This window comes from Crocodylus siamensis, chromosome 7, assembly GCF_052110815.1.
Source record: "Crocodylus siamensis isolate JL-2025a chromosome 7, ASM5211081v1, whole genome shotgun sequence".
NCBI lineage: Eukaryota > Metazoa > Chordata > Crocodylia > Crocodylidae > Crocodylus > Crocodylus siamensis.
In genome coordinates this window covers 64,314,052-64,386,140 of record NC_143401.1, presented here as the reverse complement: position 1 = coordinate 64,386,140, position 72,089 = coordinate 64,314,052, and the positions used below count along the sequence as shown (strand labels likewise).

The following is a 72,089-nucleotide window of genomic DNA, read 5'->3' as shown; positions in this document are numbered from 1 at the left end:
TGAGCAGGAGAATGAGCAAGAGGCTGGAGAAGATTCAGGGATTCCCCCAGTCAGCTCCAGATTCCTGATCTCTCCCCCTCTTGGCTCCTGCTCCCCACCCCATTGCTTCCCCACCCAGCTCCAGCCTCCCACATTCCCACAGCTTACTAGCAGCAGCAGCAGTAGTCGGGACCACAGGGAACTCATAGCACAGCCCCATCATGGGGTAGTGGGGGGGTAGCAGGCTTGGCCCTGGCCACCTGGCACCTGCACTGCAGCTGCTGGATTGTGCGGGTATGGCCAGGCTTGACAGGGTGCCACACGCTGTCTGGAAGCTCAGGTGTGCTTCAGCTGTCACCTGGTGCTCAGCACCACTCAGCCTGAGCAGTCAGAGCTCTGAGACAGTGTGCAGCACCCTGCTAAGATGGCCACACCCATTCATTGAAGCAGCAGGGGTGCCAGGCAGCTGGGGCCAAGCCCCACTGCTCCCCATGCAGGGGAGTTGTGCCATGAAGCCCCCAGTGGCACAACATGCCAGTGTATGTTGGGGCTGCAGCAGGGTGGGAGAGCAAGTGAGGGGCAAGGGAATGAATGGGGGCTATGGTCGGGCACCCCCCCATGGTCCCCTTCCCCCCTCCTTCAGCCCTCCCAACCCCCTACTTACCTAGCACAAAGCCAGGTCCACATGGGCAGGCAGCGTGCTTCAGCACTGGGGTGAGGGACAGCCATAGAGATGCTCTGACTGGCTACCAGAGCATCTCTGTGGAGGACCAAGCCTCTGGCTGCCCAGAGTATTTTTTGACTCCTCGATATCTAGGGGTCTAATTTTGTCCCTGCACTGCAAATTTGTAGTTCGTTTTTTTGTTCTCGCATGTGCCTCTTGCAGCATCTCAAAGCAGGTTGGGCCACTGCAAGGGGCACGTACGCGCTCATCTGAACATGCCCACGGAGCTTTATGCCAACATGGGCCAAATATGGAGTGCACTTTGCCTGAGTTCTCATTCTTTCCAGGACAGTATGAAACATGGAGATGCTCTATAGCTCCCAATGTTTAAGGATAAAAAACTATTACCTGAACACTGTTTTGAGGTCTTGAGTTTCTTCTCTAATTTGAAACTCAAAACGAACATTGGGGATGAAGTCATTAGTGAGACAGAAGGATTAGGTTCACAAGAACACATCATTTGAAACTAAAAGATGGCATTAGTAGATGACACCCATCTAAATTATTCTGCAGTGCCTTCAGAATACACTAACTAGGAAAGGAAATTCTTCATGGCATTACATGGAAAATATGCCTGTTATCTCCACAGAGATTTTAGATATGTGAATAAAATACAAAGTGGATATAGGCCTGACTGTGTGAAAAGTGGTTAAAGTTATTGGATGGAAAAATCAATACAGAGGGGATAACACATTCTAACTGAATAGGTGATGTGACTCATAAGCGCCTGCAACAATGAAAACCGCCTCATTTTTCCAACTTTCTAAAGATTCTCACATAAATGCAGATCAATACAAATTGGGAGCATTGTTATACATACCACATTTAAATTCTTCTCATTAAATCCACCATTCAGGAAAAGGAACTGGGCGCAAAGTCTGTCTATTAAAGGATTGCTGCACATCCTAGCAGTAAATGCTCTCAACCTCTTATTCAGTAGACACAGTTCTTTCTTGCCAAATATTATCTATGTAAACACAAGGGCTATGTTCACTACAATGCTTTTAAACAATACTTTAATCATAGTTTTTCATAACGTAATAGGTATAAGTACATATAAATCATGGAAAAGTAGATGCCAGAAAGGATAAGTATGAGAGGTCAATTTAATGAGGAGTTTCTAACATGGCAAACAAGATCACCACTGTACTAAAAATGTCAGAAATCATTGCCTTTTTATTTAACACAGATAGAAATCTTGTCAAGGATGGAAGTTTCTCTTCATCTTCTTTCTATCATTCTTGTTTTATATATGAACACACTTACACACACAAACACTTGCCTCCATCTGCCCCTGACCCTAATGTATCTAATTGGGAATGGATATTTCCTCATGGCGTTGCAGTTAATTGGACTGCAATTACTAACTGCACTCAGCTAGGATTTCTTTTTGATTTTGACACTTCATTGGTCAAGGCTGCTGGATTGCACCGTTTTCCAGACACACACACATCCATCCCTGATAAGACAACTGGCTAGAAAACAAGAATTACATCTTCCAGGTTTTTTTGACTGCATATTTTGATTTCATCCCACATTTGACCAAAAGCAATCCCTTCAAAAAATGCTAAACAAACCAGAAGGAGACACTGTACAAGTAAAAGAGCATCCCAAAATAGGCCAGGACTGTGATGTCAGGTACTTATTCACCAAGCACGTGACAGACCCAAGTTCAAATCACTACTCACAATCAGGCAAGGTCTGACACTTGAAATTGCTGGCCTACACAATGTGGTGGGAATGCCATATCTTGGTAAGCATGCTACATGTTCAGTCTCCCTCACTCTTTGATTTTGACTAATTTTCCTGTCAATATTTTTCTTTGAACTGAGGTATTTGCATTAAAAGACAGCAAGATCTGTGCACAGACAGAAACAGAGAGCGGGGAAGAGAAAGAGAGTGCGAGCATGAGCAAAAGAAGAAGAATTAGCACTTTGACAGCATTTTTCATGGAATGATACAAAACTAGGGCTGGAAGAAAACTTGGGAGGTCAGGTAGCCCAACCTCCTTACTCAAGAAAGGATCCTCTCTGACCTAATCATCTCAGGCAAATGTTAGTCTAACCTGCTCTTAACAACTTGCAAGCTAACTGTAACTTTTAAACCTTTTTTTTTTTTTAAATCAAGGGAACATTGCCACTTGAGAGTGTTCATCAGCTCCAAGCATTCTGAGCTCTGCTACACATTCACATTAATGCTGGAGAGAAAACAGGTATGGAGTAGTTATATATTTTCCAGCACTAGCTTTATAGCTGCTTGGCTCTTTTTAAAGCTGGACAGTCATTTTTATGGTGTGGTAATTATTTGGTACATATGACCAGTCTAAATTTATTGTGCAATTAACTGGTTAATTGCAGCATTATGTAACAGGCCACACAGGCCTGTTACACCTTCATGCTTCTGTAGCCATATGAGCATGCTAAATCTGTGTAACCCTAAATGAAATAAAAACTTAAAAGGTGATAATATGTGTAACCAACATTACAGAAAACAGGCGGATGCAGCAGTTACATCAGGGTGGGTAAAACACAGCTTGCGGAGGGACTTTGTCCATCCTGCAGCAGGTCCCTCAGTCCTGCCTGGCCCATTTGCTGTCCGGCCCGTAACATGTCCCACCACTCCCAAGGGACTGTGACAGTTACATGATAACAGTTTCTATCAGTATCTTTGTCTGAAAATATCTGTAACTGTATATATAATTGTATTATGTAGTGTGAGAGCCCTCTATACACACCCACCCACTCACCCACCCACCCACACACACACACACAGAATATGGGCTCAGCTGACTATCTGGAACTCAGCCTCAGCAAAGCTGCAGAGATATATGTATTAGAGATCAAAGTCTGCCAGGGTTCCCACAATGCTTTGGGTGCTTTTGTAACATTATGATGGCTTAATAATGCACGCCTGGATGTTTCCAATTAGGTAACAATCCCTAAAACATTTCCCAATCACATACTTTTTTTTTTTTAAACCAGGACCATCAATTAGCTCAGGAGTCAGATACGAGAAAACAATACAGGGAGCTAAGGAAAAAGCATAGGATAATTGAAGAGGAATGAAAGCTGAAAGAAAGCAAGATAAGTCACTAGTTATGCAGAAATGGTTGTTATATAGTAGAGTTGATCTAATATGTCCTCATAAAACAGTATTTTGTCACAAAGTCTTGATTATTTTAAATGGAAATTTTTTTCAGGAAACTCAAGAACTACCTCAAATTTTTCTTTTGGAATATACGAATGTATCGTTTTTAGAAATTCAAAAAGTTCCACTTCAGTAAGGTTGAATCATTTGAAATTTGTTAATAATTATGGTATAATGAAGTTACTGTAATACTGAAACAAAATTAATTTGAAATGAAGTCAAAGCAATACTTTAGAAAATTTCATTTTTTAAATCTCAGATTTCCAACCCCCTCTTTGCATCCCAATACAGGATTCAATCATATTCCAAAACTGTGGAATTGCTTATATTGCATTTTTAACCATCACTAATATATGTACGTATTTCCAAGGATTGCATGTGGCCAGGGGAAATACCAATTTCTTAATTCATAATCTGTTATTAACCCCCCACCACCTCCCTCCTTTTCTGCTAAATGATGAAACTTGCTCTGTAAGAACTGGGAGAGTTTTCTTTCCCTGCACTTATCTTCTTGAATCTCTCTCCAATACCTATGTCAGCCATATGGGTGAATACAAAAGAGTATATATATAGTAAGCACATGAAAATAAAACCCCTTTTTGATTTAATCCACAATGAGTTATTCATTAGCTTAATAAAATGTATGGACAAGTCACTTACCTTCAGCATCACGTCAGGAAGTCCTAAGAGGGGTAATAAAAGACCTTTGCTGTAGTGCAATGTGTGTGCAGGACCCAATACAAAAAACATTTTGACTTTTTGAGCCAGCTGTGGCATCATTGAAAATGCTATGAAACCTGAGAAATCACCAAAAATTACAGCAATCATTCAAAAGTTGAAAGAGATAACAATGATAACATTCATTCACTTCAATTAAATGATCTTTCCAGAGCTCATTTCATAGATTTTTTTTTAAACAAAATCATGTTTGCTACAGAAAAGTTAGTCAGATGGAATACAAATGCAGCATTAGAGTGAACCAAAGAATAGACAAAAATTACTTTTAAAATTGAGAGAAAGTGTCAAAAACCTTAACTTTTTTCATGGGAAAGTAAAGACTGGTCTAAGTTATCCTGCCTAAAGCTACTATGTCCAGCTCCATCTGCCAGGAACTGTTGCCCTGTGGGGTCAGGCCAACTCTCAGGATCTGAATATTGCGCTGTTAGACAGGAGGGTGTGACACAATTGCACATATACAAACACACAATTCAATCAGGTGCATATACACACACACTACCAGCTCAGGTACATACACATCCAAACCAGCCTAGGCACATGCATACCTATTACCAATTCAAGCACATACACTACACACCCGAGAAGTTAGATACAGATCACTAATTCATACATGATGCAGACAATGCCATATACATACACATATACATATATACATATACATATATATATACATACACACAGACATATATACATATACATATATATACATATATACATACACACATATACACACACATATATACATACATATATATACATACACACATATATATACACACACATATATACACACATATACACACATATATACATACACACACATATATCTATACATACACACACACACATATATACATATACATACACATACACACACCTCACACTAGCAACTCAGATACACACACATTCAAAATAACCAGTGTAGGTTCATGCACACCTATCACCAGTTTAAGCCCATACACGCTACACACACCAAATTTAGACAGAATCAGTTACCAGTTACAAACACCTGCACATCCAATACACGTACGCAGATTACTAATTTATATACCACACACACAATGATATCTATGTATGTATATATATGTCTATTCACTAATTTACACACATACCACCCACCTACACATACACACAGGTGAGTTCCTAAGTTGGGTGTTGTGATGTGTATGCATGTATGTGCTTGGTGTACTTGGGATACCTGGGGAAAGGTTAAGGTAAGAAAGTAGAAGTGTAGGGAGTTAAAGTTACCAGGACTGGGATTAGAACTGGTAGACTACAGGGGCCTGGGCTGAAGAAGCTTGAGCTAATTTTCCCCAAATACTTAGTGAAACCAGGGTAGTATTGTAATTGTTTGTGTTTGCTTTCCTTTGCATGTCTATTACTACTAGTGCTGTTATATATTTCATATACTTAGCAATAAATAACTTTTATAGTCAAACTGGTAGTAACTGGGTATATTTTTCTTTCTCTACTTCTCCTTCCCCACTTGCTCTGTAGTAACTCTTCTTTTACCTAAGCTAAAGATCCCTGTGAAGCCCAAAAATACTGTGGGGTCTGCTCATCAAGAGGCTAAAAACTGGGATGTGCTGAATTTGAAACACATCAGCTTGTACAGACTGATTGACTCAGTTTGGCTCAGACGTGCCCTAATGAACTGAATGCTGGCCCGTGAGGGTGTCAGCTGGACACCCAGCCAGATTCAGAGGTATTCTGTTTAACTGTGTGCTTGTGTCTGACTGCAGCTTATTGTTGTTCTGATAAACTGATACTTGGCACATGAGGATATCAGCACATCCATGCTGATCAACCCGGCCAGGTCAGGCATGTCACGTTAATCAGTGTGTATGTATGACTGATTTGGTGACTGGAGAAACCCAGCCCCACTGAAACTGTGCCCTGCAAGATAGCTCCGTTGGGGGTGAGGACTTGCAGAAGGGAGATATACAGCTCCGTATAGAAACACAAGTACACAAGCAGCACATTGATAGAATTACAAAGACCCTAAAAACATATCCCTAATAAATGAGCACACCCCAAAGTGATGAGTAAATCTGGTAACAGTACTTAAGTTCTGTTCTCTTATGGATATAGGCCAGTTTTGTGTGCTGAATTCCTATCCAGTTATGGGTATAGACTGGTTTCCAAACACTTATACAGGTAAAAGTGTAATGTCTGTACCTGGCCAAAAGAAGGAAGTTAGTTAGAAAGAAGTTAAAAGGAGCAGTCAAAAATGCAGAAGGATTACAGGCAGCCTAGAAGCATTTAAGAGTATTGTATTAGAAGCTTTAGGAAAGCAAACATTTCAAATCAGAAAAGATACAGAATTCTCCAGTAAAAACACCAAATAGCAGGCATTGTTAAAAACATAAAAGACCTACCCAAACTCAGGCAGATTAAATGTAAATATGTAATAGGGCAAACCACAAAAAGAGCATCTGTCAAAAGATATTTAAGGTTAATAATATTTTTTTTAAATACATCAGAAGCAAGAAGCCAGCTAGACAATCGGTGGGACCATGAGGTGTCCAAGGAGTACGATTCAGGGACATTACAGCCACACGGAATAAATTAATGGACTGCATCTGTCTTTATGATATTGAGGAAAATTCCTACATGGGGCCAATTCTTCCTTCTAGATAGATCTGACGCATTAAATCAAATTGAACTAAGAAGAAAGAATGTTTTGAAGAAAACCGATATGCTTAACATTAATAAATTACAAGCACCAGATAGTATTCGTCTGAACTTTCTCACATCTGGAACAGTTATCATTTCTGATGTCTACATCCCAAGAAAGATGCAGTGAAAGTAGAACATGTACAAAGAAAGGCAGCATAGGTGATCAGGGGTATGGAGCATCTTGGGGGGCAGGGAGTAACTATTACACAGATGGACTGAAGAAAAACATGTTTTTACTTCCCAAAAGTAAACCAGCCATATTTGAGTTTGGGGAAGAAGGGCAGGGTGAGTAATAAGGAAATCCAAGCCTGAAACCAATAGTGGATTGCACTTTTATTTTGTTTTGTTGTTGTTGTTTTTTATAGAAATCAACAACATTCTGAGTGGAGATTCCAGGAAAAGATCCCTGATTTGACCAAATTCTAGTCATTGTGCAGTCAAAAAGAATGGGAATCCAGATCAAACTACCCTTTCTCTTTGAGGTTACCACACCCTGGGTTCTACACCCATTGGATCATCGAAATTTAGTGTGGAAGGGACCTCAGGAGGTCATCTAGTCCAACCTCCTGCTCAAAGCAGGACCATCCAGAACTACATCATTCCAGCCAGTATCATCCCTCCCAATGAGAGTTTTTCCTAATATCCAACCTAAACATCTCTTGCTGCAACTTGATACCATTCCTCCTTGTTCTGTCATCTGCTGCCACTGAGAATATTCCAGCTCCAACCTCTTTGGAACCACCCTTCAGGTAGTTAAAGGCTGCTGTCAAATCCCTCCCCCACCCCCCCAGCGTCCTCTTCTCTAGACTAAATCAGACTAGTTCCCTCAGCCTGCCTTCCCAAGTCATGTGCTCCATCCCACAAACCATTTTCACTGCTCTCTGCTGGACTTTTTCCCACTTGTACACATCCTTTCTATAATGAGGGGCCCAAAACCAGACACATAACTCCAGATGTGGCCTCACCAATGCTGAACCAAAGGGAATACTTACTAGGGCTGTGGGAAGCTTTGGGTGGTGATTCGATTCGAAGATTTAGCCTGATTTAATGGCCAAATCTCCAAGGAGACCAATTAAAAGGTCCAACTCGATTCAAAGATCTTTGGAAAAGATTCAGAGAGCTTTGATGATTCACACAGCCCCTGGTGGCTGCAGCTCCCTGGTAAGACTCCAAGCTGGTAAGTAGGGAGGGGGGAAGCGGGGGCTGGAGGATGGGGGAGGGGACCATGGGGGGGACCCCTGCCAGCCCCCAACCCTGCCCATTCCCACAACCTCCCCACTCCAGCTCCTGGCCCTTTAAATAAAAGCCCCAGTGCTCACCGGGTGCCGCCAGGTGGGGGATGAACCCTGCTGCCCCCCACTGCCCCACACTGCATAGGGAGCTCCACCTCCCCACTCCCCCAACCCCCTCCATGGCTTCAATTTTTCTGCGGACTAAGTTGAGGCTGACTGGTTTGTAGTTCCCTGTATCCTTCTTCCCCTCCCTTCCCTGCTCAGTGCAAAGAAATATGATGTCATTGGGATAACGGAGACCTGGTGGGACTCCACCCATGACTGGACCATGGGTATAGAGGGCTATACCCTATACAGGAGGGATCGTGTTGACAAAAGGGGCGGGGGTGTAGCTGTCTATAATAAGGAAAGCTACATGTCCCTGCAAGCTGATGTTGGCGACCGGCATGGACAGCTAGAGACCCTCTGGGTAAAAATTCGTGGGGAATTCAGCACAGGGGACACAACGGTGGGAGTCTACTACAGACCTCCCACTCAAAGTCCCGAGCTTGACCAGGAGTTCGCCCGGGAACTGACTGAGGCCGCTTGCTCCAGGACCTTGGTTGTCATGGGTGACTTCAATTACCTGGACATCTCGTGGGAAGATCACTCAGCTAAACCTGAGTGGGCGCAAAGCTTTTTCTCGTGTGTGGATGACCTTTACCTGACTCAAGAAGTCTATGGGCCAACAAGAGGCAAAGCGCTACTTGACCTAGTACTGGCTACGGGGGAGGACCTAATCGGCAACCTAGTGATTGATGGGAAGTTGGGTGACAGCGACCATGAGCTGATCACCTTCACCATCTGCCATAAAGCTGGCAAGTCAGTCAGCAACACAGAAGTCCTTGACTTCAGAAAAGCCGACATTGATAAGCTCAAGAGGCTAGTCGGTCAGGCCCTCAGGGGCCATGACCCCAGGGAGATGGGAGTTCAAGAAGAGTGGTTGCTTCTCAAGGAAGCAATCCTCAGTGCACAAGCTAAATCTATTCCAACACGGAGGAAAGGCAGCAAGAAGGCACAGCAGCCCCCCTGGCTCTCCAGGGACCTAGCGGACCTACTGTGGCTAAAAAGGAAAGCCTACAAAGGATGGAGGATGGGATTCACCTCCAAGGAGGATTACTCTGCGCTGGTCCGGTCCTGCAGGGAGCAAACCAGGAAACCCAAGGCTGCAACTGAACTCCAACTAGCTTCAGGCATCAAGGACAACAAAAAGTCCTTTTTCAGATATGTGGGGAGCCGGAGGAAAAGCAAGGGCAATGTTGGACCCCTGCTAAACCAGATGGGGCAACTGACAACTGACCCCCAGGAAAAAGCCAACCTATTAAATAGGTACTTTGCGTCCGTCTTTCATCAGTCACACGGGATGCCCATGCCTGCTATGGGACAAAGAAATCTGGGTGATGGGGATCCCCTACCCTCCATCAATGCTGACCTCATGAAGGAACACCTTGAGAAGCTGGATACCTTCAGGTCAGCTGGCCCTGACAACCTGCACCCCAGCGTACTCAAGGAGCTGGCGAGCGTCATAGCCCAGCCCCTGGCACGGATGTTTGAAAACTACTGGCGCTCTGGTGTAGTGCCAGAAGACTGCAAGAAGGCCAATGTGGTGCTGATCTTCAAGAAAGGGAGGAGAGTGGATCCGGCTAACTACAGGCCCATTAGCCTGATTTCTATCCTGGGGAAGATCTTAGAAAAGTTTATTAAGGAGGCCATCCTTGAGGGACTGGCCCAGGCTAACTTTCTAAGGGACAGACAGCATGGGTTTGTTGTGGGTAGCTCTTGTTTGACCAATCTCATTTCCTTCTATGACCAGGTGACCTATCACCTGGACAAGGGAAAAGAGATTGATGTCATATATCTTGACTTCAGAAAAGCTTTTGATCTGGTATCCCATGATCACCTCTTGGCCAAACTGCCCAGTTGCGGCCTTGGCTCCACCACGATCCGTTGGCTGGGAAATTGGCTTCGTGGTCGGACCCAGAGGGTTGTGATTGATGGCAGTCACTCATCATGGTGCCCTGTGACCAGTGGGGTCCCTCAAGGCTCTGTTCTGGGACCCATACTGTTCAACATCTTCATTAACGATGTGGACATTGGAGTCAGGAGTGGATTGGCCAAGTTCGCTGATGACACCAAACTTTGGGGCATAGCATCCACGCCAGAAGATAGGCGGGTGATCCAGGCTGACCTGGACAAGCTCAGCAAATGGGCAGATGAGAACCTGATGGTGTTTAACACCGAAAAATGCAAGGTTCTCCACCTTGGGAGGAAAAACCTGCAGCACCCTTATAGGCTCGGCAGTGCTACGTTGGTTAGCACTACAGAAGAAAAAGACTTGGGGGACATCATTGACCACAAGATGAACATGAGCCTCCAGTGAGATGCTGCGGCTAGTAAAGCGACCAAAATGCTTTTGGGGTCCACAATTCAAAAAGGATGTGGAGAAGCTTGAGAGAGTCCAGAGGAGAGCCACGCGCATGATCAGAGGTCAGGAAAACAGATCTTACGATGACAGGCTGAGAGCCATGGGACTCTTTAGCCTGGAAAAGCTTAGGCTCAGGGGTGATCTGATAGCCACCTATAAGTTTATCAGGGGTGACCACCAGGATCTGGGGGAACGTTTGTTCACCAGAGCGCCCCAAGGGATGACGAGGTTGAACGGTCACAAACTCCTGCAAGACCGTTTCAGGCTGGACATAAGGAAGAATTTTTTTACTGTCCGAGCCCCCAAGGTCTGGAACAGTCTGCCAGCGGAGGTGGTTCAAGCACCTACATTGAACACCTTCAAGAGTAAATTGGATGCTTATCTTGCTGGGATCCTATGACCCCAGCTGACTTCCTGCCCTTTGGATAGGGGGCTGGACTCGATGATCTCCTGAGGTCCCTTCCAGCTCTAATGTCTATGAAATCTATGAAATCTATGAAAGATGGGTGGTACATTTGACCATTTCCAATAGTCTGGGTCCTCCCCCAAAACCCATGAGCTTTCAAAGCCAATGGCCAATGGATCTGCAATCACATCAGACAACTCCTTCAGCACCCTCAGATGCATTGGATCTGGCCCATTGCTTTGTACACATTCAGCTTTTCTAAATAGTTCCCAACCTGTTCGTTCACCAGTGAGGGATATTCACCTTCACCAAACCAGAGTCTTCCTTTAAACATACCTATAATGCTGCCCTGAGCATGGCCACCATAAAATATTTTCTCCTGCCCAGTCTTGTGCAGAATAAAGTCAATCATGGCTGGAAGATCATAGATGGCCATTTCATGAAAACTGAAAAACAAAAAGACAAAATTACATTCAAATCAGTTTCTGTGCAGCTACACTGACAAAATCATTAGAAAATCACAGGTCTGCCAGATATTAGTTAATAGGTGCAACAGTTAATTCTGCCATCCTGAAGTTTCAGATCTTTGCCCCTGCATGCAGTAGTACAAATGTCTTACTGATTTTTGGACTTGTGATAGTAAATATCATGGCTTTTTGGGTCAGATCATGTTAAAGAGCTTCAAATATCCTAGTAATGGAGAAGAATCTGAATTTCAAGCAGATATAGTCCTTAAAAACTGAGGAATTAGTAGTGCGAACATAAGTTACAGCTGAGAGGAATTCTTCGCAACAATCTCCACCTAGTTCTGTAACATAGAACCAGCTCTAGCCTATGTGTCTTCTGTACAAAACAAATTGCCCTCAGCCATTGTGGACCAGCACCTGCTTCCACTAAACCAAAAGATCTGTCTGATTAGACAATGATCACAGGTTTCCATACAGATGCATGAATAGCATCTCCAGAATGAATCACAAAATTAACATTATCAGTTGTTTCTATACAATTTACTGCATTAAATCTACCTGAAATCCCAAAATGCCTCTTGATCAACAGAAAGGTTCTGGTGCCTTTGAGACCAGCTGTTGCCTCTGCTGTTTCCCAACCAAACATCATAGCCAGCATCTGCTAGCATGAAGCCCAGGCTGTTATGAGGAAGATTAGCAACCCAATTGCTACTATCTAAAACCAAGCCATGCAGCAGCAACACAGCAGGCCTGGGACCTGAAAAAGAAACAAGTGATCAGACAAAATCACACTCCCAACAATATAATCATAACCTAATTCCTTCCCTTCTGCAAGGGAACATTTTATTTAAATTTTGTGCAGCAGAGTAGTTCTGAACTGAATTAGAATTACAGCAAGTACTGGCATCACCTTTTCAAGATAATATTTAAAGATGAATATAAATTATGGTTGGCTTCCAAAAAGACAGGGAATGATTTTACAGCGGGACTGGTGAAAATTCTTGGGAGAGAAATGACTGGGCACAATCCATTCCTCCTTTATCAACAGAACTTTATAGGATCACATTGGGCATTCCTAGTTTTAGTCACATTCAACCAGAAATGTACTCACTTTTAACTTTATTTTCTACTCAGAGGCGAGTCCCTCCAGCCCCATCTCTTATATGTCTCTAAGTGATAAATATTTTGATTACATACTTGTAAAGCAACCTTAAGGGTCCTTCAGAGCAGTACAGTTATTCTGTTCCATACGGTAATGAACTGGCATACCTGAAGCCTAAAACTGTATTTGTCCCGTTGTCTATGGGCACCAAAGCTTACAAGTTCATATGAAGGCCCCGGGCATATGTTCAACTCTACACATTACAGTTAGTCACCAAGGACTTTCTTACATTTTTGCAGAATCAGGGGTCAGTCTGATGACTGATTACAGTACAACAGCACTTTCCCCTTATTGCCTTCCAACTCTCTCTCTTGCACTTGTTGGCACTGGATTTATGACCCAGGTAACTCCTTCCAGGCAGATGCAAACCATCACACTGACCACAACTTCTTCCATTCAATTATAGGCAAATATTATTGATACACAGTGATACCAGATAAGAATAATGCAGGTAATGCAAACAAAATATACTTCTCACCACCCCCCAATTCTTTATCTACCAGTCCTAGGGCTGTCACAGAGGGAAGGTACATCTGGTCAGTACCTGAGCTTCAGCCTGTGGTGCCATAGACAGATTAATGGATGGGCCAGCTGGGCACAAGCCCAGAGGCCTCTACCAGTTCAGGGCCCCAGGATCCTCATCACCAGGGAAGAGCCACAGTTTTAAACTCAGTGCCCCTTTTTGTCACCTAGCAGGGAGACAAAAATGGTGCCAAGTTTAAAACTGCAGTTTTTGCATTTGCTTACCTTAGAGCTGGAAGCAGGGTCCCTCCACCAATGGGGCCAGGGGGGCCAGGGCTGGTGCCAGGCTGGGAGAGACATGCTGCACCTGGGGTAGGTGAAGGGAATGGGGCAGGACAGGTGGCACTGTACCTTGGGTGGGGAGAGGGCCATGGTGGGCCAGGAGAGCAACACCCCACCTGGTGGGGGTTAGGGTTGGTCAGGGCCAGGCCAGGCTGGGCCATGAGTGCCATGCTGCACAGTGCCTTTACAAACAGTGGCACTGGGAGGGCCTTAGGGGCTATAGCCCCCTAAAATTTATCTTAGCCCCGCCAGACAGCCACCCCTCCCACTGCTGCTGCCCTCCTGCAGAGACATGGCTCAGTGATCCTGGCCTAGCCCAGCCCAACCTGCCCTTCTGCATCTGTGTGGCTGCACAGGACAGCCAGACAGCAGCTCCCTGCAGGTAAGTTTAATAGGGGCTGGGTGGGGAGCTAGACTGAGCCACACATGACTTACAACAGGGTGGGGAGGCTGCCTCCATGTGATTGAGAGTGGGGGAGGAAGGAGATACTGTGAGGGAAAAGTGTGTGTGTATGTGCGCATGCATATATATGCATCTGTGTCTGTCTATTCAGGGAGAGTGCATCTGTGTCCGAGTGAGAGGCAAAGGTGCTCACCTGTGTCTATGTGTACCTTTCTGTGTGAATTTCTGTGTGTACATTCAGACATAGTAGGGGTAGGAAGCAGGGAGAAGTGGGGTGGGTGACACAGGCTGGTGGTATGCCCTCTATCCATGGTGGCCTCAGTTTCCCCCCTCAGAGACCCTTTGCTGCTCTGAAATCCCTCTTTTTGTATCCTTTCCCCCTCCTGATGACTCTGCATTTTCTAACATCATTGACTGGTCTCCCTGTGAGTGTCATACTGTCCAGATTCAATCCTGTCAGTGTATTCCTTTGTTCCCCTAACCAATCACATGAACACATCTTAAATTTGGTCGTGCCCCAGCCTCCTAATTTGGTCTTCCCACCAAAACCTGAAATCCCAGGGGCTCTGCCACTGGCCATTGTGACCTGCCTCCAACGTGGCAAGCCCATCATGTTCTGAAACAGTGGGGCACACTAGATCTTCAGTTTCACAGCCTGTGTATGCACTGGACTCAAACATGGTATCTGCCTTGAAGTCTGGGAAACTTTGTCACAAACGGGACTTTAAAAACCAGTTAAGCCTTGCCATTCCCTTAGACTATTGTTCTAATGCAATATCTACTTTATCTACAAATCAATTCATAAAATCAAATCTCTAAATATCATTTTCTAGCCAACAGCAGTCATATAGTGCAAGGGACTATCTGACTGTTCAAGGGGAGAACAGTCAAATTCCCTGTTGGGCTCAATCCAACCACACAGACCTAGACCATCACACATTCCACACACTGATGCCACAACAACAACAACAAAACAAATATATATATATTTTAGAGATGCACTGATACATTTGTCCACATTGTATTGGTACCAATACAAGGAAAATTAACATTATCAGCAATGAGCTTTTTTTGGTTGATGTGGCTGTGTTGTCAATAAACCTCCCTTGCTGCTGTATGTGGGAGCTTGGAGAGCAGCACCTGGCTGGTAAGTCTGTTGGGGGGTGGGGGGAAAGGGACATGGGGTGCACAGATTGAGGGCCCTACAGGGAGTGAGGGAGTGGGGCTGGGGCTGGGGCTGGCACTGCCCAGGCAGGGCAAGGTGAGGCACAGGACAGAGCCATAAGTGGCTCACCCAGAGGGTGTGGGGAGAGGGAGTGGCAGATTCCACTGCTTTGCCCACTTCCAGGGGAGCCATGGGAGTCATGTGCCTCTTGGATCTGTGCATAGGGTGAGAACAGGCTGCCACTGCAGGCTGGGGCTGGGGCTGGGGCTGGGGCCAGTGCTGGGCTCTTCACAGTCGGGGGGGGGGACTGTGCTCGGGGCAGGCAGCAGTGGTGCTGGAAGCAGGGACCTCAATCTGCAACCCCCATGCCCCTTCCCTCCCCCAGCCCCTTCCCCACAACAGACTTACCAGCCAGAGGCTGGTCTCCAGGCTTCTGGGCTGCATATTGGCCAATATAGTTCATTAATAATTGGCCACTGGTATCAGCCCCCTCACCCCCCCAAAAAATCTTTAAATCGGTGCACCTCTGTTTTTTTCTTTTTTTTTTAATACTAAGCAAATTTATTGTTCAGAAACAAGTTTGGAAATACAGGGTGACAAAAGGATTACTATTTTTATTTCATATTTCAGGCTTAGAAACCATATTTGGAGTTTACATATTTGCTTTAATAGCTAATTGTCTCTGGGTTAAGAGCAAGACCATTATTTCATTTTGCATATTATTGTCAAACAAAATGGAACAACCTGTCCTCTCCGGATTCTCTCTACCATGACGAATTCTGTTCAGGCCCAGGTAATAGCCATCATCTGTCAGAACTTCGTAGTCCTCACTGGGGTATCCTTTGCAACTGATCATCTCACTCTATAAAATAAATCAGGAATTGCCCAAGTGTCTTGTTTATATCATTATAAGCTCTAGTCCTTCCCACATTTCAGCTAGGGCATGAAATAAAGACTGAAAACAATGTGAATTTGTTTCTGAAACTAATTTACTCTCCTGGCCAAAACCAGAAAAACATGCAAAACTTCTCTGAGAATCTATATAGTTTCTGAGATACTGCATAGCTTGTAGAAATCAGAGGTTCAGGAATTGGCTGTGTTTTCCATGCTTTGAACATACTTTAAACCAAACATGCACAGATTTCAACATTTTCTTTTCACTAATCCAAATCTTAACATAGTGATGAAATATTATGGGAGCATTAAGTAAAATAGTCACCATGCTTTTGAAAGAGTTAATAGAATTTCCTTTTCCATGTAGAAACAATAGTCAGTGACAAGAAAATGTCAATTCTGGATAAAATTGTAAATAGGGAACTTGGAATACAAACATTAAATCTATTTACATCTGTAAATAGAAACAAGTCTGGGTCGCAAATTCTGACCTTTCAAACTTTTTCCGAATGGTCAACAACCTCAGATCCAGTATCATAACTGGGAGGCATCCTGAAAATATTCTGCTTTAGAACACTTAAGAGGAAGTAACATAACTAAGTGCGGAGCAACTGGAACAACCCTGGTACTGTCTTTGTAGGGTGGTGCAAAATAACTGCTGCCTCAGTGCAATAGCTGCCACTGCACTTGATAAGATGGCATTATGTGCTGCCCTCTGCATACATCCTGGCTGCCTTGAAGGTGGAACTGCTGAGCTATGCCTCTGTAAAGAGTCCGGTTGCTGAGAGCCAAGAAGCAAAACTGAGAAGCAAAGTATTGCTCAACATCTTTTTAGAACTCCATACAAGAATCCAGTGAAACTTATCTCAAGTTTCATTAGGTTTAGCACACTGCAGCATCAAATAATTAACCACATAATAGATTTTCTATGATTAGGCTGAGGACACCTACTATCCTTGACAACTCATCAGGATAAAGGATGAAAACACTGAAAAGGCTGAATATATAAATGCTACTTTTTCTGTAGTAGTTCTTACACTAATCTCCCACTTCTTTCAGTGACAAACTGATAAGGCTTTTCTCAATGGCATAGATTCATTCTTTGCACAGTCATATTACACAGTTGGCAGTGAAGGCAACTTACAATAGTCATGAACTGTTCAGGATTCACATGACATTTTCTTCCATTAACTTCGGAACTGCCTGTTCCTTGCATCAGACATAGCGCTACAATAAACAGCCACATCTCTATTGTCTGTAAAACAAGTGCACTTGGTAAAATATAGTGTTATTAATATTAACACAGACTTCATTTTATGTTCGGAAATGTATATTGTGATTATTTTTTTAAATGACCACCACAATAGAACTTGAGAAACTAGTACCATGCTTGCTGCAACCTAACTTTACATTAACAGCAGGCAACAGTTCAGCAGTACCATGTGGCTATTTAAAATGCTGCTAAACAAAGAAATCACCTGTGGATTTATAGCATACTAGCAACTCTTAAGTTGCACAATAAAATGGGACATAACTCACAATTTTAAGAACACAGAATTGAGGTTATTTACTGGAAAGGAGACTGTATTCTATAAAGCAGAGACCCTTTAAAGGAGCTGACATCTACAGTTAACTGATTGTGAACATCACATGCAACAATCTGACCAATAAAACACTTGATGTATGAACAGGAGGGTATTGGGAAGTCAGAAATGTGCACCCATTTCTGGTTTCTACAGTCTATATAACATGTTGCTCATATGGAGGGGTGAAGAGACAAACAACAAGAGCTCAGCAAAAGAAGTTGGGATTTCCCAATGGGAAGTTAAACAATGAAGGCCAGGCATTAGCAAGAAATGAAATCGATCCAGGCCAATGTAAAATATCCTCTCACAAACCCTGTCAAAGTAGAGTTCTCTCAATTCCTATTTAAACTTGAGCAATAACAGCTCATACTTGTAACCTATTTATGTTTCATACCCTTCACATATATGAGATGTCAGAATAAGCTTATATTTCACATTATACCCCAGAAAGTTCATACTATCATTAATGAAAATCAGATCCTATAATTCCCATCCAGTCAGAAATTCTGAAACATTGAAAAGAATTGCTCGGAAGCAGAACAGTGAGAAATCTCAGCGCAGAGGTGTCTTTAGGAAAATGTGAGGCTCCAGGACTGAGAGGAATGCAGCTGAGAGCCTGTAACAGGGAACCCTCACTCTGCTACTGGGAGAAAACTGGAGGACAGACAGGGCTGGCAAGGATTCTTAAGGCTAGTGTCTCTGTGGCTCATAGGGCCCTGCTGGCACCCCTCCCTCCCCTCCCCCCAACATACACTTCCCCCAGAACAGTCCCCAAGCCTGGGCCCTTCAACCCCTGCCCCACACAGACTTACCTGTATCTAGCTGCTGGGATGCTTCCCACCTGCTGCCTGGTTACGTATCAGTCACATGTATGTGCACCCTGCCTCCGATCACCCTGCCCTCAGCCCCAAGCAGCTTTTTGCTAGGGCAAGCTCAGAAGTGCTGGGAAAAACTGAGAAAAGCTGAGCTGAGCTGAGCTGAGCAAAAGCCCAGGCATTCAATCATATTTTTTAAAAAATGCCCAGATTGAGATTGGAGGATCTAAAAAGAAGACGTGTCCAGGAAACCCCAGATGTATGGTAACCCTACTTTAGTCCCTAAAGCATTCAAACAGGAGCCAGCAGCTGCCCCAAGTCTGAGTCAAGCTCTTGCATTTCACAGTTCTGTCATGCCAGTGAGATCTCCAACTCCAACATGCACTAGGGCTGTGCAAAGCTTCGGTCCCTTATTTGATTCAGCAGAGATTCGGCCCAATTCAGTGGCTGAATCTCCAAATCCGAATCAGATCAGAGGACCCTTTAAGCTCTCTGAATTGAATTGGAACCCTCCAAATTGATTCAGAAAGATTGAGTGATTCGGACATAGGGACAGTTTTGAATGTTTTTCTACATATCTCTAGGTAGCAGGGGTTCGTGAGTGCTATGATGCTGGGGCACATGGGGCATCCTACAGAAGCACACAGGTTCCCCAGCACACTCAGCAGCAGACCCAGAAGTGGACCAGAAGTACTTCTGGTCGATTTCTGGGTTCACCACTGAGCACACGGCCTGTCCCCCTGCACACTTGTGGGATGCTCCAATCACAGCAATCATGAGCCATGCCTGGTACCTCAAGGTACATAGAAAAAACTTTTAAAGCTGCATCTATGTCTGAATCGTTGATCCTCCGAATCAGCATCAAATATTCAGAGTCGGATTCGGCCGAATCAAATCAGGGACAGTGACCCGAATCAATGAATCAAATCACTGCCTCTGATTCGGGCTGAATCTAAATAGAATAGGGCCCATTTTGCATGCCCCTACTGTGCACCCTGCTGAGTAGGGCTGAACACATTCCAGGTACACACTGCTCTGTCTTCCCCTTACTCCAGCCTCAAGCTTCCTCTCCCTTTTTCCCTAGCCCCCAAGTTTCGGGCATTTCTGTAAGTTGTGGTCCAAATTAAGAGTTAGCACAGTTCTACGAACTGCCCCCTGGTTCCTGTTACACATTACATTCATATTACACCACTAAATGCCAGTTCTTACATTCTCATGAACGTAAAATTTTAAATTGGGAAAGGAGAAAGATGGAGATTCTTTGCCAAACCATTAGAAAGCTATGAATAAAAAAATAAGATCTAAGCAGGAACAAATTGGACAAAGGTCTCCCTAACTTCAACCCTCAGTTGCTCACATCTCCATTCAAGACCACCCAGAATTTCTGGAGCTGCTTCCCCAGCAAGAATTCGCTTTGAGGTTTTGAACAGATTCAGAGCCACTGGAAGCTTTTTGAGAACAGCAATGGAAATTCCTTCCATAGAACAGGTAGACCAGGCAGCGCCTATAGCCAAGTGCTGACTGTTGACAAACTTGGTTCAAACACAAACTAACCCTGCAGTGGGTCTGCCTCATCTTCAATTTTCCAAACCAGTTTCTTTTTTAAAAAATAGCATTTTTAGAGTGAGATAAGGGGAAATATTTGTTTGTTCCATAAACTATATTTCTTTTGAGCAGAGGGGAAGGGTGGGAGGGGTAAATTGACACATAACTGAACACCCCATGCTAAGGCATATACATGAGGGGGCTGTTAAAAGCTTCACCAGCAGCCTGAAGTCTGATATTTCCTATGTGGAGTTCTTGACTGCCCAACTATATTATATTTAATGAAATAATCCAGACCTACCACATGAGCTGTATTCTGAAGGAATATTTCATTTGTCTTAATCTTTGTCAAACCCCTAGAAAGTTACAAATAATAAAATAAGACCTAGGCAGGACCAATTTGGAAAAAGGTCTCCCAAACTTAAAACCTTCAATTGTTCAGTCACCTCGTATCTCCATTTTAGACTCCCCAGGCCAGGGAAATGAGAATTTCAGGAGCTGCCTCCCTAGTAATACTTCTCTTTGAGGTTTTAAACAGATGCAGAGATACTGGATGTTTTTTTGAGAACAGCAATGGAAATTACTCCCTTACAACAGGTAGACTATGCAGCGACTGTAGCCAAGTGCTGACTCTTGACCAACTTGGTTCAAACTGAAATTAACCCTGAAGTGAGCTTGCCTCATCTTAAATTTTGCAAACCAGTCTTCTCTGTAAGGAGAATGGCATTTTTGAGAGTGATATAAGGGAAAATACTGCATGTGTGCTCAGCAAGAAATATGGTTTATGGAAATGGGGGAGGGGAGGAAGGAAATCAACACACGTTGAACACATCACACCAAGATATATGCATAAGGGAGCTGTTACGAGCTGTACAGGCAATCTGAAGTCTGACATTTCCTACCTGCAATCCTTGATTGCCCGTCTATGATATTTTTAATTAAATAATCCAGATCTACCATGTGAGCTGTATCTGAAGGAACATTATTTCCCCAAGGAATATATCCTTAGTTTAAACTGTACAATTTAAAAAATCTTACATGATACAGTGTCTGGGCTCCCTAACAAGCATCTTTGTTTCCAATGCCTCTATAGCTCCTTGTATTTTTCAGCCACCCCATGCTCAATGCCCTTAAGGGGAGGTCTTAAACTATGGTCCAGCATCTCAAAATTTCAGCACACTGACCACAACTTTGTACAACCCCTGTGAGGAGGCTCTGTCTCAAAGGTGAAACATAATACTTAATCCAAAAAAGATTAAGGTGGATCCCGAGATCTGCTGAAACAGTTCAAAGTACCTTGGTGGCATGAATGAAAGGTGCAAGCGTAGAAATTCCCTCCTTGATCAGGCAGTTTTGAAAGCGAGAAATGTTTTAACTTGCATTTCATTTACTAAAATTACAGATTTTTGGATCCTTTTTTGATGATATCTTTATTTAAAATAGAAAAAGTGGAGGAAAATGCTGACCCTAAGCAAAGTTATCTTCTAACCAAAAAAAGGGACAAGAAGCCCCATTCAATAAAGATTTATTCCCTGGCAGACAACACCAAATCTGCCATGTCTGGACCTGCATCATTACATACAAATTGGTTTTGCATGGTGAAAACTACAGAGAAGAGATTAATCCCTCATCCTGCCCCGGGAAATACCAACATGCCAGTCTTGAATAACGGAGGGGAAGAGATCTTTCTCACCAAAGTCTTTCTGTGGCACCCAGATGCAGTACCTATCTTCCAAGGGGAGCACTGCTGATATTCCTAGTGTTAAAAGAAATGAAATGAACTAAATAGGACTGCCATTTGCTTAAAAAAATTAAAAGAAACAATAATTGTTCCCCTTCCTCTCCCTCCCTCCCTAATGAGCAGCAGTTCTGAATCTGTTCTACAACCTCTTTCATTCACTTTCTCTCTCTCTCTGCTAGTTTCTGAGTCTGTGCAATTGTATTGTTTCACATTCAGTGCACTATTAGGAACACCCATCCCAAGCTGTAGCCCACAGGGCAAAAAACTTATTTCATAATTTAAATTAAGTGGGTTGCAATAATGATGCTACTGTAGTGCATACCAAAACACATTCAAACAAACAAGCTGCTAAGAGGCTGCAATTTGAGGCTGAGGGAATCCACCCAATTCTTTGCCATCTCAGTGCATTTTTTTGTCCAAGATTTTTTTGCTCGTTGTCATCACCCTCTTGCAAACATCATCTCAGTTGTGTTTTGCAGCAGGCATTTGGATGCAGTAGGAGTCATATGCAGTTAGCTAGCATTTCCAGTAACTACTAACTCTTGTTTCAACACATGCTTTTGCCATGCTAAACATTTCTCAGCATCAGAATTATTCCTGAAGTCACAGATTCATGAAGAGAGACAACCCCTGTCCCCTTTTGGAGGTAAGTGAGGTTCTCCCAAGAGCTGCTCCTCTTATGGTCAGCTCCACATCTTTGTCCCTTAGGAGAACAAAACTGTATTAAAATATTAATCTTCATTCAATCCACTGACTGGAAGGTAGAGGTACAACCAAAAGGAACAATTACTTCTCACTTCAGTGTAGACACAGAAGCAACTGCTTAATCACTAGTCCTACTAACAGAGGAAAGGAAGCATTTCATAGAAAGTGTTACAGAAGCCAAAGTGTTTTCAAGGAAGACAAGGGATCTCATATGCTCAGAAATCACAGTGAAGTTGTAGAAGTCTTCAGCAGCTTAAAAATGCCATAATGCAAACTGAGAGACAAAGGAGAACATGCAGAACCTCATTGTACTAAGCCAATGCCAGTAAGAGAACAGTACCAGCATGAGTTAAAGACCTCCTGCCATATCTTACATCTCATAACTCATACCTTAAACCTCACATGCTAAAAACTTCGTGTGTATAGAGTGTCTGCAGAGAAGGGAAACCTAAGCAGACTTTTTGAGTCTCCTTCAACCAACAAGCCTCAGATCACCAATACTCTGTTCAGTCCCCACTCCACTGACCTCAGTACAGATCTTTATTTGATGCTTAATTCGATCACCTATAATTGAGGGTGTGCAAGTCATCTCGCCCTAGGACCACATAAGGGTTGCTGAGCCAGCCTGTGGGCCGTGTTAGGCTGCACCAGAGCTAGCGTGCAGGGCTGCTATGGCAGGGCACTGAAGGTGTGTGCCCTGGGCACCACATGCAGCATGCATGGCCAGTCTGTCCTCAGACATGCACCGGCCCCATGCCAGGGCTTACTCAGCCTGGGACCTGCAAAGATCACATGCTGCACACACCCCAATGCTGCAAGCCGGCTCTGGTGATGGTCCAGATTGGGCCCCAGGATGTTCCTGAGCACCCAAGTCAGTACCCAGAACCAGTCTGGCCAGGTGGCCTGTGCAGCATAAGCCTTGTGCTGACCCTGTGCACCACATCTAGAGCAGAGCTGACATATGCCCTACCAGACCAACCCTGTGCACTAGCTCTGGCACAACCCAATCTGGCCCAGTTCCATAGGGTCTGTCCGGTGAGGGTGCTGCATGCAGTACAGGCCCTATACCAACACACTGTGCTATGGTCATTGCCTATGGTATGGTGTCTAGCCCACATGCCAGCCCAACTTTGAGCAGTTGGTCCAAGACCTATGGGCCAGGTCATGGGGCTCTATGGCCCAGACATATCCTACAGACTATACGTTTGACACTCCTGACTTAAATCATCCCCTGCAAAGTTTGAAACTATGAAGAACAGTGTGACCTTTCTAGATGGCCAGGGCTACATTTACAATCAGACTTCTGGAGCCCAGAAACATGAAAGGAAGAAAGACATTATTCCTACTTTATGTATATATGCAAGGACACGCTACTCTGAGGCAACTCCAGGCATTCACTGAGAGTCAAGTGCAAACAAGCAGTCTCCAGTAAGTGCAGAGCAAGTTTGTTAAGCTGATTATCTTTTCTCTTCTGCTGAAAAAGATGACACACCCTCACCAAAAGTTTCATCACCAGCTTCTCTTCTCTACTGTAACTGAAACATTCAGTTGCAAAGCAACTAAACCAAGACTGAAACCTGTTCCTGCACCTCTCCTGGGAAAATGTCATAGTCAGTCTTTCATTTATGGATTTCTCAAAAGTGATGCATAATTTGTACAGAAACACAAACACCTTCAGGGAGAGTGAGTTAAACTGTCCTCTGGTTCCCACAGAATCTATCCAAAAGGCAAACCAGAGCTCAGCTTGGACCAGCTTAGCCCTGTCCCTTTCTCACTGCTGAGGCTCAGGCCCTAGCTCTCTCAGCCTGGAGCCTGCCCTGGATAGGGCTCAGGATCTAAAGTGCCTCCCAGGCACCACTGTGGGTCCTCCTGTCCTTCCCTTCAGCAAACTATGCAAGCCCATTGCTTTAAATAAAACATACAAGGCTTCCTTCAGGTTACACACAAGCATCTTCCCCACTACTTGGTCCCTGGGGTACCCTGCTCTGACCCACAGCTTCCATCCCTTTGCCTGTCTGCACTAGCAGGAACTCTCCTCCAAGTAGAGTTTCTGGATGCCTTGCCCCTCTGCCTCAGGAACCCAGGCTTACAGCTCTTCTGGTCAGGTGTGCTCCCAACCTGCTACAGGTGTGCAGCTTGATTGGCAGCTTGCTGCACTTAGTCTGCAGCTGCTCCCTTGCTACCTTCCCTCCCACAGCTAGTTCTTGTTCAGCTGCTTGGGACCATTTCTGTTGCAGTCTGTCTCAAAGAAACAGGAACTCAGGCATGTCAGAGGGGCAAACGGGACAAGTACGAAAGTAAGAGTCAGGCTGGTCAAGCCCCTATCTACCCCACCAACTGCCTCCCACACTGTTGGTCCCCACTACCAAGTCCCTACCACCTTTCCCACTGCAACTGTGTTCTCCACTACAGCAGTACTGGGAGGAGGGATGATGGGATGTGGAGAGTGCAGAATTAAAGACTATCCTTTTCTGTAGTCAGTCATGTTCTGAATTGAATTTGGGCTTGTGAAAAGAAAATTGATTGCAGTCTAGAACATGACACGAGAGTTACTGAGGGGTGAGGACAGTGGCAGAGTCATGTTTTCTTTCTTGCTCTGCACGAAAGAAAATCAAGGCTTCTTGCGTTTTGCTTGCATTTCTTAATTTTTTATGGTCTACAGCTCTGAGAGCCTGGAGTCTCTCAAACAGATGTTTTTTTCTGTGATTTTCCTTGTGTAGCAAAACCCCCCAGTTTTTCTTTTTTTTTCTTTTAAAATGCATTCCCTCCCCTTCCCCAACCATTCCTGACTTTGTCTCTCCCTCTTATTCCCTATAGATAAGTATAAGTAAGCTAAGATGTAGGATAAGCTTTTACATTTTTATTTTAGGTAGTAAGTTTTATTTTTATCTCCCCTCTTTGCAAATAAACGCCCTGCTGTTTTGATATAGATATCCACTGTTTTATAAGTGATAATTATTGTTTTTATTAATTTTTTTTTTTACTGCTTTTATATTGTATGATTACTGTTTTAGGCCTATATATGTAACTTAGCGTAAGTCATGTCAAGTCTCCATCTTATCCCCATGCCCAGTTGTGTAACCTATGAATCATACCTACCCCTCCTATGTAACTTGGTTCCTGAATGAATGGGAATGAGTGAGGGTGCTTGAAAGACAATGGCAGTAGGTCTAAAAATAGCTCCCTCTTGTTGAAGCAAAATTTTAAGTATAGGTGCTGCCAATGCATGAACTCAGTTTGATTGAGAGTGGAAAATTCCATGCAGGGCCTGAGTTATCCCTTCTATGACCTCAGGAGCTGTCAATCAGCCCTGACCCACTTTCAGCTCTGAGCAGACTCAGTTGCTATGCAGATCTTAGTGCAGAGCACGCCCAGTGTACGACTGGAATGAGGTAATACCTCTAGAAATTTCTCTTAGCCAAGCAGCCTGATTGGCTATAGGGCTGCTATAAAAGGTCTGAGGGCCCCTCCCTCTGGGGGGAGAAGATCGCGTCACTGCAGACAGAGGCTGGTGTTTCCAGGGACTGTCTGGCAGTCAGGCTCTTAGGCCTACTGGTCTCCTTCCCCAGACTGGCACTCTGTGCTGGTTAGAGCGATTGCAGTTTTGATCTCCTGGTTCCTGATTCAATTTGACTGATTGCTGACTACGATTTTGGACCATCCCACTACGATTTCACCTCAACATTCTGGCATCCTGACCTCGGCATTACTCTACGACTACTCGATCGTCCACCAATATTGGACTGGCGTCACGTCTCGTTTTCATCATTCACCGTGTTACAGTTAGTTTGTTGTTTGTGTTATCCACTCAATGAGCTGTTGACCAGCCCTGGGACTAGGTCTTTGACTGAACCTCGTGGGCCAACAGACCCCTTTGTTGTTGTTGTTGTTGTAAACTGTAACTGAAGACATCGTTCTCCTACGCACCTAAGCGTAAGTCAAATAAATTTCCAACTTGTTTAAGAAACCGCTACGCTTCCCGTGCCTCAGTTCTCCATAGCCAATAGAACCCGGCCTGTTATCGTGTCTAATTGCCACCCCGGCCCACCGTGACTCTGGGGTTTGGTTCCCCACCCCGGGACACCTCTGAATGACTGAACCATCAATGCCAATACCTGGACCTAGCCCTTGGAAGTACCCTCAGCATTCAAGAAACAAAAGATGAGGCAACCCACCATTGTGCCAGGCTGCACATGCTCAGTAAGAACACCTGGAGCCCTCTGGAACAGGACCAACCTTGCCTGGACAGGCCCTCCCCATAGGAGATCAGAGGGGTAGTGAAGACTGATCATAAAAAAGGGTAGTGAAGACTGACTCCTTGGGAATTCCCTCTCCATCTGGACCAGACCAGCTCCATGTCACACCACCTATCCACCCCAGAGGCCTTGACAGCGACCCCACTCTGGACAACACTGAGCTGAAGGAGACCCCAACTGGCCATCGAGGACCCACTTTTAGCATGGGATAAGTAGATATCACCTGCATATTTCCTCCTCCAATTGGGACTCTATCTCTCTCCTCCAGGACTTCAGCCCCTGAACCAAGCCTCTTTAACCCCTGCTGCCACTGTCTGTGTGTGTGTGTGTGTGTGCGCGCGCACGCGCAAAGGAACCAATAAAGTATCGTCTCACCATCTCCCCTGTTCAATAAAACCACTGTCATTTGTAACCCCCCAGCTGGCTTGTGTTTTACTCAGCCCCAGTCCCTTCCCTATCTTAAATTTGAGTCTCTGTCTCTCTCTCTCTCCCTGTTGGCTCTCAGCCCTGTTGCTTTCTGTAGGCTCTCAGCCCTGTTCCCACCACTTTTTGCCTCCTCTCTGTTCCCCTTCTGCAGGCTCTCAGCCCTGTTGCTTTCTACACTTGTACACATTCTATGCTGTTTACGTACACGTTATGAAATGGGATTAAAAATCTCCATTTTGCTAGGTTAGTTGTGTGAGTAAATACACATGTCAATGTAGATTCCAGTTTATCCTAGATAGTTAGACCACCTGTGATATATTTTAGTTTTACCGTGGTCAGTTGTTCTAGCAAGTTTAGTTTTATCATGATACTTCTGTTATGTGTATTCTTGCATACAGGTTAAATCACCATTTTCCATGTTTGATACCCTTTGTCCACCAGGTGTCACTTGGATTCACTGTTAAGTCCATGTAATTTTCAGTTTACTTGGTAGTATTCTGGTGTAATGAATGCATTTCCACAGCAAGTATTGCCTGGAATGGATCAAAATTGTTCTGCAGATCATCTTAGCTCCTTAAAGAGTAAATCAATTTAATTAAAATGAAGTTTTTGTACTAAAACCATTTTGTGTACACTGTGAGGGAGGTAAGGAGCCTGTGGGCTCGGAGTTGCCCGGTCCCAGCGTCGTCGGGCAAGCCTGCCAGGGCGCAGACTCAACACACCGGGCAGAAACTCACCTCTTTCAGGTCCCCGGAAGAGAGAAGACCCGGAACAGACGGCGGCTGCATAAAGGAGGCACCAGAGCCAGACGAGGGGGCGGTGGGACCGGAAGGACGGGACGGAGGAGCCGCCACCGGAGAGAGCTCCCAGATGCGGAGGCGAGCCGCCCGTAGAGGCTGCAGGACCTTCTGGGGCAAGGGCAAGCCCCAGCGGGGTTGGTGAGTCGAGGGAATCGGCTGGACGTGGCTCCGGACTGCTTAATGCCGCTGGGAGTGGCTGGCACCAGCAGAGGGCCGGATACCGTATAAACTGTAAGAGGAGAGCACTACCGGTGCTCCAGCAGCATGGGGCGGCATTGCCCCGAGGATCCCTAATCAGGGCAAAGGAGTGCCCGGAAAGGAATGAAGGGGGGGGTCTTAACCTCGCATTACCCAGGGGAACGTTGGCACGCCTGCTGGGAGGAGGCAGACTCCCCTCAAAGGGGGAATCCCTGGTAGTGACTGTCAAGGTAATCTGCTTCTACTAAGTGGAAGCTTGGACTAGCATCTTGACGTGGCCGGCCTAGACAGGGGGTTACGTAACCGGAGGATCGGGTGAGGGTGTAGGGGAGGAGGAGCCCTCAGCGACGCGGGACACCACATGCGCAGCGAGTCCCAGTCCTGGACCGACATGCGCCGAACAGTCGGAACTGAACTGGAACCATCAAAGTCGTGGCAGAAGAGTCAGCGACACGTGAGAGTCCAGGAACAACCACTGCGGGCAGGAGGCAGTCCCTGAGTGGGGGAGGAGGGTCAGCGACCCACAGCAGTCAATGCTGCCGATTCACCCTGCCCGCATCTTTTGGTGCATTGGCCGGGAAGCGACGGTGGCCCCAGCAGCAACTGAGAAACCCCTATGGAGCACCAACCGCTAACCACATTGGCGGAGTCGCTACAACAAGCCATGAATTTAATGGCCCAGGCCATGCAGCAACAACAACAACACGCCATGAGGCAAGCGAGCATCCAGGAGCATATGCTCCAGCATCAGGTATGGACCCAGAGAGGGCCGTGGGATTTCAGAATGCCCAAGATGTCCAGGGAGGACGACCTGGAGGCATTCCTAGAGATGTTTGAGAGAGCGGCGTTGGCCACAGGGCTGGAGAGGGCAAAATGGGCCGGCCACCTAGGTATGCTGTTAGTGGGGCAAGCCCAAGCAGCCTATCGGGCAATGTCCAGAGGGGACGCTGTAGACTTCGATAAGGTTAAGGCGGAGATCTTGAGACGGCTCGATATCACGCCAGAATGGCACCACTAGGTCTTCCGAGGGGAGAAGTCGGATGAGGCCAGGGCGCCTCGCACCCTGTGGCAACATTTGGCAGATGTATTAAACAAGTGGCTGAGACCGGAGTCAGCCTCAAAAGAAGAGATCTGTGATCAGATCTTACTGGAACAGTTTGTGATGGATTTAGATGAGGAGAACCAGCAGTGGGTGAGACGGCATTGCCCCTCCTCCTCAAGAGAAGCCTTAAGGTTAGCCGAGCAATTTGATACAGCTCGAGGGGATCGCCAAAAGAGTAGCGGGGCCAGAGGGAAGGTCCCCATGAGCTGACCAAGGAGGGGTGGAAAAAAGAACAGCCCCACAGCCCTAACGTGCTTCTTATGCAGACGACAAGGGCATTTTGTTAAGAGCTGCCCACAGGGTTTTCACCATAGGCCCAGAAGAGGCACGGACAAAAGGTCCCCTTACAATCCATGCCAGTAATTAGGGAACCCTTTGCACGGGTGGCTTTAGAAGTTATGGGGCCCCTGCTGCGGAGCAGAGGGGGACATCAGTACGTGCTGGTATTGATTGACTATGCCACGAGGTTCCCGGAGGCTATCCCCTTGAGAACAGTGACAGGACCTAAGATAGCCAAGGAGCTAATGAAATGGGTGGCTAAGTTCGGGATACCAAAGGACATCATCACCGATCAGGGGGCCAACTTTATGTCCTCCGTGGTGGGAGCGCTATGTAAAGTACTGCAGGTGTGCCATTTAAGAACGGCGGTGTACCACCCGCAGACCAAATGCTTGGTAGAGTGTCTTAATGGAACACTGAAAGGTATGCTGCGGCAGTGTATTCAGACCAAGCCCAAGAAGTGGAACCTGATGATTCCCCCCTTACTCTTTGCACTGAGAGATGTGCCACAGGCTTCGCTAGGATACTCACCCTTTGAGCTGACATTCGGTCACCGGCCCCGCAGCCTCCTGGACATAGTCAGAGAAGGGTGGGACACCGAGCCAGACCCAGGTAGGGGTGCTCTCACCCATGTGCAAGAACTCCGGGAGCAACTCCGGGCTGTCACCGAAATGGCCCAGGTCAACCTAGGGCAGGCCCAAGGGAGACAGAAAGAAAGGTATGATGACCGAGGTAGGCCAAGGGAGCTGAAGGTAGGCCAGAAAGTGTTGGTCTTATTGCCTGACACAACCAGGAAGTTGACAGCCAACTGGAAAGGGCCATTCGTGGTGACCAGGAGGGCAGGCCCGGTGGACTATGAGGTGGCATGACCAGGGGTGAGAAGAGAGCAGCAGCTGTATCACATTAATTTATTGAAGGAGTGGCACGAGCCTGAGGGGCTCCTGGTAGCCCACGCCTCTGACACAGAGGGGTCTAAAATACCCATCACCCGGGAGAAGGGAGGCGACAGACTGTGGGGTTGAATAGTGGTTGGCGGACAGCTGCAAGGTAATCAACTCTCCCAAATACAGAGCCTGGTAGAAGAGTTTAAAGACGTCTTCTCCGAGCGTCCGGGAGAAGAGGTCGGAGTAGAACACAGGATTATTACTCAGAAGGGGCAAATAGCCAGGGAGAAATGGCTCCGGATCCCCTACCATAGGCATCAGCCTGTAAGAAAGGAAATCGAGGAAATGCTTAAGCAAGGGATTATAGCGCCTTCTCGCAGCCCCTGGCATAGCCCCCTAGTAGTGGAGAAACCAGACGGCAGCCTAAGGCTGTGCGTGGACTTTAGAAAATTAAACACGATGTCTCAGTTCGATGCGTTCCCAATGCCCCAGGTCAGCGAGCTGGTAGAACGCATAGGGCAGGCCCAGTTCATTTCAACCCTGGACCTGTCCAAGGGGTACTGGCAGATACCCGTGCGAGAAGAGGACCAACCCAAAATGGCGTTCAGCATGCCCTGGGGTTTATTCAAATTTCAAAGAATGCCTTTTGGCCTGAACGGGGCTGCCGCTACGTTTCAAAGATTAATGGATCGGGTTCTGGATCCCCATCAGGGTTACGCGGCAGCTTACATCGACGACATCGTGATATACACAAGGACTTGGGAGCAACATGTGAAGGCCCTCCGGGTGGTCCTGCGTGAATTGAGACAGGCGGGCTTGACGGCCAATCCCAGGAAATGTGCCATAGGACAAAGAGAGACTAAGTACCTGGGGTTTCAAGTAGGACAGGGCCGCATAAAGCCATTGTTGGACAAAGTGAGAGCCCTGTGAGAATACGCGGCACCCACATCCAAGAAACAGATGCGTGCCTTCCTCAGGCTGGCAAGCTACTATCGCAGGTTCATCCCACGATTTACCGAGATAGCCAACCCACTAGTGGAAACCACTAAAGGGCGTAAGACGGGCCCCACTGAATGGGACAAAAGACAGCAAAAGGCATTCGAGGACCTTAAAAGAGCTCTGTGCCAAGACGTGGTATTACACACGCCTAACTTCGATCTGCCTTTTACTTTTCAGACAGACGCTTCGGCCTATGCCATAGGTGCAGTGCTATCCCAACAGGTGGAAGGAGCGGAGAGGCCGATAGCCTATGCCAGCCAAAGGCTGAACGACACAGAGAAAAGGTAGTCTACGATTGAAAGGGAGTGTTTAGCCATCCGCTGGGGAGTGGACTATTTTAGGTTTTACCTCCTTGGGTGAGAGTTTCAGCTTATCACGGACCATGCTCCCTTACGGTGGCTGAACACAGCTAAGACAGATAATGCTCGCATTATGCGATGGGCCCTGGCCCTCCAGCCATTTAGGTTCTGGGTGACGTACAAGCCAGGGAAAGATAACACGGTTGCAGACTTCCTGTCACGATGCGGAGAGGAAGGCCAGCGAAATGAGGCAGAAGTGGTAGAGGTGCTCAAGAAGTCAAAAAGAGAGCCTAATGGCATCTTGAGGGGCGGGGTGCGTGAGGGAGGTAAGGAGCCCGTGGGCTCGGAGTTGCCCGGTCCCGGCATTGTCGGGCAAGCCCGCCAGGGCGCAGACTCAACACACCGGGCAGAAACTCACCTCTTTCAGGTCCCCGGAAGAGAGAAGGCCCGGAACAGACGGCGGCCGCATAAAGGAGGCGCCAGAGCCAGACGAGGGGGCGGCGGGACCGGAAGCACAGGATGGAGGAGCTGCCGCCGGAGAGAGCTCCCGGATGCAGAGGCGAGCCGCCCGTGGAGGCTGCAGGACCTTCTAGGGCAAGAGCAAGCCCCAGCAGGGTTGGTGAGTCGAGGGAATCAGCTGGACGTGGCTCCAGACTGCTTAATGCCACCGGGAGCGGCTGGGACCGGCAGAGGGCCGGATATCGTATAAGCCGTAAGAGGAGAGCACTACCAGTGCTCCAGCAGCATGGGGCGGCATTGCCCTGAGGATCCCTAATCAGGGTGGAGGAGTGCCCAGAAGGGAATGGGGGGGGGGTTTAACCCCGCATTACCCAGGGGAACGTTGGCACGCCTGCTGGGAGGAGGCAGACTCCCCTCAAAGGGGGAATCCCTGGTAGTGACTGTCAAGGTAATCTGCTTCTACAAAGCGGAAGCTTGGACTAGCATCTTGACGTGGCTGGCCTAGACAGGCGGTCACGTAACCGGAGGACCGGGTGAGGGTGTAGGGGGGGAGGAGCCCTCAGCGACGCGGGACCCCACACGCGCAGCGAGTCCCAGTCCTGGACCGACACGCGCCGAACAGTCGGAACTGAACCGGAACCATCAAAGTCGTGGCAGGCGAGTCAGTGGAGCGTGACAGTCCAAGAACAACCACTCCGGGCAGGAGGTGGTCCCCAAGTGGGGGAGGAGGGTCAGCAACCCACAGCGGTCAACGCTGCCGATTCACCCCCCCCCACATACACGTACATGTACTCTAGTCACAACTTCAATAATCTGTGTTGGCATGAAGAGTGGGCATCCCATAGAATACCAGGAGCCAACTTTTCACAAGACCCTGGTTTCTTAATGAAATTGTCTTGTGGACAAGCAAATGGCATCATTCAATGACATACTAATATGCTGTGTTCTCTGTTTTTATGGAGCCATTTCCCCATTGCTGTAGGTCTTCCTGTTCTCACCTCTCCAATCACATATCTATTCTAGACATGTCTACATCTCCTATCACCCCCTGCTTCTTCAGCATGCCATCATTGGAAATATTTATAAATTGTCTGCTCATCAGAACACTTTTACAGCTATACCTTGAATTAAGGCTTTGTAATCACACACACAACCCCAACACCTGCCAGCCACAAGGCATTGGCTAGTCCTTGATTTGATTGTATACACACAAAAAGAAGGATATTTTATCAGCCTTTATACTTTGAATGGAAACTTATAGACTTGGGGTTTTTCTGATGATTTTTTCCCCTCCTCTTACACCAGCATGCCTAGCGGTATTTTCCCAAACCTTCTTTGAAAAAACTAAGCAGTGTTGCTATCAAGCATTCATCAGCATGGGGTCTGCATGTATTTGTCTGCATTCAAGTTGATCACAGGTGGAGGTCAAATGCAAGAGACACACTTTAGCCTGACATAGTCACACCTATACTCCTCTATTACCATATCCTGAAAGTGTCCCACTTTAAGGTCCCCATGTCAAGTAATCCTTAATAACTCAGTGGAACTGGGTGAAAGGCAAACTGCTTTGTTCCCCCGATACTGCCAAAGATAGCCAGTCTAGTTTCATAAGGTATGCATTTTTATGCCAACCTGTTTTCTGAGCTCCTCCTAGTCTGCACCCAGATCCACCATCGCCGAAAAATGGTGTTTGGCCAACCATACACATTCTTACTCATTGTCTGAATTAAGACTTGACCCCCAAAGCTGGAGGTAACAGCAGGCTCAACAAGGCAGCCCTATCAGTTCCCCACACTGCCCAGCATCCACCCACCCACCCCACTTTCTGCGAGATGTCTCCCTAGCATCCACTCCATGTTTTGAAGACCACTCTGGTCATTTGCCCCAGGCTGCAAAATGTGTTCCACTCAGCAGCCTACATTCGCTGTCAGTGTTCAATGTTGGGGCTTCCTGGGCCACCCCCTCACAACCTCCAAGTGGTCCCCAAAAGTTTAGGGTACCATGCAAGTTGCAAACTAGCCCTATCGGTTCTCCACACTACCCACAAGTCAGTTGGCCTTTGTATTGATAACAATCTGGACTGTGCAGTCATTTCTTATGATAGCAGCAACTAAATTTTTCAGTATTTATGGGGTGAGAGAATTGTTCTGTACTTTGAATGGATGGGCATATAGTTTGACTTCTCCTTCTCATTAAACCAAAAGGAGAAAAAGTTTTAAAATTTAAACCATATCCCTTCAGCTCTTGCCAGTCACCATTCTTGTGTTTAAGTTGTAGTGGGTAAGCACCAAACTCTCTCAACTCTGTCTGGCACTTCAGTACCCCAAAGCCCTGCATACTCAACCCCCACATCCAGATGTTGCCCATGGACACAGAATACAGAATGCCTTTGTGCAATGTAGCTACATTGTACAGATAAGAAGGTGCATAAGGGGCCCTAACAAAGTGCATAAGGGGCTCCACAACTGTTCCCAGCCTCATAACAACCGTTGCAAAGCAATATAACAAGGTGGTCAGCAGGGATGCTAAGTTTAAGGGGATTCAAGGTTATTTTGCAAGTTTTAGGGACAATCATCATGGTAACAACCTGGCCAGTAAAATGCTGGCCTCCTTTCTTGCATAAAAGCAGATGAGGCTTGAATGATATGCAATATACGCCCTCCCCCCATCTCTCTGCCTATCAGTACAGACAGGCTTTTTGCAATTCAGGGATAGAACCTTAACACGTAGCATTGGACACCCCAAAAAAGCACAGGGTGAGAACATGCCACTTGCTATGAGCAAGGTTGCCTAGGGGTGCATAGTGCCTGTTGAACAGAGCAACTAAAGTGCACCTGCCTCTCCAAGGAAAAGTCACTACAGACAGGAATTTGCAAATCGGGGAGAGCACCCTAACATGTAGCGTTGGGTGCATGTAGTAAGGGTAGCTCCTAGTGATGAATCCTCATGGAACAGGACACCAGCATACAGGAAAGTAATGCAGCAATGGAGATTTGGTTGTAGGAAATGGGGGTGCTGGGCAGCATAGTTCAAGAAACAGGAACATAGATGCATAAGTAAAGCTGTGTCAAGGTGCCCAACTAAGCCATGTGTCATGGCAAGCAAACAGGACAGAATAGGGGCTTGTAACAGGAGCTAGGGAGGATAGTGATTGACATGTAAATAGTGTGAATTTTCTAAGGCAAATGGACCAGTTCTGCAGCCTTTGGTGACCAGGGACAGCATCTGCAGAATTGTCTCTGTTCACTGCTTGCTAATGGAGTTAGCAAAAAGAACAGGATAATCTTGCTGGCCCTAGAAGAGTCACATCACAGAACTCAGCTTCAAGAAGAGGAAACTTACATGTTTATTGAAGTGGGCCAGTGTCTGTTCAGCCTCCTGGCAAACCATGTTCAGATATCTGCCTCATCGCACAGGTTGATGAAAGTCATGAGGTGCTGCAGTCTTTTGAAGATGAATTTAGGAAGCATGAGACACAGCAACTTTCTGCCCATACCTTAATAACAATGATTGTCAGAGCTGAGAACACAAAAGCAGCTCTGACTGGTGGGAACACACTGTTGTCAACTTGGGTAGATCATCAATGGCTGGAGACATTCAGAATGAGCAGAGACACTTTCCACATAGTTAGTATGCTGTCACTGCACACTGAGCGCCCATCAATTGTCATGTGAAAGCCCATTGCCCCAGAAAAGTGCTGCCATGACCATGATGAAACTGGCTATTTCAACAAGCCTGCACTGTGTTGCAAACCAGTTCAGTGTGGTGCCCTGCACTGCAGAGGTGATGATAAGAGAGGTCTGTGAGTTGCTGTAGGAGCTGGCAGCAAACAAATTAATCTGCCTTAGTAACCCCAGGGAGACTGTGGAAGGATTCAGGGTAATGGGCTTTCCAAACTGCATGATAGCACTAGACAGCACACACATTTCCATCCTCTCACCATGCCAGAACAATCTGTCACTCATCAACAGGAAGGGATTTCCTCAGTCATCCTCAAAGCTGTAGTGGATCACCACGGAAGATTTACTAACATTTACACAGGATGGGCAGGAAGCTTCCATGATGCATGTGTCTTTCAAAACTCACTGCTGCCTGGGATGATGGAAAAAGGCCAATATGCAAAGAAATGGAGGAGGCTGTCATCCAGGGTGTTTCAGTGCCACCCCCCATAATTGTTGATGCAGCTTACCCACTCCTGTCCTCACTCATGAAGCCATACGGGGGACAAGTGACTGACCCACAAAAACAGACCTTCAACTTCCACCTCAGAAAATGCTGCATGACCATTGAATGTGCCTTTGGGCCCCTAAGAGCCTGGTGGAGGTCACTGAACTACAGGCTGGAGAACTTTATTGTTTTCATACTGGCAGTCTGCATTCTGCACAATATTTGTGAAACATGGGGAGAAATTTTCAGTGCATCTTGGGCTCAAGAACTGAGGGAAATGAGAGCAGCTCCCAGATCCAGACAGAGCAAAGCAGGGCAAGGAGCAGAGTTAGACACTCAATTGTAGAGGAGCTGTGGTGAGAAATTGCCTGGAGGAACACATAATGGCTGCTCAGGCGGGCGAATGCACTCTATGTTTTTGTGTCCCTGTGTTGTTTTTTTTATTTCATATTTCATATAATTTATTTTTGCATTCAATAAAATGTTTTCATAGATTTCATAGACATTAGGGCTGGAAGGGACCTCAGGAGATCATCGAGTCCAGCCCCCTGCCCAAAGGGCAGGAAGTCAGCTGGGGTCATAGGATCCCAGCAAGATAAGCATCCAATTTACTCTTGAAGGTGTTCAATGTAGGTGCTTGAACCACCTCCGCTGGCAGACTGTTCCAGACCTTGGGGGCTCGGAGAGTAAAGAAATTCTTCCTTATCTCCAGCCTGAAACAGTCTTGCAGGAGTTTATGACCGTTCGACCTCGTCATCCCTTGGGGCGCTCTGGTGAACAAACGTTCCCCCAGATCCTGGTGGTCACCCCTGATAAACTTATAGGTGGCCATCACATCGCCCCTGAGCCTAAGCTTTTCCAGGCTAAAGAGTCCCATGGCTCTCAGCCTATCATCGTAAGATCTGTTTTCCTGACCTCTGATCATGCGCGTGGCTCTCCTCTGGACTCTCTCAAGCTTCTCCACATCCTTTTTGAATTGTGGAGCCCAAAACTGGATGCAGTACTCCAGCTGTGGCCTCACCAAGGCCGAGTACAAGGAGAGAATGACATCCTGGAATTTGCTCGAGAAGTGTCTTATGGATGCAAGCCAGCGTTTTGTTCCCTTTATTAGCTGCAGCATCGCATTACAGGCTTATGTTCATCTTGTGGTCAATGATGACCCCCAAGTCTCTTTCTTCTGTAGTGCTATCCAACGTAGCACTGCCGAGCCTATAAGGGTGCTGCAGGTTTTTCCTCCCAAGGTGGAGAACCTTGCATTTTTCGGTGTTAAACACCATCAGGTTCTCATCTGCCCATTTGCTGAGCTTGTCCACGCTATCTTCTGGCGTGAATGCTTTGCCCCAAAGTTTGGTGTCATTGGCGAACTTGGCCAGTCCACTCCTGACTCCAATGTCCACATCATTAATGAAGATGTTGAACAGTATGGGTCCAAGAACAGAGCCTTGAGGGACCCCACTGGTCACAGGGCACCACGATGAGTGACTGCCATCAATTACCACCCTCTGGGTCCGACCACGGAGCCAATTTCCCAGCCAGCAGATCGTGGTGGAGCCAAGGCCACAACTGGCCAGTTTGGCCAAAAGGTGATTCTGGGATACCAGATCAAAAGCTTTTTTGAAGTCAAGAAATATGACAGCAATCTCTTCTCCCTCGTCCAGGTGATAGGTCACCTGGTCATAGAAGGAAATGAGATTGGTCAAACAAGACCTACCCGCAACAAACCCGTGCTGGCTATCCCTTAGGATGTTAGCCTGGGCCAGTCCATCAAAGATGGCCTCCTTAATAAACTTTTCTAAGATCTTCCCCAGGATAGAAGTCAGGCTAACGGGCCTGTAGTTAGCCGGATCCACTCTCCTCCCTTTCTTGAAGATCAGCACCACATTGGCCTTCTTCCAGTCTTCGGGCACTACACCAGAGCGCCAGGAGTTTTCAAAGATCCGTGCCAGGGGCTGGCCTATGACGCTTGCCAGCTCCTTGAGTACTCTGGGGTGCAGATTGTCAGGGCCGGCTGACTTAAAGGTATCCAGCTTCTCAAGATGTTCCTTCACGAGGTCAGCATTTATGGCGGGTAGGGCATCCCTTTCACCCCAATCTCCCTGTCCCATAGCAGGCATAGGTGTCCCATGGGACTGATGAAAGACTGACACAAAGTACCTATTTAATAGGTTGGCTTTTTCCTGGGGGTCGGTTGTCAGTTGCCCCATCTGGTTTAGCAGGGGTCCAACATTGCCCTTGCTTTTCCTCCGGCTCCCCACATATCTGAAAAAGGACTTTTTGTTGTCCTTAATGCTTGAAGCTAGTTGGAGTTCAGTTGCAGCCTTGGGTTTCCTGGTTTGCTCCCTGCAGGACCGGACCAGTGCAGAATAATCCTCCTTGGAGGTGAATCCCATCCTCCATCCTTTTTAGGCTTTCCTTTTTAGCTACAGTAGGTCCGCTAGGTCTCTGGAGAGCCAGGGGGGCTGCTGTGCCTTCTTGCTGCCTTTTCTCCGTGTTGGAATCGATTTAGCTTGTGCATTGAGGATTGCTTCCTTGAGAAGCAACCACTCTTCTTGAACTCCCATCTCCCTGGGGTCATGGTCCCTAAGGGCCTGAGCAACAAGCCTCTTGAGCTTGTCAAAGTTGGCTTTTCTGAAGTCAAAAAGACTTCTGTGTTGCTGACTGACTTGCCAGCTTTACGGTGGATGGTGAAGGTGATCAGCTCATGGTCGCTGTCACCCAGCTTCCCATCGATCACTAGGTCGCCGATTAGGTCGTCCCCCGTAGCCAGTGCCAGGTCGAGCAGCATTTTGCCTCTCGTTGGCCCATAGACTTCTTGAGTCAGGTAGAGGTCATCCACGAACGAGAGAAAGCTTTGCGACCGCTCGGATTTTGCTCAGTGATCTTCCCACGAGATGTCCGGGTAATTGAAGTCACCCATGACAACCAAGGTCCTGGAGCAAGTGGCCTCAGTCAGTTCCCGGGTGAACTCCTGGTCAAGCTCAGGACTTTGAGTGGGAGGTCTGTAGTAGACTCCCACCGTTGTGTCCCCTGTGCCGTATTCCCCATGAATTTTTACCCAGAGGGTCTCTAGCTGTCTATGCCGGTCGCCAACATCAGCTTGCAGGGACATGTAGCTTTCCTTCACATAGAGAGCTACACCCCCACCCCTTTTGTCAACACGATCCCTCCTGTACAGGGTATAGCCCTCTATACCCATGGTCCAGTCATGGGTGGAGTCCCACCAGGTCTTCGTTATCCCAATGACGTCATAATTCTTTGCACTGAGCAGAAGGATAAGCTCCTCCTGCTTGTTGCCCAGGCTCCTGGCATTAGTTTACAGGCAGGCAAGTGTGCCCTTGGGGGCTCTTGCCTTGCCCACAAATTGTGCCAGGGCTGGGGGAGGGGTGGGCTCCCTTAAGTGCCTTGGTCTGCTGGCTTTGCAAGGGTTGCTCAGCGGGCCAACAGTGGCAGTAGTCCCCCCATCCCCCAGCAGGCTTAGTTTAAAGCCTGGTGGAGTAGGTCAGCCAGCCTGGCTGAGAAGAGCCTCCTCCCCACGGGGGAGAGGTGGTGGCCATCTCTCCCCAGCAGCTCGCTGCCTCTCTCGCCAAAGAGCGGGCTGTGGTCATGGAAGCCAGAGCCTTCCCAATGACACCAGCTCCGCAATCTTTGGTTCACTGTGTGGATCCTCCTCTCCCTCCTCAGCCCATAGCCCGAGACTGGGAGGATTGCCAAAAACACCACCTGAGCTCCCAGACCCTTTAGCCCCACTCCCAAATCCCTGTAGTGCCTCATGACCTGGCTGGGGGTGCTCTGAGCCGTGTCATTGGTGCCCACGTGAATAAGGAGCATGGGATAGTGGTCTGTGGGCTGGAGGAGCTGTGGGATCCTCTCCGCAATGTCTCGGATGTGGGCCCCCGGGAAGCAGCAGACTTCCTGGGCTAAGGGGTCGGGGCGGCAGATTGCCCCCTCAGTGCCCCTCAGGATGGAGTCTCCCACAACAAACACCTTTTGTTTTGTCTTGGGGAGAGCAGGGGCAGTAGCTGTGGTTGAGCCTGGGTTGCCTGCGGGAGCTGGCAACTGAGCAGGCTCTGCTGGGGCTGCAAGAGGTGCGAACCTGTTGCTAAGCTCCGGCGAGGGAGGGGCCTTGGTGCGGCGGGCCTTAGGGCCCTTGACCACCTTGGTCCATGCCTCTGACTGGGCAGAGCGGGAGGTCCTGGAGTCCTTTTTAGTCCTGGAGGGAGACGGTGCTCTACCCTGCAGCTCCCGGGGGAGAAGGGCCTGGCAGTAGGAGTCTATCTCCTGCTCGCAGTCCCTGATGGCACGCAGTCTCTGGACTGTGGCCTGAAGCTCCTCCAGCTGGTGTGCCAGAGACCCCAGTAGGGAGCAGACCCCGCAAGGGGAGGTGGCCGTGGTTCCGGGCCCCAGAGCCTGAAAAGGGGACAGGCAGCCCCGGCAGCCAAGAGCCAGGGGCTCTGCCTGCGTGGAGCCCGGAACCATGTTGCTGATAAGTGGTCTGGATACCTTTGATAGTGGGGTTTAGGGGTTGCCACAGTAGGGCTGGATTTGAGGCAGCGGATGGTCTTTGTTTGGGGGTGGGGGGCGTGATCAGGGATGGGAAAGGAAAACTACATTGTCAATGCAGACTGTGCAAGGTGGCCACCATGCCAGGCATGGGGGTCCAGAGATGGTTTGGCTCTTGCATTGGCTTGCAATCATTCTTTTAAAAAAACAACATGAAAGGGGGAAGGGTAGAGGGGTTCTTGGGTGATACATGCGATCATCACCTGCTGGATTCACCATCCAGCACAAGGTGGCAAAGGCATGCAGTAAGGCAGCGGCCCTAGATTTTAGGAGGGCAAACTTCAACGAGCTAAGAAGGATATTTGGAGAAGCGCTGAGGTCCCAGAGGGGAGGGGAGCCAGGTGTCCAAGGAAAGTGGTCGCTCCTCCAAGCCCAAAGGAAGGTAATCCCAATGAGGATCAAAGGGAGCAGGAGAGCACACAAGCCTCCGTGGCTCACCAAAAGCATCCGGGAATGTCTCCTTGCTAAAAAGGAGGCTTACACCCAATGGAAAGAAGGGGTCATCACCAGGGAGGACTATTCTGTAGTTGCTTGGGGACGTAGCGGGGTAGTTAGGAAGGCCAAGGCAGAGATGGAACTGGGACTAGCTTCCCAGATTAAGGACAATAAGAAGTCCTTTTTTAAATACATAGGGGGTAAAAAAGAAGGTCCCTTGTAATGTGGGACCCTTGCAGGACGCGTTGAGAAACTTGGTCGTCACACCAGACGGCAAAGCTAACATGTTTAATGATTTCTTTGCCTCCATCTTCTTAAGTAGGGACCAGAACAGCCACCTCCCTGCTGGGGCCCCCTCGGGCCCCGAGGGAGGCACACCTGGACCACGGGTTAGCGAGGATTTAGTTAGGGAGCTTCTGGAGGGGTTGGACGTATTCAAGTCAGCCAGTCCGAATGATCTCCACCCTAGAGTTCTAAAGGAACTGGCCGAGGTCATTGGAAGTCCCTTGGCACGGCTTTACGAGCACTCGTGGTGCTCTGGTGAAGTACCAGAGGACTGGAAGAGGGCCAACGTGGTCCCCATCTTCAAAAAAGGCAGGAAGGAGGATCTGGGAAACTATAAGCCAGTTAGTCTTATCTCGATCCTAGGCAAGCTGTTCGAGAAAATTATGCTGGCACACATCCAGAAGGGGCCAGCAGGTGACTGCATGCTTTGGGGCAACCAACACAGGTTCATCAGTGGCAGGTCCCGTCAGACCAACCTGGTGGCCTTTTACGATCAGATCACCAGATCATTAGATGCAGGGGTAGCAGTGGATATAGTCTTCCTGGACATCCGGAAGGCTTTTGACACTGTCTCTCACCCCATTCTCATTAAGAAACTGGGGGGCTGTGGTGTAGACACCCACACAGTCAAATGGGTCGCCAACTGGCCGCACCCAGAGGGTGGTAGTGGATGGGTCCTTCTCAACCTGGAAGGACATGGGCAGTGGGGTTCCGCAGGGCTCGGTACTCGGGCCTGCACTGTTCAACATCTTCATCAGTGATTGGACGAGGGGGTAAAAAGCACCCTGTTCAAATTTGCTGATGACACTAAGATGTGAGGGGACGTGGGCACACTGGAAGGATGCAACAGGCTACAATCAGACCTAGACAGGTTACAAGAGTGAGTGGACGAGAATAGGATGGGTTTCGACACAGATAAGTGCAAAGTAATGCACCTCAGGAGGAACAACCGGCACTATACCTACAGGCTAGGGAACTCCCCTCTTGTCATCAGGGAATCAAATGGACACATATAGGCACTGCATCAAAATTAACATCTCTCAAGCCAGCCCAAGTCTCAAACGGGGGGTTCTTAAGGAAAAGGTGTTTCCTAAAAAGAAGAAAAGGTTAGATGCTGCCTGTGTAGCAAAAGTAGGTTAGCACAGTCTGAGTGAGTGGCAGCAGTCAGCGGCAGCACATTTTGGGGAACGATACAGAAAGTTGCCTGATTAGCGTCACAACAGTTTGGACAGCAAGGACATAGCAGGGCTACAGTCACTGCTGTGATAAGCAAGACCACTTGTCATTACAGGAACTGCGGGCAGGGATCAGCAAAAAAATTCCTGGACAGGAAGACCAGACCAGACCAGACCAGACCATGACTTTGGGGATAGAGAAGGGGTTAAACCTGTATCCAGCTCAGCCTTCAAATCAAGAGCCAGGTAATTAAACTAGGGGATCAGAGTAATATGACCTGTGGAGGCTGAAGAGACTCAAGGCCCTTAAACTTTCCTCATAGAGCTTTGCCTGAAGGCCCCTAACCATATGAGTGGCCCTCCTCTGAACCATCTTGAAGTTGTGTGTGACTCCCAAAGCTAGACACAGTACTCCAAATGCAGCCTGACCAATGCCACATAAAGGGGAAGTATCACCTCTTTGGACCTGTTTGTCATGCACCTGCTAATACACGATAAAGTGTGGTTAGCTTTACTAATCACTTTTTCACATTGATGACTCATGTTCATCTTGGAGTCAATGGTGACTCCAAGATCCCTTTCCACTGCTGTGCTACTGAGAAGGACCTCCCCCCAGCCTGTAAGCATGCTGGTGACTCCTTCTCCCTAGGTGCAGCACCTTGCACTTGTCCTTACTGAACTGCATCCTATTCTGTTCCACACACTTTTCCAACCTGTCCAGATCTGCCTGGATTCATTCCCCACCCTCTGGTGTGTTAACTGTACCCCATAATTTGGTATCATCTGAGAATTTGGGAAGAGTGCTTTCCACACCCTCATCCAAGTCACCGATGAAGACGTTCAAAACCACAGGTACAAGGACCAAGCCTTGTGGGACTCTACTGCCCACATCTTTCCAGGTCGATACCAACCCATCCACTACCACTCCCTGGGTGCAACCCGTAAGCCAATTTGCCACCCACCTGAACATGTAATCTATGTCACAGTCACTCAGTTTATCTATACGAATATAATGAGATATCATATTGAAGGCCTTCTTAAAATCCAAGTACAGTAAAAGCTGTGTTATCCAGCATCCCCCGGGAATGGGGATGCCAGATAACAAAATATGCTAGTTTATTGAGCAGTCCCGGCTGCCAATTCTCCCACCACATCCCTCCGCCCCTCCTGCTGCATCGCTGCCCCTCCCATGGGCCCCATGGGACAGGGATGCGGACCCTGCACAGCCCCGTGCAGCCTGTTATGCCCCCGGGCCGTGGGGGCTTGGCAGTGCAGGCTGCTTTGCCCTGGGCTTTGGGGGCTCAGAGAAACAAGAAGTGCCACGGTGGGCACTTCCAGTTTCACTTTTCCTTACAGGCTAGCATGCTGGTTAACAGAGCATGCCGGCTTGTAAGGTGCTGGTTACCAGAGAGTTTACTGTAGATGACATTCACCTTCATTCCTGTGTCTAAGCATTTTGTGGCCTAGTCATAAAAAGAAACAAGGTTAGTCAGGCAGGATCTACCTCCTATGAATCTGTGCTGGTTGCCCTTTAGCATTGCTTTCCCCACTAGATGCCCACAAATGTGATGCTTAATAATTTTTTCAAACATTTTCCTGAGGATAGAGGTAGGACTAACCAGTCTATAGTTACCCTGATCCTTCTTCCTCCCCTTCTTGAAAATAGGAACAACATTGGCCCTTTTCCAGTCCTCTGGGACCTCACCTGAGCACCAAGAGTGCTCAAACAGCGAAAGCAATGGCTCTGCTATGACACCGGCCAATTCCTTCAGCACCCTTGGATGAAGATCATCCCAGCCTGCTGACTTAAACATATCCAGCCCCTCCAAGTGTCTTTTCACTAGTCAGTGCTAACAGTTGGTGAACTGGTTTCTCCTTAATGCCTGTCAATGATCCAATTGGGATATTTGTCCTGATCTGAGTTCAGGAATACAGAGGCAAAAAACTCATTGAAGGGCTCAGCTTTGTCTCTCCTATCTGTCACTAACTGACCTCGTTTGTCTTGTAGGGGGCCTATGATACCCTGAACCTTCTTTTTGCTCCCTATATACTTGAAGAAGGACTTGCACCACCACCCATAACCCTTGCACCACTGATGCAACTCTGAGGCAGCCACTGCAACCACTGATGCAACACTGAGGCAGCTCTGTGGATAATGGCTGTTTTTTAGTCCAGATGGTGTTTGATGACAGCACACACTTTCTTGTCATCATCATCATTGTCATGGTCATCCCCGCCCCACTCCCACTCCACCCCACACACACATTTTAAAGCTTTTTCTTTAACTCCATTCCTCTGATGACTCTTCATTTCTGGATACCATTGATTGGTTACCCTGTGATCATCATACTGTGCATGTTTTTATTCTGTCAGCATATTCCTTTGTTACAACAAATACATCACACATACACATCTTAATTTGGTATTTTACTGATGTGTTAATTTAGGAATTCCCTAGAATCCTAATTTGGTCAGTCTATCAAAACTGGAAATTCCAACGGCGCTGGTGTTGGGCACTGTCCAAGTGGCCCCCTCTTACCACCTTTCATTAACATATCCAATCATGTCATCCCTCTAATTTAGTTGGTTACTGTCAAGTTCAGTTAATTTGAGGTAGTAACAAGGCTTACATTTTATGTGCCTATGTTGTTAATACTGGAACAAAAGCTCCTTTGAAAGCAAACTCAAAGTTAGCTGATACTGCAGACAAAATACAAAAAGAAAAGTTAAAAAACTTAACCAATGGTTACATAAGCCTGAAAATAAAATAAAAGTTCAAATAATACTATAATTGACCACACAAGCAGCTGCAACAAAGCTAAATATGACACACTACTCTAATACATGGGCCAGATATGGCCTGCAGAGCCATGTCACCTGGTCCACAGGGCTCCCCAGGGGTCAGGATATGTGGCAGCAGCAATTGCCACTCCCCTGATGCCAAATTTCTAAACCCATGGGGAGCCTAGTGGTCAGATAACATGGCTATGCATGTCTTAGTGCAGAGGACTCAATGGATAAAGCTCAGGGCCCAGTTCTGCTGCACTGGGATGGGTAGAGGCACCATGTGACTGGGATGGGTAGAGGTGACATGAGTGCAGGCAGAGCCCAATATAGGTGTGCTGGGACTGTCCAGTAATGATGCTAGGAACGTTGCATGAGAGTGTTGAGCATTAGGTTTAGCAGAAGGATGCAAGGACAGCCTTCATGACTGCACTACACTGCACTGAGCAAGAGCTGGGTGACTATTCTTCACAAATGTGAACATCATTCTTGTGCACAGAGCTCTGCACAGATCTTCACTGCTTTAGAAACAAATAGTGGCAAGAACAGGTTTATTAAATACTTTTTCTAGTGCATAAGGAATTCCTTTGTGAAGCCTGCATTTATTGCCTCATTGACATATGGTGCATAAACATTGTAACCCAGAAACCAGAGGTCCCATTGCCAGGTGGATGTTTGGTGGTGATAATGAAGTACCTAAAAAACTGGATACCCCTAGGGGCTGTGACACTGCTTCTGGTGTTTGGAGATAGAAATTGCAAAGTCTTACTACTCAGAGGTATTGTCTGGCATGTGTTCTTCACCTGGGAATGCTCCCATTAGACCTAGTGCTAGAAACAGTGAACAGACACCACCCAGCCCATGTGGCTCAGAAACACAGGATTCAATAGTTGGGCCCAGTCCTCATCACAGCCAAATCAACCCAGAGCCTGGGTCTAAGTAAGATCATGACAGTCAAATGCTCAAAAAATTACTACTTTAAAATTCACCATCCAAATATTTCTGAATTCACAGAAAAAAAGATCATTAGGAATAAAGAAACATTGTATAGTTAAAGAAATCAGGAAGATTTAAAACTCAGCTTAACCTCATAACTGTGAAATGATTAAGGGCATACTAAGTCACTGTGGACACACACAACACATAAAGTGTTTTAAACCTCAAATGGACATAAATGAAAATGCATTAAACCAGTTTAAAGCTGCCTGGAATGGTTCTAAGAGTTCCTAGAAAAATCAGGTACTCTTGTGAACTGGTTCACATGTACTGGTTCAGTGTTACATGTGAACACAAAGGGCATCTTTGCACATGCTCTGGGGTTGTGGGGGTGTTTTAATTACAGCAACTCCCACAGCCACTCTAATTAAAGTGCTTGCAGCATCACATGTATTCAGCATCCCATGCTTCAAAATGTCCAGGGGGGAGCTTTAACTAAAGCTCATTCAATGAGCTATTAAATTGAGCCTGCTCTGACAGTAATTAGCACACATTGGAGCAGACATCTGTCACATGTGACATGGGTCTGCTTGGTCTTCCAAATACTGAATCAGTTCTACTTGCCCCGCCCCATTCCCCACTACATGCTGCAACTAGCTGCTGTGGTACAGAAACACAACTCTAGTGCTCTTTCCCTTGCTATTTTGCTTTTGTTAGCATTTTTTAAATCATTACCCATTCAATAAAGGCTGTCTTCCTAACAGGGAGCTATATCCTCTCTTCCTACTTGACTGTATCCAAATCAGGCCTCCCAGGAACCCCAACGTATGGGTCCAAGCACTCTCCATTCCCAGCCACTCCCAGTCAGGGAAACACACAAAAGACTTCAGTTAATTGTTGGCTATTAAAGTTTATTGAACTGTTGCTTAAGAGATAAAGGAAAGCATAAAACTGAAAAAACCTGCAGCCACCATTTACTCACCCACCTCCCAAAACTTCCAAGGTGTGTGTACAACCATTCTCTGACACTAATACATGCTGGGATGGGGTCTCATTCCCACACCTGGGTATCAGACCCACAGTATTTCACAAAATTGCAAATGGGTTTCTTGTCAGCAATACTTGGGAATCATTCCATTTTTACCTATGTCCATACCCTAATTAAAGACATTTCTCTATTCAAATAAAAATTACCATAGAAAACCAGCACAAAGCCAAAAGCTGCACCTTCAAAATTAACTCAATCGCAAAATGGTACTCAACACTTTATGAATGTTCCTTCATCATTGCAATTATATCCTTGTACATACGCTCAGCTGCATCCATTCCCCAGATGAAATCCCAATGCACCCAGTCAGAAATACTTCTGTGGTACACTAGGTTAGTAATTTGAGGAAGCAAAAGTGCTGTGTCCTCAGGATGGCAAACCCAGTCCTCTCCACCACTCCATACAGCTGTAGGCACAGTCATATCTTCTATCTTATAGAAAGGAGGGGTGCTCTAAGGAAAGAACAGTGATCAAGATGTTAAAAAATATTGGAAAAAAAGACTGTTACAACAAGAAACAGATCCAGAGGGGATGCAGTAGCACAGCTGCCCCTTGGGAGCCTCTGGGAACTTTTTAAAGTTCCTACAGCAGGAAAAAATACTCTCCTTCTCCCTTTTCTGCTCAAAGAAAAGGCCTCGCCCTGCCCCTTCCTACCCACCCCTGCCCCTCCTCCCTATTTCCTGCCTGTCTTTTCCTACTGTCCCAAGGGCATAAAAGCACCAGAGCCATTCCTGCCTGTTGTGCAGGGGCTGGACTGAGCTGAGGATGGACAGGGTGGGGAGTGGGGAACTCTCCAGTTGCCCTGTTGCCACTATCCCTTCTCCAGCTGAGGCCAACCCCATCTCAGTCAGCTCTGCTAGCTATGGATCTTCCCTGCACACCCCCCCCCACTGATGCCAACATCGGCAGCTTCACTTCTCTCCACTCCCCCCGCTCCCCACCGCCAGCTTCTTCAAGGCAGGGGGCCACAAAACTATTTCTTGCAGGGGCCCCAAAAAATTGTGGGCCAGCCCTGGATCTGCATGTTCCAGACAAGCAAGGAAGAGCCAAGAAGGGATGTGTCTCTACTGGGATCACTTTCTTTTTTTTAAAATATCTGTGTAGATTTGTTAAACAGGGTAAATGTGCTCACAGCTCACTACCTCAAAATCTCTGCCATTTGACATGGAATTTTATTCAAGGATTGACAATGACATACCCTACCTGATTGTATTTCTCATTGTTCTTACTGCCATAGTCAAAGCATTTTAATTCCCCAGTCTTTGCACACTACAAAAAAAAAAATAAAGAGGAGGTAAACATACCATACATATTGATTTTGATGAGGGCTGTCATTATTCCCTCAATCCAAAAGGGAAGCTGCCAGCTACTGCCTAATGGGTATAAGAGGGCGGTAATCTTCCCTGATAAAACACATTGTCAGATTAGCCTGATACTGGATGCCTGAACCTCAAGTACAAAAGGGAATATTTCTAATGTAATTTCAATTACAAGTATTACACACATTTTGCACACTCACCCAGGAAGCAATCAGAATTGAGTAGCGATAGACTCACTCTGTTAAGACTATAGGCAGATCATGTACTCCATTTCAATACATAAAGAAAATAAGATGGTTAATCATTATTATAAATTTCAGAGACTCTACCTGATGCAGATGAATAGCATTTTTAACAGAAGTGTAGTCTGGGAAATGTGATACGTACACATCTGTCCAACTCTGCAAGGGAAAACTATTTTAGATGCTTGGGTTTTCTAAAGGGAAAAACAGGCTGACCAAAACAAACATCCATGGTAACAAAAAAACATTTCAATCATTACAGTAGGAAATGCCATAACATGCCAATGATCTAGAAATTCATGCTATTGGCACAGTGAAAACTAACATACTTCTTGCAAATTTAAAAGAGCCCTCAAAAACTCCCTCAAATAGCAGTATTGGTATACTGAAATTTTAAATCCTTTAAATCATTATCATTGCTATTCCTCTTCTTCCTTCCAGTTTATTATATGCATTGCCTGGGTCTTATGGCAATTAGTTCCGAAAATCTTTGAGGCAGGCAATTATATGAACAGAACATCAAGGAATGGGGAAAATGGAGTTGTGTAGAGCTTCCCTGGTCACACTTTAGATTACCATTTTCCTCATTACAGACCATATTAAGTACTTAACTAATAAAGAAAAAACAATCTGAATCCTGTCTAAACTTACAGCCTGTACTATACTTCCTAGGAGTATTTGTGTTATTTGCACAATGAGAAAGGGCCAAAAATCAAATAGAAATCCTGTTTTTATTTTTTCTCTCTACTGTTGTATATTATTTCTTGTTATACATTTTTGTATCATACGTTATATTCTGCTTTATTTAAACTGATAAAATGTGTACTCTGATTTTACCAACCATTCTAAACTTCATAATTTTTTTTGTCAATGAAAGCTATAAATAATTACTACAGTACTAGATTGTGGTCTTACCAGTGACTCATTTATAAAGTATTGCTAAAATATTCATAGATACTTTAATAAATGCTTAGTTATGCCAGAGTCCAGCAAATTGAGAGTTGGTTTATAGCATAGCTTCATTCAAACACACTTACAATTTTCTATAATCTATGTCAGTCAAGGCTTTAGCACATTTATAACATCTGATCAGCATTTATTAACTTTAAAAAAATTATTTTTAAAGAGATTTGTAATTTAATTATGGTCTCTTACCAAATAAATGTTTCAAAAAATTCCAAATGATCACCAGGTTTCCAAGACTTTGTGCAATTCTGGGGATAAGATTTAAGTCATCTTCCATTGGTTAATAATTCCTGGTCAAAAAGTATTAAGCCTGGTGATACTGTGTGGGTGCATCTATATAACCTAGGATGCCAGGAGTCCAGAGGAGAGGTCAGCTCTGGGCTCTGGGTAGCAGTCTGATGGCTGGGGGCTGGCTGGGGCATGAGGGTGATAAAGTACAGGACTAGATGGCAGCCAGCCCCCACACTTTAACACAATCATGCTCCAGCCAGCCCATCATAGTCTACACATGTGTTTGATCCCATGTAATTACTCTGCCATAGGACAGTACTGTCCCCCCATCTGTGCTATCTTACAGCAAAGTTAATGTACTGTGCTCTAATACCAGTGCACATGTAGACTGTGATGCTTTACTGCAGAGCTAATTAGTCAACATGTAGAAGCACCCTGCAGCTGCTTAACTTATTAAAAAATTCTGTTACCTAAAATTTGCTGTCAGCTCTTCAGTTTTTCTAGTTCAAAACTCAAAAACACATAGCATTGAAAAAAGTTTGTATAACACTTTACAGTTCACAGAAATATTGTTATTGACATTAAATTAAGAATTTATCCAGTTGCCATTCATTAGATAACTTTCAGCCAATTTATTCTGGAAACTGCATATATTCAAAATAGTAGATTTTGACTCTTCAGTGATCTAGTCATCACCAGGGGTCCTGGTTTTTGCTGATAAAAATTCACATATTCTCTGACAAAACCCCCAAAATCTGTTATTAAAATTAAAAGCCCCCTGCAGCACCTCCCCAACCATGCTGGTGCCCCTCATACCCTCCAATGCCTCTCCTCAGCCCTGCTGTTGCCCATCACTGCCCCCAAAGACTACCAACCATGCTGATGCCTCTGACTGCCCCCAAAGCTGTCCCCCCATACTGCTGCTGACCCTCACTGCCTCCACAACAGCCCCTCCACCATAACTGTGCCTCTTGCCCCCCCAACCACAGCCCTGGCCCCCAGCCCTGCTGGAGGAGGCCCCCAGCTGCTAGGGCTATGGGGCCAGGGACCCAAGTCTACAGCTCCCTGTCCCCAACAGCAGGCAGCTGCAGCAAAAGCAACACAGAGCCAACTCCCCACTCTGCCACCTGCCTGGGTGGGGCTAGGGCCAGCTCCTGGTTCCCCCAAGCCTTGACATTGCCCCCAGCCATGACCTGAAATCCCCCATCCCTGCCAGAGGGGTCCCCAGCCCCCTACAAGCCCCACTTACCTCAAGCTCCAGGAGAAGAGTGAGGCTGAGCTGAGTTGAGCAGAGCCATGGCTGACTGAGAGCCTCAGGACCCACCCTTTCCCTCCCCCACCTCACTTCAGGCAGGGCTGGGGGTTTCCCGCCCTGTTTGCAAACAGCTCTTGCAGGCTGGAGCTCAACCAGCTTGCAGAGCTTCTTGCAAAAGCAGGGAATCCATAGGTTTCTCTGCTAACAGGAGAAATCCACTTTTTCTCTGATAAAAGGGGGAAAATCTGTGGTTTTCTCCATTTTTTTTGTGGGAAATGGAAACCCTGGGTCCCTAGTCATCACAAAACTCTTAGTCCCTTACATAAAGTTCAACATAAATATAGATCCAGACTTTAATGACTGTCTTCTTTGGCCTCAGTTGCATACATCTTTGGTTTAGCCACAGAGAGACCAGGAAAGGATCAGTTCAGCTACACAAAGCTCCAGCCTAAACAGGAGATTTAATTTTGGAATGACCACGAGCATGACCTCATCATAAAGCTGTTAATGTAATAAACACTCCCTCACAAGTAGCACATAAAATGTGCAAGAGAAAAAAAGTCTGTGAAGATGGTTATCAACAAGGACTGATAATATACAGACCGCATTTAAGTTCTTCTCATTAAATCCACTGAAAGAGAGAAGGGCTTTTGCACAAAGTCGGCCTATTAGTGGACTGCTGCATGATCTGGCAATAGTTGCTCTTGTTTCTCTATTCACCAGATGGAATTCTTCCTTGCCAAATACAATCTGCAAAATGGTAAGAGTATTGTTCATTATGAAGCACTTAGGATCATAGGAAAGTAGAGCTGGAATGGACTTCACAATATCATCTAACCCACCCCAGAGATGGGGGTGGAAATTTTTCTGGAAAAATTTCCAGTGCTTTATTTTACCATGGGAAATTTTCCATTTCTAAAAAGTCATTGCTTCATAAAATTAATTAGTAACAATGAATGGATGCCAATACAGTATTACGTTATGAATTGACGTAATTGGCTATGCAGCTCAAATCAAAACCAAAGCCAAAATTTGATCTCTGACTGCAAGTGAAAGCAAAACCAAAACTAAAACTGTGATTCATTTTTGTTTCACTTTCAGTTCAGAAAACACACAGAGTAGTGTTTGATTTCTTTTCTTGAGTTGGGGAAGTTGGAAGTGTTTGCACAAGCTCTGTTAGTTTTTTAGTGTTTTTGCTTTGAAGTAGATGTAAATATTGCAGGTAGGAGTATGCTAACAATGCAACAAGAATGAAGAAACATTTAATAAAATATATACAAACTATTCTAAAAGAGTACAAGGCATATACAGAAAGCTAATACAACAAAGTGGTAGAACAACATCATCTGAGAAAAGTCTACTTCAGGAATCCTATGTAAGTAAACTAATTTATATGTTAAATGATACACAGTATAGCTTAGCATCTATATTGTTTTAAAACATTATAATTTTAAAGGTTGTTAATGCAACTCTGGACTATTATTTATTTAAAATATTTGTATCCTGCTTTTCTGCTTAAACTAAGCACCCAAAGTGGTTCAAGCTAAACAATATATTTTTAAAAAATACTTAATAGATATGTTAACTATTTCAACCCAACAGAACAAGCTTAGTCCTCTGGCTGATGGCAGAGGCCAGACTATATTTCCCTTTGGCTCTGCAGTCCCAGGGCAACTGAGCATCAAACTGAGCATCAGCGTGCTCTTTCTGGCAGGGAGAGGGGAAGCAAGTTCCCTGCCACTTCTTCTTCTCCTTCTGATGGATGAATCCAGACTAGAATAGGCTAAAATACAATCTCTCCCCACTTTTGTTGCAGGAACTTGGTAACTCAAGTGAAATAGCAGATTTTCAAAAAAGTGAAAAATGAAAATTTTGAGCTGCCAGGTCTGGGAGAAGAAGCAGCAGGATCCTCACTTTCAAGATCATTCTCACCAGATATGGGATCCACAATGAATGAATAGCTGTTGAAAACAGTCAAGCTTTTTATCAAGCTTTGTGGACAAAATGTCAAAAGAAGATCAAGAAAAAGCAGATGAAACATTAGCTCTAGCTACATTTGCAGGTGGTACACCTCTTTCCATAACTGAAAATCTCTCCCAGCATATAAGTTACTGTCACATTATCGCTTATCACATTCTCTCTTAGATAGAGAGTATGACAGAGTTCAAAAAACAGTTATTCAAAGGATTGGTCAAACAGAATCACTGACTCTAATGACAGATGGATGGACTGACAAACAAGCAAATTCTTTATTGAACATTAAGTTAGCAACACCTAAAGCAATATTCCTGAAAGCAATTGCTACCAAAATCTTCTTGTCGTACAGGTGAATACAGAGCCAAATTACTGAGTGAAGATATTGAAAGTGCAGGTCCCTCCAGGATACAAGCCCTTGTAACTGATAATGCGAGTAACATGAAAGCTGCATGGCAAATACTAAAGGCAAAATATCCTCATTTAATAGTATGTGGCTTTCTTGCTCATGGGTTGAATCTTCTGGCAAAGGACATAAGTAAGTGTGAATACAAAGAAGACAATATTGGCAAACTGAAAAGTGATTGTGAAGGTGTTTAACAATCATCATGTTGCTAATCAGACTTTGAAAAAATTACAGAATGAAAACCAGAGGAAGAAAACTGCACTTTTATTGCCAGAAGAAACTAGATGGGACTCAAAGTGTTTACATAGTTTTCTGTCCACAAAGAACTATTTGCAGCCTGCTTCAATAAATGACACCGTATCCCAGATTATTCTCATTAAACAGGTTCTCAACAATGATGTGTTCTGAGTTCAAGTTCAAGGAGCATTCAATTTACTATTATGTTTCAGAAGCTATCAAGAAACTTGAAGGAGATGCATCAAGTCTTTCAAATATTCCAGAGATATTTAGACAACTAAATGAAAATCTAATTGAACTTTTGCCTTCTTCACCTCTATGTGAAAAAGAAGTAGTAGTAAAACAAATGTTTACTAAGAGATCTGAGTTTTGTTCTCATCTAGTTCGTCTGGCAGCAAACCTTTCAGCACCTCAACACAGGGGAAAACATTTATCAGAAGATGAATTATCTACTGCTCTCAAAACAATTATGGAATTAACTAAGAATGTCCCCAACATCGACAAAATAGCTATGATGACAGACATTGCCGAGTACCGCGCAAAAGAAAAACTTTGAAGCAAAGTCATCATTTGGTGGGCAGCAGAGAATATGTCTCATTTCACATGGTGGAAGAGATACTGTAACACCATGCTGTTGTCCATGGTTGCTGTAAGGATCCTAAGCACTCCACCAACAGCAGCTTTTTGTGAACGGAACTGGAGGGCTTTCAGCTCAATCAAGACAAAAAGGAGGAATAGACTAACAAATGAACACACCTCTAAGCTTGTTTCTATTTCTCAAAATCTCTTGCTTCTAGAGAATCACTCAGAAGCACAGTTAGTGAAGAAGATGCAGTGTGATGATAAGTTGTCCTTGCACATAGACTCATTGGTAAAACCATCCTTTAGCAAAAGAAAATGTGGTTCAAGTAGTTCTGAATCAGATTTGCTTCAATCTGATTCTGAAATGGAGCTAATAAATAGTGCAAGTGTTTCTACACATAGTGACAGTGAAACTGGAGGTGCCACAATGACCTCAGTGGAAAAATTAAACTCTGCTGAAGCACCTGAGCAGACAACCACAACGTATCATGCACAGTTCTTTGGGTGTGCTAAAATTAGTGTCAACGTTTTCAGTGCCATCGTTTTTTTCCTTAAATTTAAACAAACAATGTAAGGGAAGTACATGCTATTCTGTATTTGTGGCAGGGCACAGACTGGAACCAAGCAGCCAGCAGGTGCTTGATTGCAGTGGCCATTTAAGATCTCTGGCTGCCCATATAAATAGGGCAGTTCCCTGCTGGCAAGCCAGGCAGTAACAGCACCTAGCTGCAAGGCTCCATACAATCCTGGAGGTAAGGGCAGGAGCTATAGAGGATGGTTTGAAGCCTGCTGGTCCTAGGCATGACCTAAAACTGTACCTTGCCAGGAGTGAGTGGCCTGGTGGGGCTCTCTGTGGCGCAAGAGCCCCCCAGGAAATGCCAGACCAGTTGTCACCCCGGTGAAAGACAGGTAGGGACACCTTAACCCTAGCCCTCACCTTTGGGTGGGTCACATAACACCGGAAGTAGTTGGGGCCAGGCATGGCTATGGCCACCTGAGCCCTGTGGGGTGCAAGACCCCGAGGAGGGAGAGTGGGAGCCAGGCATTGCTGCAGCCACCTAAGCCCTGTGGGGTATAGAACCCTCAGGAAAAGTAGTTGGGGCCAGACATGACTATGGCCACCTGAGCCCACAAGGAAGGGAAGTCCCATGGCCCCAAGTGAGGGGGCAGTGTGGAGCCCCAGTGAGGGGGCAAAAGTGAGGACCCCAGTGAGGGGACAGCCCTAGTGAGGGGGCAGAGATATGGAGCCCCGGTGAAGGGGGGCAGTGGGAGATTTAGAGCCCCAGTAGGGGGGTAGCCCCAATGAGGGGGCTGTGTGGAGCCCCAGTGAGGGGGCAGAGATGAGGAGCCCCAGTAAAGGGGGGAAAACCAGAGGCCTGAGAGCCCAGTATGTTTATATATACAGAGTTACCCCTAGAAGGGGCCAGAGCAAACTTAGACCTGGTCGGGTAATTGGCTTGCCACTACCCCAAAGTGGGTCGTGGGAGAGGCCCAAAAGATGGTATGTCTGCCACCCAGGGTATGAACTAGATAAAGACTATGGCCTAAGGGGCTCGCTCCAGAGGGAGCAAGGTAGCATAAGCTGTAGATGCATGAAAGAGACCCTGTGAGAAGAGGTGGAATGTGAGAGGAGGGCAGTATGCATATGAATGTGTCTGAGGCCTGACAACGAGGCCTAAGCTTGGTCTGGCTGTTGGCTGGGAGCACTGTGTCATCTTGATGCCATCTCTGAGGCTTAGGCTGCAGTGTAGGGAAGGATCTGAGCCGCAGATAGAGCCCCCTGGCATCGGGGTAAGAATGGGCAGCCTCCCACCTTAATTAACATTATAATTAATTAAGAACAATGCACGGCAGGACAGTCAGGTGGGTGGCGTGCCCAAAGGCAAGTGGGGAAACTAACACTGTGGCTAGTGTTAGCCACAAAGAGGGAGCCCCACTTTGCTACAATATTGTCTTTACATTTTTACAAGTATTCCAATAAAAATAATTTCTTTCCACATACAGGTCTGAATTTGTTTGAATATAGCATTTAAACCACATTAAGTGTGCTGTATTTAATTTTTTTCCTAATCAAATATTTCATTTCAAATACTTGTGGCTATTGGGACTTAAAATTAACATGGGGGTACTTTTTTAGTTTTGTTTACTAAATGTAAGCCTTTTTTTATAAGTCAAATAAGCATGCTAAATCAGATCACACTCTATTTAGGGCATTGGAAAATGTTCTGGAAAACACACATCTCTGCCCACTAGGGCAGTGAGAAGCTTTGGGTGCTGATTTGATTTGGAGGAGATTCGACCCGATTTGGTGGCCAAATCTCCAAATCTGAATTGAATCGGGAGACCAATAAAAAGGTCTGAATCAATTTGAAGCTCTCCAAATCAATTCGGAAATGATTCGGAGAACTTCAGGAATTCGGGCAGGCCCTGCTCACTGCCACAGGGAGCTGGACCCATACTCCATTCTGGTAAGTAGAGGGCGGGGGGGGAGCTGGAAAGAGGGAACCCCTGCCAGGCCCCATCCCCACCCTGCTCCCCCAGCCCCCCTGAGCACCTCTTGACCCTTGCCTACTTTCCCAGTGCCCCCCCATGGCTGCCCTGCCCAGCCCCAGCTCCTCATTCTTTAAAAATGGCCCCTTACTCAAGGCAGCTGCTGTTGCAGCCTCTAGGGGCTCATGACAGAGCCCCCCATGCAATAGGGGCAGTGGGGAGAAGCAGGAGCCAGTGAAAACTGGGCTTTCCCCCTGCCCAAAGCCGATGCTGGGGCCAGGTGGGGCAACCATTGATGGGGCTGGGAGAGAGGGCAGGGGATGGGGGCTCATGGCAGAGCCCCTCACAGAGCATGGAGCAGTGGGGGCAGCAGGGATTGCCACCCGCCTGGAAGCAGCCAGTGAGTGCCGCACTTCTTTTTTTATAAAGAGCTGGGAGGCTAGGGCCGGAGGAGCAGCCATTGATGGGGCTGGGAGAGTGGGCAGGGGATGAGGCCTGTTTGATTTGGAGATTTGGCTGATTCAGCAGTGGGTGAATCTCCAAATCAGATTTGGCTGAATCGATTTGGGACAGTAATTCAAATCACCAAATCAAATTACTGTCCCCTGAATACCAGTCGCTTCGCACAGGTCTACTGCCCACCCCCTTACTCAAGGCAGGATCATCCCTGACTAAACCATCCCGGCCAGGTGTGTCTAACTTGTTTTTCAAAATTTCTAAGGATGAAGATTTCACAATGTCTCTATGTAGCCTGTTCCAAAGATTGATTGCCCTCATAGTCAGAAAGTTCCTCCTAATCTCCAATTTAAATTTCCTCTGCTGCAACTTCAAGTTGTTTCTCCTAGTTCTGTCCCTCCACAGCCAGAAAGAAAAGTGCATCTCCAACCTCTTTGCCTTTCAGGTATCTGAAGACTTAACAAATCTCCCCTCTGTCGGGGTAAACCGAGCTGAATGAATCGGGCCCCAAGGTCACGGTGGGCCGGGGGTGGCGATCGGATACAGACAGGTGGGATTAGTGGCTGCGGAGTCTGAGAGGCACCCAAGCGTATGGTTTCAACTAAAGATGATTTATTTACTCATGCTTTGAAGCGGAGGCACAAGGTTGCTTTCTTCGGTTACAGTTGCAGAAACACAAACAATTAACAACAGAGGGGTCTGTTGGCCCACAAGGTTCAGTCCGAAGACCTAGTCCCAGGGCTGGTCAACAGCTCATTAATGGGGAATACAAACAACGAAACGTAAACTGTAACACTGTATACAGTAAGTCGCGTGACGCCAGTCCCTCTGGACAACGATGAGAAGCGGTGATGTCGGAAGCCGAAGTCAAAACCAGGTGAGTCGAGCCGTGGTTGTAAACAAAGTCCAAAAGGGTGATCCCAAATCATAGCCAAAAGTCAGTGCGAAGGTAAGTCGGAAGCCAGGTAAGTTGAGTCGAAGCCGTAATAGAACAAGCAACACGAAGCGCCAAGCGAAGGAGGAGATCGATAGGCCCTAAAGCCTGACTGAGAGACAGTCCCTGCAGCAGCAGCCTCTGTCTTCAGTTAGCGCGATCTCCCCCCAAGGGAGGGGCTCACTGAACTTTTATATGAATCTGGTAGCCAATCAGAACCCTCTCCGCAGAGAACTTTCTAGTCAGATTACCTCATGTCAGGTTCTGACTGAGCATGCTCTCAGTCAGAAGCTGACACAATCTGAGCATGCGTCTGTGGGAAAAGTAGGTCAACAACGATTGACAGGTCCGCAGGTCACTCAGGGGGCAAGGGCCGGGTGAGCCTTGGAACTTTCCACTCACAGAGTCAAATGCGCATGTCAGTTTAGCCTCTTCTGTGTTGTCAGCATACATTTAAGATTTTTCCATGACACCCTCCAACCTCCAGGTTAAATAACCCTAGTTCTTTCCTCACAAAACTTGCTTCCCAAGCCTGTTATAATTGTTGTCACTCTGCACTAGACTCTTTCCAAGCTGGCACATCCTTCCTGAAGTATGGTGCCCTAAACTGCACACAGTACTCCAGGTGAGGCCTCACCAGTGCTGAACTGAAAGGAGGAATCACTTTCCTTGACTTGCAAGGTAATGCTTCTGTTAGCACAACCCAGTATGCTCTTGGCCTTTTTCATAGCAAGAGTACTCTGTTCACTCATATTCAGCTTACTGTCTACTGTATCCCCAAATCACTCTCCACAGCACTTCAGCCTAGACAGCTGTTCCCCAATCTGTATTTGTGTGCATGTAATTATTCTGGCCAAAATGCAGATCTTTATATTTGTCCTCTTTGAATTTCATTTGACTGACTCTGGACCATTTTTCCAGACTATTGAAGTCATTCTGGATCTTAGCCCTGCCCTCCAGTGTCTGCAATTACACCCAGTTTAGTGCCATCTGCAAATTTGCTAAGCATGCACTCAGTGCTATCACTCAGATCATTAATAAGAAGATTCAGCAAGACTGGATCAGGGACAGACCCATGGGGAATTTGATATTGCCTGCCAACTATACATTGAGCCATTGATGACTACACATAAAGTATAATGATCCAACCACATATGTATTCACCTTGCAGTGCTTTGGCTCACTCTTTATTTCCTTAGCTTGCTGTAATGTGTTGTAGTCATTGCTCCTTTTTTCCAAGTAATAAAAAGGGAGACTTGTGTCAGAAAGACTGAGGTAAAAAAATTTTTTTTCAGCAGGCTAATCCAAGAAAAGTATGTGGATAATGCAAACTTGTACTGTACTGTGCATGTAATGGATTTTTGAGGGGTGGGGATGGGGAATGGGGTGTTGAATCAACTTAGTTAAAATAAATTTTCATAGAAAAGTCTCTCATTTTTCCATTTCAGGATTAAACCAGATTTCCTGTAGAATGAGAATTCCATTGTTCAGGCAAACTGCTTCACATGCATGTTCCGAATGCCTGTATGCAGGGGAAATCACCCTATCACTAATTTCATGTCCAAGTGTCTTCTCCAACCTCCCATCTCCTAAAATACCTTCTTTACTCCTTTGGAACACAAAAGTCACTGTGGCAAAAGGGAGCGTTTTTATCTCCTCATTATCCTTCACATATCTTCAGAACCAGCCCACCCACTTTGCTGGGTGCATGAGCCTAAGTAAGCAGTAACAACAAAGGACAATAAAATTTCAGCTTATATATAATTTCAATGATTAACTAATTTATTTATTAGGAAAATAAAATACAACTAACCTTAAAAAGTGCCTCCGGGAGGGATAGAAAATGTGCGACAGGACCTATTGTGTGCTGAAATGTATATAAGGGACCCAGCGCAAAAAACATTTTGATTTTTTGAGCCAGCTCTGGGATCGCTGAAAATGCTACAAAACCTGAAAAATCACAAGAGAATATGGCAATCTTGCAAAAAAAATTGTCATTTTATCACTTTACTGATGGCATCAATGAAGGAATTTTCTTTTTCTCTATGAAAAATATGGAACTTTCTTGGGGAAAATTCAATATTTTATTAATATAATTCTGAGGAAAATGCCCAGATGGCTGTGCTCAGAACTCCACCCTTCAACTGGAAGCTCTGCTACTCAGGTGAAAATCTAGAAAGCAGAGCAGAGGCCAGCTACCTCCATGAGCAGTACTCATGGAACATCAGTCAGAAGTTCCTTTCCAGTTCTCTACTCCTTGAGCTGCCTGGGGAACAAAAGAAAACAACTGAAAAGAACCCAAGAGCTGCATTATGTGATGCAAGATGATCTATTATTACTCTTCTCCATCAACCAGAGATTACTGAAAAAAATACAGCATTCCAGCTCTGCCCTTCCAGACTGCATTATGTCATCTGCAATACTTCTCACCTTCTTCACAAGTTTTCCCCACATTCTTTGCACACAATTTATTGGTAACAATAAGTCTTTTCACAGAAAAGGTTGGGGTACCCACTCCTGAAACACAACATCACAGATCAAGGAGATTCACAGCAGTCTAAACCAGGTATTGTCAACCAGGGGTATGTGTACCCCCAGGGGTACTTGGAAAGTGGTTACAGGGTATGCGCAGGCAGCCACCACCACAGCTTGCACCACCACCCATAATCCTGCACTCTGCCATCTACCGGGAGCAGAGCTGGTGGTGAGGGTGGGGGCAAGGGCAGCAGCTCCCCACTGCAGGCCACACAAGCATCTAGCTGCCGCCACCCCTACTCGCTCTGCCAAAAGTGTACCCAGAAGGTGTACACTCCTTAAAAAAGATTGAAACGCCCTAGTCTAAACCATTGATAATGTAGAGCACACGGTGAAGTTACCCAGGAGCAGTTAAATTCCAAGTAAACAGATATATAAACATTTGGTGAAAAGTCTGTGACATTGGATGTGAGGTTTAGTGCTTGCATAAATGTTTCACCTCAATCAAAAAACCCTGGCAGGTTTAAGGTGTTAGCAGCAATGGACTGAAACCTGAAATCACTGGACTTGGATTTTCTAGGAATCAAAAGTTTTCAGTGGAGATGCTCAATAACAGCCCCCAGATTTTGCCAAAGTAGTGAAACTGGCTATACCAAACCACCCACACTCCCTTTAGGTATGCAGACCCCAAACTCTGGGATACAAAACCATCTTAATTCTTGAAACATACCTATAGCACAGCCCTGAGCATGGCCAGCATAATATATTTTCTCCTGTCCAGTTTTGTTCAGAATGAAATTTATCATTGCAGGAAGATCATACATTGCCATTTCATGAAAACTGAAAAGCAAATACAAAGTTGGATCCAAGTTAATCTCCATCTTTGCACACAAACTGCAACATTAACAAGCCTTGGTGCCATAGATAAATAAAAAATTGCCCATTTCTGGTATACTGTCTAGCTAATAACAAAAGTGCTTTATATAAATGTGTCATAAATCTGAAAATATACTTCTGATCAGATTACATTAAAATGAAGCTATTCAGGGTCAAGCCCTAAAGGCAAGAAAGGGGATATAGGTCAATTAGTACTTATATAACTGAGCAATTAACAGTAGTTAGATAACATGCAGAAGCTCTCTCAAATGCACAAACCTATTACAAATTTTAACTTGCTTAATGATATTCAAATTTTACTGGAATCCACACTGCATTTCTGAACCAAGAGTTATGACAAATTATTAAAGATCATTTGGTGGACTTGTGATTTGAGCTACAATTTAAATAATGCCACACCAAAAGGAAAATCTAATTAATTAAATCAGGGGATATCAACTCGGGGTACACAGAAGGGTGCTAGGGGGTACATGTGGGTAGATGGGGACAGAGCTCCACCACCCTAACAGGGGGTGGGACTCATAAGAGAGGGCTGAGAGGTGATCTTGTGGCCATCTACAAATTCATGAGGGAGATGCAGCAAGGGAGATGCTCTTTCACCAGGGCACCTCTTGGGGTAATAAGGAACAACAGTCATAAACTGACAGAGAGTAGGTTTAGGCTAGATAGTGGGAAAAAACTTCTTCATGGTAAGTGTGGCCAAAATTTGGAATGGGCTTCCAAGGGAGGTGGTGCTCTCCCCTGCCTTGGGGGTCTTTAAGAGAAGGCTGGATAGGCATCTGGCTGGGGTCATCTGACCCCAGCACCCTTTCCTGCCTAGGCAGGGGGTCAGACTCGATGACCTGTTGAGGTCCCTTCCAACCCTAGCATCTATGAATCTATGAATCCACCACCCCATGCAATGGCTTGCAATCCCCAACCCCCACAACCCAATCTGCATCTGGCTGCTGCCCCCACCCCACTCACTCCATGTCCAGCCACTGCCACCAGAAGGGGTAGACTCCTTTAAAAAGGTGGAAAACCCTTGCACTAAAACATTTCTGGAATATTATTTTCACAGCCAATTAAAAGGACTACAACTAGTTTTCTTCAAAAAATCTAAAGACTGATGTGGTAGTGGATTTGGTCAGGCTTCTGGCCTGCTTGACTAGGAAAACAGACAGAGACTAGAAGTGCTGATACTGCTTATTTCAGTTACATGTTCTGAGATAAGGAATCCTGCATGCCTTATTTTGTCTTGATATATTACCCTATGCACAGATGTTTTCTTTAAGTAAACTGCCTGTATGTCTGTGTGTAATTTACTATTGTTTTGTTTCTCCAAGGTTGTATTTTTCTTTTTCTCTGTCTTAAGTATAAATATGCTTGTAAACTTATAGAGTTCGATAAATCCTTTGAGACAGACAAGTGGGTGATTACCTTTGCTGTATTGAATTCTCTCTGTGATCACAGTATAGCCCTAAAGAAAAGCTGGCTCTGTCAGTTCTGATTCAACCACAACGTGAAGTTTGATTTCTTCCACACTGACTTGAAAATAATTTAAAAACAAAAAATAAGAATGGAATAAGAAGAATAAAGCAATCCAGGCATATTAGCCGCTAATGGCTGTGTGGACTACAAATTTTGCCCCAAAAGGCAACAAAAACATCAACTGTTTAGATATAGCCCCAATGAAACCTGGATTTATATCATATTACATAGTAAAGATGGTAGTCTAAGGATATTAACTATTCTATAACAGCACTAAATGAGAGCTCTGTGGCTAGGAGTTTGTGGAAAGGGCTGAAATATATGTTCTTATGGATCCTTTGGGACTTATAATGAAGCTGCCTGCCTGCAATGTAAGGGAATTGGACACTATGATCAAACATTTCATTCCAGTCCTTGATATCCAGGATAGTAAAAGGGTATATTTAATAAATCTGGTCTAGTATTTTTAGGTTTGAGAGATGATTTTTAAGTCAGAAAATCTGTTATAATAAAATGCTACAAGCATTTGTCTTTCTCTTGCATCTCATAGGGCTCTTAAGGTGCACACTCCCAGTGATTGTGAACCTAACTGACAGGGAATTTACTCATATGTTTTGCTCCCAAATCTATTTGTCTGTTGAAAGAAACAAAGTGATAGATGCTCTAGAAAGTTCTTGCCCTTTCATTTTCTTCTGGCAATGAAGGAATGAACTTGACAAGGGCTGTCCCCAGTGGACCACTGGGAAGTTGCAGACAGGCCAGGGATAAGGGTGGGGATATTTTGCTATTTCTTTTGGCAAATCATTTTCTCCTAACAAAAGGTCAAAGCCAAAACAGACACCTTAAACACAACTCAAGGTAACTGTTTGTGAATAATTAACTTTTCAGTTCATCTGAAAACTGGGATGGAAGGTGAGGGCTCTTCATTTAATTTCAGGTATCTCCCCACTGCTGATTGGTTGAGGAGTCCCAGCAGTCCTGCTGCTTACTGCGGATTGGCAGGGAGACAAAAACAGTGTCAACTTAAAAACTGCAGGTTTTTTTTCCCTGCTGATCAGGAGCGAGCCAGAAGCGGGGCCCCTCTATCAATCAGTGGCTGAGGGGCATGAGAGAGAACTGCCATGAACCCAGTAGGGCCGTAGACATGACCAAAAGCCAGATTAGCCCTGTCCTGACACTGCAAACTGAAGTGAATTCAGGACCTAGATTCTTGCTCATACTATAAATACTGCAGTTGTTGCAGGTTAGGGAAGGGTTCTAGGAATTGATAACTCCTCTACATCTTGCCCCTGCTCAGGCAACTCTTCCTCTATTCCAGCCACCTAATGTGCAAACTTTGTAGAGTCTGCATAAGAATGACACTTAGGGAAGTTAAGCTGTTCATACCTGCAAAAAAGCCTAATCCTAACTGATCTGTAGGATCACTAGCTTGCATGAAGCAGAAAGAGTTGGCTATTTATACAGTGGCCTTATGTTTATGCATAACAGACTTGTGAAATGAGGGAACTGCCAGCTCAGTAGCTTCTTTACAATTTGATTTACCTGAAATCCCAGAATTCTTCTTGATCAATAGAAAGACTTTGATGCCTTCTAGACCAGCTGTTCCCTCTGCTGTTTCCGAGCCAAACATCATAGCCAGCATCTGCTACCATGAAGCCTAGGCTGTTATTGGGCAGACTGGCAATCCAGTTGCTACCATCTAAAGTCAAGCAATGCTGAAGCAACATGACAGGCTTGGGGCCTGAATAAGAAATACTGGATATGTTAGGAAGTCACACTTCCTCTTATAAGTTAATAAATTGATGCCATCTAATTCCAAGTGAAAATGTACCAACTTGTGGCTTAAAGTAGTCCAAAAAAGTTCAGACAGACAGAAGGATAATTGCTGGGAGGGAGATAAATGAGCAGACAGTACATTTTGTCAAACAATACCCAAAATTATGGATATGGGTAAATATATACAAGTTACATAAGTTGATCCTTCCCTGACGATTTTTGTGCTATTCCTCTCTGAAATGCCACAAAATAAAATCAACCCATTTTTGGCAGTGTGACATTAAAAAGGATCACCAATCCAAGGTGCTTTTCCTTCTCCCAGCTGAATTAGTGTTGCTGTTTTCATCTACAGTATAATCTGTATCAGCTTATTTTTTATCCTTTCTGCTGTTCATAAATGTTATTCATGTAGCAAAATATGGCCCGCGGGCTGGATCCAACCTCCCATGCCATTCTATCCAGCCCATGGGGCTCCTAAAAATTTAGAAAATAAATATTAATCTGCTCCTAGCTGCCTGTCAAAGATGACAGGAGCCAGGAACAGTAGGACCCAGGGGAAGCTAGCAGAAGCCAGCAACAAGGCTGGGCCAGGCCAGTCCTGTCCCACCTCCCCCAACCAGAAGCCTATGCTTACCACAGCTCTCCCTGCCCACCCATGACCTCCAGCACCATGTGGCCCCTTGCTCCATTGTGGGAACCCCAGGGCCAGGAGTGGGTGGGTATGGGTGTTCCTCAGTGCAATGAGGGAGGGAAAGACATTGCATGCATCTGTGTCTGTGCAACAAGAGAGAGATTCCCACATGCATACCTCATCACAAATGCACCCACATCCCCTCACACACCCCAGCCACCTACCCCCCACGAACTCCATACCCATCCATACTCCACATATTCACACACACACACACACACACACACACACGATCCCTCACCCCACACCCACACCTACCCAATCCCCACATCCTACATACCCACACACCCACAATCCCCACAAACCTATACCCACCTCACCACAATATTAAGACTTCATTTTAAGCTATTGTGCAGTCATCTCTATGTACACTATGCAAACACATATAAATAAAGATAATTTTTTTTTAAATCAAATTAATGAATGTTGTAGTAGATGCTTGATTTTTAAAATTTAATTTGGTATTTTTCTGGTTCTAAGATGGCAAAACCCCTTGTTGAAAGAACTACTTCTGAAAGCAAGGGGAGGGACTTCTGGTAGCAATTGTCATGGGTTGGGGGGGAACTTCCAATCCCAAGATGGCAACCAGGGGGCAGGGTACCAGTCAAGGGGTGGAACTACCCATATGGCCCTTGACAGCTTGCCAAGACTCGGTAAGCGGCCCTCCACCCAAAATAATTGCCTGCCCCGATGCAGCATCATATGCATGTCATTTCAACTCTCATATCCTGTTACACTGCTAAATGTATTGACCATGATATTTCCTCAACACCACCTTTTTCTATGACCACAGTATTTTACTCCTCTCAGTTCATGGTTCTGCCCAGTTTCTTTCTCTCATAATTACCTTTTTCATTAACAATTTGGATGTCATTTGAAATTATTGAAGGCACAATGCCTAACACAATCTCATAACCAGGAAGTACCTATGCACAACTTAATCAATGGATGATACTTCCATAAAATGTCTCTATTCTCTAGTTTCTACATCTATTATTTGTGCATTATTCACTAGGAAAAGTTTACTTTCTACGACAGTAGTTTTCAAACAGGCTTCCACAGACTCCTGGGACTCAATGGTAGGTCACCAGGGTGCCTGACTGGGGGTTAATAGCAGAGTGGGCAATAATGTCAAACGAGACTGGGATTAATGGTACAGTGGCCTGGGAAGTGGTCTGTCACCGTTGCCAGGCCATTTTGGTTGGCATGAGCTCACATAGCCTGAAGAGGCACAGATTCTATGGCACAAGTTAAATGAAAAGTTTCTGTGACTTCAGGAAGTTTGTAAATGACTGCTCTATAATATTGTGAATAACTACATACTAATATTCATGAGGAGTGGTGATGTGTTGTTCCACAGTGAGTTAAGTAGAAATTTTAAATCAATTTGAGCAGAACACAGTGTTCAGATTGACTGAGGTCTCGTTGGTGAATATAGTAAGTATTTGTTCAGATACTTGGGTTAAGAGAGTATCTAACATATGAAGATAGATAAACAGATATGATATAAAATAATTGGAGAGTTACCTGCTTGATTAAGCAAGGGATCTCAGGGTGCCTTCTCCTTTAGTTAGAGCGCTTCTGCCACCATTTTGAAGTGTGGGGCACTGAATACGAGATACTTGGGGTGCTTTAATTAGAACAGCTATTGGGATCTGCTCTAATTAAAAGTACCCCACCCCCACAGCACATATAAACATGTCCTCAGTAAGGGGTCACCATCAGAAAACAAGGTTTCCGCAATTATTTTTTTTCTCCACACTTCTCCAAGTTCTTATTATGCATCATAGCTAAAAGAACTTACCTGCAACTTCTCATTTGACCAAATACTAGGCCTCTTTCCTAGGCTCTGTAGAAGGGAAAAGGCTGACTGTAGACCTAGATTTTGGTAAGTTTAGGCAGATGCCTAGCCAGGCAGCTTTGCCACCAGGAAAACTAGGACACAAGGAGCAACACTGGCTGCTGCTATATTTACTGCAACAGCACAATCAGCAGCCAAAACAGTGTTATGTATTTTTGTGCCTCCCACCAACAAGGACTGCTAACTGGCGTGCCCCTGCTCCCCACCCTGCACTCAGTTAAGCTACTACATTTATATGGCACAACTCCTGTTTTCTAGTCCATCATTAATGTAAGGGAAAGGGTGTGGCCACCTCATTCACTGCAGGGTCCAACTGACATTAATTTACAACCAAATACCACATTTTCTAAGTTCAAGACTCAAATGACAGAAAGGAGTTTGGAAACACATGTCATGCCACATCATGGGTAGCCAGTATCACTTGAGGGTCAAGGGCAACCAGAACTGGTATGAGTGAGCAGAATCCAGGTATGGGCCATACAAGAAAGCAAGCAGGTCAGTCCAAGAACTGAGTCCGGGAACTAGTCAAGCCAGAAATCCAGAGGGTCAGAGAGCAAAAGGCAAGCCAGGTCAAGTGGCCAGAAATCAGAGAGCAGAGTCTGGAAATAAGCTAAGTTCAGAAGTAAAAAATTCAGCGAATTCAGAGTCAGAGTCAGTTGGGTTGGGTAGCCAGGAGATTAAGCAGAGAGCATGCAAAGGCACAGACCACAAAAAATAGTAAGGCAATCTGGGGCTTGACCCCTGTTGTCCAGATGCTTACTGTTCTAGGTCAGGGGTTTATATGGTAGGGAGTGACATGTCAGCTGACCCTGGTCAGCCACTTCTGATGGCTAGACCCAGATGAAGGCTCCTGGACAACTGTACTTAACCTACAAGGGCAGCTGGAATGTTGGGAGGCTGGAATAAGTAGGTGATCTGGGAAAGCTGAGGTCCTAGGTTGGAGACGGTGGCCTACACCCCATAAACTTGCAAGAATAGTTACTTATGAGGAAGCTTTTGGACATCCTTCATGCTTCAGAAATAATAAAGACTTCAAAAATTGCTTTAGCACTCAACTGTGGTACTGGCAAGATGAGAGACACAACATAATTTCACAGTTTGTCATGTGCCAAGCAAAATGGAACAACCTGTGCTCCCAGGATTTTCTCTACCATGAGGAATTCTGTTCGGGCTAAGGTAGTAGCCATCTTCTGTCAAAACTTCATACTCCGCACTGGGGTATCCATTGTAATTAATCATCTCAGTCTGCAGAGAGACCAACAAAACATTAAATGACAATGCATTTACCTTTAATTTGCATAAGCTCTAGCACGTTACAGATTTGGAATTTGTATTACTCTGGATACCTTCAAGAAACACTTGGATGCTTATCTTGCTGGGGTGATCTGACCCCAGCTGACTTCCTGCCCCTTGGGCAGTGGGCTGGACCCGATGATCTTGCAAGGTCCCTTCCAGTCCTAATGTCAATGAAATTCGAAACACTTCAAATATTCCAAAATTCAGTTTCTGTTACTATGCTTCTTTCCTAGCTAGAACCAGGAAAAATGCAGGCTCATGAGATTTCCACCTTAGTTTTCAGTACAAAAAGTTCATCTTAAACCAGATAAACTGAAAAGCAACTCAGTGTTTTCAAAATTCTCAACATTGTCTATGTTCTCCCTTCATTATCCAAACACTATCATAGGTGCAGTGTCAAGGAAGAACAAACATTGAAAAATACATTTCAAAATGAATCAGATATATCTATTTACTTTGGACAACCAATGGTTGAGGAAATGAAAATTCTTGATACAAATGGAACTAAATTATTTTGAAAGGAAACAAAAAACTGGAAAGGAAGTATGTCTGAGTTCTAGCTCCTGACTTTTAAATATATACTTGAGTGCTCAAAATATTCAGTCCCAGTATAATTGTGAGAGGCCATTCTCCTGAACATCCTTAAAGCATCCAAAATAATGAACACTGGGGAAATCCAATACTGAGTCATCAGTAGCGATAGCAAAATGGATTTTTCATGTACCGCTCAGAGTCCATTTACAACAGAATTCTGAGAACGTGAACATTCTTTAAGTGTCAGCACATTGTATTTGACACTAGTTAACAATACTTCACTATAAACAATAGTGCACCAAGGCACTACAACCTTAGGAAAGCCCATGTTTCCATCACTGGATGATCCTCAGGGTGAAAAATACTGGACGGACTGATTTTGGTTACTGCTAAATGAGCAAGAGATTTTGCAGTATTTTTCCTCCACCTCCCACAGTAACAAGCTGTTAAAGCTTTCGGCTTTAAGTTTCATTCTTTGCTCTGTCACAACACAGTATTTCAGAAGACCAGTAAATATCATAGTCTAGGAAACATGCTTCATTAAGAAAAATTGGGAAGGACTGGGATCATATTATCTGGGGAAGGTAAGATTGAGGAGGTACTTAATAACAGTCTATAGATACATAGTGTTATAGAGCTTGATGAGAGACTATTCTCTGAGGCTGGCAGGGATAGGACAAGCAGCTATGTTCTTTAATTGCCACAGTGGAAATTATATAAGTTATTAGGAATAACTTTTAAATTATTAGTGTGGTTAAGCATGACAACAGATTACCTTAAGAAGCTGTGGAACATCTATCCTTGGAAAATTGTAAGAACAGAATTTAGAATCACTTGGAGGAAATGATTTAGATAAGACATTTGACAGAGACAACTTTGTGCAACTCCTTACAGTCCTATTTTTCTCCGATTTTATGCACTGCAGTGCTAATTTGGCAATGAAGACAACTTAAAATATTCATAAATTGTTCAGGGTTCACGTTACTTTTTCCAGTGATTCCCGATTTCACAGTTCCTTCCATCAGGCACAGTGTGACAATGAACATCCACATCCTGGTTTTCTGTAAAACAATTATGTATTCAGTTATGTCAAAAGTAAAAATAAAATATCTGAGTTATTTGAAGTTCAGCCATCTCCCACTATGCAATCTTAAAATGAAGAACTAAGGCCACCCTTTGTGCTACATACATTTACTAAAGCAACAACTTTCACAAAAATATTCAATATGTCATGTAATAAAAACTATCCTAAATGCTTACTCAGAAAGATGAATCAGCTTGCATTAAGTGTAATGAAATACACTTAATCATTACTTACATACTTCCATTGCACAATGAATCTGTGGAAGAATGTATGTTATACGTGTATTCTAGCACAGAAACACATACAGTACAATGTATTAGTCTGGCTCAGACATACAGAGTTAACGGATTTTCTATTATAATAAGTAAATCATACCAATTTTTAAATGCTTTTCATACTGGAAAACTTATAAAAATGTTCATAAAACATGGCAAGAATTTTTCCATGTGTTTTTGAGGTTCAAAACAATGATTTTAAGGGTTTTGACATTTGCATTGTGAAAACTGTAATCACTGTAGTGGCATACGTCAGAAAATGTATCCACGTGAGCATTTTGAACTTACTATAACAGTGAAGTCACCACCTAAGCGCCAGCATCACACAGGTAGTTGAATTATCAGGCCCTGATAATTGTTCGCGATACCTATCAATGCTGGTAAGAGGATTTTTTGCAAAAGAAAAATGAACTCTTTTGACTGGGCCTAGATGGAAAGGAGGGAGGACAGGCAGGCAGAGGCCTCAAAGACATTTCAGTTCAAATTTGGCAAGGACAAGAGCATGTTTGGGCATTTTTACACATGCTCCAGAGGTGGGGGAGACTTTAATTAAAGTGGCTCTCAGGAGCTCTATTTGCAGCACCCCGCAGTCTCTCATGAGTTAAGTATCCCACTCTTTAAAATGTCAGTGGCAGCACTTTAACTAGAGCTTGTCAAATGAGCTGTAGTTAAAGCACCCCCAATGCCATTGTGAAGTACAGTGAAGCTGAATACACAAGAACTGAGGCTGCTGGAGTGTGCTAATTAATGGACAATTAATCCAGTCTGCTCTGACATGCTTTAATTATAGCATGTTGAAGCAGACATCTCACATGTATACAGGTACCTTTTCACTTTATCCTGTAATATTTTTTTTAAATTAATAGGCTCTAAATAAAATGTTGGTTTAG

The 72,089-nt window shown here is 45.3% G+C and overlaps 2 protein-coding genes across 2 annotated transcripts in view; both read right to left on the bottom strand.

Moving 5' to 3' along the window:
* Positions 1–24,253, bottom strand: part of LOC149859885 (putative lysosomal acid lipase/cholesteryl ester hydrolase) — a 27,228-nt gene extending 2,975 nt beyond the window's left edge. The window contains exons 1-8 of the mRNA XM_090056677.1: positions 24,155–24,253; positions 21,904–21,966; positions 17,409–17,519; positions 16,115–16,232; positions 12,395–12,593; positions 11,706–11,815; positions 4,511–4,647; positions 1,524–1,670 (exon numbers count right to left, since the gene is read on the bottom strand). Coding sequence (XP_089912803.1) covers positions 1,524–1,670; positions 4,511–4,647; positions 11,706–11,815; positions 12,395–12,593; positions 16,115–16,232; positions 17,409–17,519; positions 21,904–21,966; positions 24,155–24,166 — 897 coding nt within the window. The 5' untranslated portion in view covers positions 24,167–24,253. The remainder of the gene's footprint in view (positions 1–1,523; positions 1,671–4,510; positions 4,648–11,705; positions 11,816–12,394; positions 12,594–16,114; positions 16,233–17,408; positions 17,520–21,903; positions 21,967–24,154) is intronic.
* A 23,713-nt stretch (positions 24,254–47,966) lies between these two features.
* LOC149859884 (lipase member M-like) lies at positions 47,967–70,892 on the bottom strand. Its single transcript, XM_090056683.1, has 9 exons — positions 70,793–70,892; positions 69,138–69,254; positions 65,225–65,423; positions 62,046–62,155; positions 60,654–60,790; positions 52,365–52,511; positions 49,397–49,468; positions 48,952–49,017; positions 47,967–48,200 (listed from the first exon to the last, which is right to left on the bottom strand). Exons 1-9 carry the CDS (start codon positions 70,890–70,892, stop codon positions 47,967–47,969), a joined length of 1,182 nt encoding a protein of 393 aa, XP_089912809.1.
* Between the last annotated feature and the right edge of the window lie 1,197 nt (positions 70,893–72,089).

Bases quoted from the DNA above. Each gene is read 5' to 3' on its own strand.
- LOC149859884 (XM_090056683.1), bottom strand. From the start codon at position 70,892: ATGTGGATGTTCATTGTCACACTGTGCCTGATGGAAGGAACTGTGAAA. The intron at 65,424-69,137 runs GTTGTTCCATTT...TTTCTTATTCAG, and splicing joins AGAAAATCCTGGGAGCACAG to GCCCCAAGCCTGTCATGTTG. The intron at 60,791-62,045 runs GTATGTTTCAAG...GTGATTTTTCAG, and splicing joins TGCTCAGGGCTGTGCTATAG to GTTTTGTAGCATTTTCAGCG.